The sequence below is a fragment of the Chenopodium quinoa genome, unplaced genomic scaffold (assembly GCF_001683475.1).
Source record: "Chenopodium quinoa cultivar QQ74 unplaced genomic scaffold, ASM168347v1, whole genome shotgun sequence".
NCBI lineage: Eukaryota > Viridiplantae > Streptophyta > Magnoliopsida > Caryophyllales > Amaranthaceae > Chenopodium > Chenopodium quinoa.
In genome coordinates, this window is record NW_018742980.1 from 1,881,039 (window position 1) to 1,953,127 (window position 72,089).

The window sequence follows — 72,089 nt, forward strand, 5'->3', positions numbered from 1 at the left end:
TGGGAATTATCTTATGGAATATTTGTTAGGAGATATTATCTTGTATTTTAGTCAATTTTTATTTTCCTACAATATTGTTATTTCTAGGGTTAGGAAGTTTGTAACTCTATATATTCCTTTGCAAGTTAATGAGAAAGTCAAGCCGTGATTATTAGAATTCTTCATGGTATCAAGAGCAGGTTAATTTTATTTTATTTTTCAAAACAAACAACCATGGTCGGCGGTGAGACACCACCTCCGTCCCCTTCACCTATAATTATGGGTAATGCAAAAATTCTCGAAAATCATCTATATCGTCAACCCTTGAATGTCCGGTTAGGTTACCGAATGGCGAGAGTGTACTCGCAACTTTGGAAGGATCGGTCCGTTTGTTAGATAAAATCACTATCAATGGAGCTCTTTTTGTGCCACATTTGACTTGCAATTTAATTTCCGTTCCACAATTTAGTGATCAATTAAAAGTTGTTGTTCAATTGAATTCATATATGTGTGCTATACAGGACCAAATGAAGGAGATGGTTGGAACGGGGCTCCAACGAGACAAACTTTATTACTTTAGCAAACCGGATGTGATGCAACGTGTGTCTGTGATGGAAGCAACATCAGATTTAATTTGGAGCTCTGGCATAGAAGAATGGGTCATCCTTCGGAAAGAGTGGTAAAGTTACTTCCTCATATTCACAATAATAAAGGTAGCCTAGCTGAGGGATGTGAGGTGTGTTTTCGTGCTCAACAATCCTAGAGACAAGTTTCCTTTGAGTGAGAATAAATCATCTATAATTTTTGGGAAAATACATTGTGATTGTGGGGTCCGTATAGACATGTTTCCTCATGTGGGGCTCGTTAATTTTTAACTATTGTTGATGACTTTTCCCGGGCAATTTGGATTTATTTGCTGATTGATAAGACTGAAGTATTTCAAATGTTTATGGCCTTTGTTGCTATGGTTGATAGGCAATTTAATCAAACAATTAAAATTGTTCAGAGTGATAACAAAACGGAATTTAATTGTTTGATTGATTATTTTGTTGCAACTGGAATATTGTTTCAAATGTCGTATGTGGGTACTCCTCAACAAAATGGGAGAGTGGAGAGAAAACACAAACATATTCTTAATGTTGGGAGAGCCTTGAGATTTCAAGCCATATTGCCTATTTATTTTTGGGGTGAATGTATTTTAGCTGCAGCTTATTTGATTAATAGAACCCCAACTCCCCTCCTACAAAATAAAACCCCATTTGAAATTTTCTTCAATAAAACCTCATCTTTTGATGCTATTCGTACTTTTGGGTGCTTGTGTTTTGCTCACAATCAAAAGACTAAGAAGGATAAATTTGCAAGTAGAAGTCGCAAATGTATTTTCGTGGGGTATCCTTCTGGGAAAAGGGGGTGGAAGTTGTTTGATCTTGATACAAAAGAATTTTTTGTTTCTTATGATGTGAAATTTGTGGAAGATGTATTTCCTTTTGGTAGCCTGGAAGATGCCAATATTGATCCGAATATTTGTGATACACAGGATAATGTTCAGGTTGACTTTGCTGATTTTGTATTGAATGATGATGATTTTGTTGCAAATGATGTTGATAGTATGGCTGAATTCAATAATGGGAGAGCTACTAATGACCAAGAGTCGCAAGACAAGGAGGCAATCTACTCCGCACCCACCCTGCGGCATAATGCTGCTGACCGCAGGGGGGCTGCGGAAAAAACTGCTTTTGCACACCAGTCTAAACAGCAGCAGCAAGAACAGTAGCACATGGCTACTGCCTAGTAGTCCGAACAGCAGCAGCAGACCACACAACAGCAGGGTGAAGCTGCTGCCACTGCCCAGCCACAACACACTCCACTCGAGTCCAATTCTTCACATCACCATAATCACATCCACGTTGCTCCCTCGTCATAGCAGCCACAACACAATCTTGACATGGGTCGAGGTTTTCGAGAAAAATATCCCTTTGTTTTGCTCGGAAATTTTGTCACACACACAGTTATTGCTAAAAGTTTGTCTTTGTCTACCAATCAGTCTCCAGGTAACTCCGTATCCTTTGGCACATTATATAAATTTGAAAAAGAGCTCTCAGCGGCCAATGGGTATACAAGACTAAGTTTCTACCAAATGGTGATTTTGAGCGGCTCAAATCCCGCTTAGTTGTTTTCGGCATTTATCAAAAAGCAGGGATAGATTATGATGAGACATTTGCTCCGGTAGCTAAAATGACAATGATCCGTACTTTTCTTGCTATTGCAGCTTCGAAGAATTGGGAGCTCCATCAAATGGATGTTCATAACGCATTTTTACATGGTGATCATGATGAGGAAGTTTACATGAAGCTTCCTCTCGAGATTGAGAGTTCAGACCCGAATTTGGCGTGGAAATTACGTAAGTCATTGTATGGTCTGAAACAAGCTCCCAGATGTTGGTTTGCAAAACTAGTTACGGCTTTGAAACAATATGGTTTTCTTCAATACTACTCTAATTATTCGTTACTTACATATATCGAGGCTAATGTTCACATCAATGTTTTGGTTTATGTTGATGATCTCATTATTTGTGGGAATGATTTTGTTGCACTTACTGTTTTTAAAGCCTATCTCAATGACTGTTTTAAGATGAAAGATCTTGGCCCCTTGAAATATTTTTTGGGCATCGAAGTTGGTCGTAACTCTGCAGGTTTGTTTCTATGTCAACGAAAATATACGTTGGACATCATTTCTGAAGCAAGGTTATTAGGCGCAAAGCTAAGTGGGTTTTCGATAGAGCAAAACCACAAACTTGGCCTTACCAATGGTGATCTTCTTTCGGATCCGGAATCGTATCGTAGACTTGTGGGACATTTAATCTATGCAGCGGTAACTCGTCCTGATTTGGCCTATTCAGTTCATACTTTGTCTCAGTTTATGCACGAGCACCGAAGTGAGCATTTGGGATGCGGCTTTGCGAGTGGTTCGGTATTTGAAAGGTACTCCAAGGGAATTTTTTGAGTGCAGATTGTGACTTGACTTTGCAGGGTTGGTGTGACTCCAATTGGGCAGCTTGTCCTCTCACTCGTAGATCTTTGTTCGGCTGAGTCGTATTTTTGGGCAAGTCTCCTATCTCATGGAAGATAAAGAAGCAACATACAGTATCAAAGTCTTTGACAGAGGCCGAATACAGGTCCATGGCTGCTATAACTAGTGAACTAAAACGGCTTAAGGCTTTATTGTTAAGTTTGGGTGTACAACATCCGAAGGTGATCAAGTTGTTTTGTGATAGTGACTCTGCATTACACATTGCCAAGAATCCAGTTTTTCATGAACGAACAAAGTACATTGAGGTTGCTTGTCTCTTTGTTCGTGATGCGATTAATGAAGGCTTGATCTCTCCCCCTTATGTTTTTCATAACGGTGAACGCCTGAACGGCGAACAGCGAACGACAACCCTTCATTTTTTTAAAAAAATTTTGTAAGTTCTGTTTTTTCATTTATTCTTTTGCAATTTATAATTTCTGCTTTTTTTTTTTGAAGTTCTAATTCTTTTGTTCATTTATTCTTTTGCAATGTATAATTTCTGCTCTTTTTTGGAAGTTCTAATTTTTTTTTTTTTGCAGATCTGTCATATTATCCTGTACTCACGGTTACATAAGGTATTTTTCTTATTCTAAGTTCCGATTTTTTTTCTAAGTTCTGTTTTTTATTTAGTTTCTGGTTTTTTTTTGGGTTTTTTTTTTTTTTTTTTGCTAATGTGTTGGGAATTTTATCAGATTTTTATTTTGTTAGAAACTTAATTTTGAGTGTGTTTGTTTTAAAAAAATTTGACTCTGTTTTTTATACAAAATTTTGAATCTTTTCACCTGTGTAAACCGGTATCATTTCGTAGTTGAATCTGTGGTACTAACTTCATACTTCAGAGGCATCCTATTTGTCTGACCACATGTATTTGACAATTTAACAGATAAAAATATACATTCTTAGAACTTTTTTTGCCAAATATTCTTGCCTTTTCCACATCCACCCACCTTTTTTCGTTGTTGAAGTATTTGTAATTTACTAGAGTCAGTGTTTTAATGGGCTAAAAACGTTGTTTGGTCTTGCTGAAGAATATTAGGGTTTATTTGGTTTGTTGTTGTATGCTTTTTTTTTGTAATAAATAAAAGGGAACCGAAAGGTAAAGAGATTGAAGCAGAAAGTGCTTCATCTACATAACTGGTATTTGTGCAGCGGTGTTGCCTCACTGTGGTCGTTGTTATATATGTACTTGTTGTTGTTACCTCACCGTAGTTGTTTTATTTTATCTTGAAAAATCGTTTCCCTTGTCATTTATTTTGAGACTTGCTGGTAGCATTTTTCAAGATTTAAGTTAAAATCGTTGCCCTTGTCATTTATGTTGAGACTTCAATGTATTTTGGTACTTGCTTGCAGCATTTTTCAAGTTTTAAGTTAAAACAACCATTGCTCAAATGCAATCTGAGAGCAATTTTAAAAAACAAAAATTAGTTCTGAAGTTGGTTAAGCTTGTTTTGTGAGCTGCTATTCTGGTTTTGCCTTTTGGTTGTTGTGCCTACTGAGTTGCTTCTGCCTATATTGTTGCCTGCTTCTACTAAGCTGCTGATATGTTCCTGCCTCCTGCCAGCTTGAGGCTGTTGCTGTTTCTTCTACTCTTGGGTGCTGTGTTGTTGCTTCAGTATTGTTGCTTCCTTTTGTGTTATGAACTTATGATAAATTTTGTTGCTGCTCTTTCTTATGCTTGCTGTTTTAATTTATCTTGAATCATCGTTGCCCTTGTCGTTTATGTTCAGACTTCAATGTATATGTACTTGCTGGCAGCATTTTTCAAGTTTTAAGTTAAAACAACCATTGCTCAGTGATGATACGATAAACGTAAATCTGAGAGCAATTTTTAAAAACAAAAAATTAGTTCTAAAGTTGATTGAACCGATGTTTTGTGAGCTGCTTATCTGCTTTTGGTTGTTGTTCCTGCTGAGTCCCTTTTGCTTATATTGTTGCTTGCTTCTGCTGAGTTGCTGATTTGTTGTTGCCTGAGCTGGTTTCTGCCTGCTGCTGCTATTTCTTCTGCTCTTGGGTGATGTGCTGCTGCTTCAAGATTGTTGCTGCCTTTTTGTTTTTAGGAATGTTTTTTTAGGTTAAATTTTGTTATTAGGATAATTTATGATCATATGTAAAATGTAAATCCTAAACTTATTTATTTTTAATGTAAAATGTAGATGAAATGTATTTTTTGGAATAATTAAAGTTATTTATTTTAAATTTACATTTATTGTTACCTTTGTTAAATTAAAGTATATATATAATAAAAATACTAGTATGTTACATTTGATATTAATTAAAATAAATAAGTAATCTAAAACGACATTAATAATGCCGTTGGACTAGGTTATATAAACCGTTGTATAAACCTAAGCTGTTTGATTAGATCTACATTTATTAACATTAATTGTATTTAGGTTGTAAATAATTCAATTTGAATTAAGCAGATTGTAATCGGATCCATTTAAACAGGTTACGATTCGAAAACAGTTCGATTTTAACGTTTTAATGGGTTATAGCGGTTCGGTTTAAACGGTTAGCGGATTACAACGGTTCGGTTTAAACGGTTTTTCCTGCGGTTTAAACGATTTCGGTTCATAAATGGGTCGGTTTAAACGGTTAGCGGGTTACAAATGGTTCGGTTTAAACAATTTTTTCTACAGTTTAAACGGTTTTGGTTTATAAACGGTTCAGGCCAATAACGGGTTTATAAACCATTCGGGTCGGTTCCCTTTCGGTTCAGTTTTGAGCAGTTCGGTTTGTTATCGGTTTACGGTCCGTAACGTGTTGACAATAAGCGGTTCGATTCGGTTTCGGTTTGATATTGTACGGTTCATTTCGGATTTCGGTTTAAAATTAGCGGTTTATAAACGGTTCGGTCCGTGATGGTTCGATTCGGTAACAGACGGTTTCACAGTTCGGTTTGAAAAGTTCCACCCCTAGTGGGTGGAGTTGAGATGGTTTTCGCGAAGGTTCATGTTTGGTTCGGGTGGCAATGGTGGTTCCATGGCTTCCATTGATTAATGAATGAAATAAGCTTTCTGACGGGGTTATTTCATTGCTAGCTTAGCTAAATGGCCAACCTTGCCACACAACAATAATTAATACTGTTTGACTTATTTACAAAAGAACCACTTGATAAACGAAAAGCGTTTATCAAATATATCAACTGGGGCAGGCTCTTTATTGAGCACTCTTTTGCTGCGTTTTTTCTTTGTTTGATCTTTACGTTAATTTTGGGATTTGTTTTAAGATTAAATCACAATTAATTCAAGTATTATTTTCTCTTCTCAATTCTCTTACTATCATTATTGTTAATCATGCTGTCTTTTTATTGAAATTCGTTTGTGCTTTCGTTATCATGTGTGAATAGTTTCCAAATCTGGGAGTAAGTGAAACCCAAATACGATTGATGTATGATTTAAGTTTTTAAATTCTCCAATAATTAACATGACATGCTTAATTGATTGTGCTTATGATGATATTAGATTAGGAATAACTGGTATTGGTATTGTTATATTGTTTCTATCGCAACGGAAGTTGAATTTTAATTAACAAGATTGATTATTTCAATTAAGAATTTGGAAGCGCATGATTTTTGAAAATCCTTTGGACTTCAATTTTAATGATTTGGATTACATTGAGATAACACTTTGAGTATCAGCTCATATCGATCAAGAGCCTTAAATTTTTAATTACATCTATTGTTATATATCTTCTTTTATACTTCGTATTTTTATATTCCAGGAAAAAAAATTATTATCTCAAAAAACTTAATTCTGTGAAACAATTTATTCATATAGCTACCTTTTCAGTTTTGATAGCTTGTAAATTTCTGCTAAACATTTTCAATTTTAATTAACCTACTAGTTTCAAATCTTTCAACTTCTTTTTACTTAGAGTAGCCAAACATAGCCAAATCGTTGTGGTTTTCCCTTAATTGCCACATCTATATACCTATAATAAAGTAGAGTTTTTTTAGAGGGAATTTTCCCTCCTAAACTAGTAAACTCTACAATATTTATATTTTTTTAAAGATTTTTTTACAGATTTATTAATATGCCTAGAAACTTGAACGATTTGCCAAATTGGTGTTAAAAAATAAATAAATTACTAAAATAGTGTTCACTTAAAAATATTTCTCAAAATAGTGTCCATGTAGGTTCGGAAATTACAAAGCAAGGAGTTAATAGTAGTGCTTCGTTTTAAAAGTCTAAATTAAAAATTAGAGTCTCAACTAGTTCTATTTTTTTTTTTTTTTTTTTTTTTTTTTACGGGCAAAACTAGTTCTCTTAGATTTTACTTCACTATTGTTATAGATGTTGATGGTACATGCAAAATCTGCAATGAAGCATAGTCAATCTTTGGTATCACTATAGTCAAGTATGTTTTCCTTCTTTTCTAATTAAAATTCAACTGAAATTTCTATGGGCTTACATAACAAGTAGATTAAACTTTAACGGAACAATGTAAATTGGTTTAATTTAGCCTAATTATGAAAAATTATTCGGGAATATAAGGTAGGTGAATTAGACTTTGCAATTGAATATGTCAGACATGCACCACTTAAAAGTGCTCAGAGTCACAATACTCAATATACAATTGTCTGTATATCTTTACTACTTAATCCAAGGGTTATTGCTTATTATGATGTAATTGATTTAGCTTTGATTAAATAATGCCTACAATGTTAACAACTAATTGTACTGTGAAAAGGAGTAGACGACATTAGATTTATTGAGTTTGGGAGTAGCTAGTTTGATTTGATTTTTTTTTGTTTTTTTTTTTTTTGTGTTTTTTTTATATGTATGATTATATAGTAATTTTTTTTACTCTAATTTGTAGGAAAATGCCATTTAAAAAGACATCAAATAGTACATATACTAGGTTGTTCACAAATGACCAATTTTTTTTTTATCAAGTTACTAATGCTCATACATTAGAGGATGGTCATAATTCTTAATATACATCTCTCACTTGTAATGATGTTGACGTCAAGGAGGGTGATAGAGAAGGTGATGAAGCTAATGGGGAATTAAATATGGTGAATAAGGGTGATATAACTGCCGTAAGTAACAAAGATAAGCAAAGTGATGTTGTATCTTCTAGTGCTCCAGTCCCAGAGTTTACACAAATTAACGAAATTGACGAAGATGAAGTTAATAAGTGGGTGTCATGGGTTTCCGTGGCTTCTTACAAGTCAGGGGTTGAATTTTGCATTGGTCAAGAATTTGCAAACAAAGATGCAATGATTGAGGCAGTGACAAGTTACTCTGTACAAAAAAATCAACGTTTTAAAGTGAGTGAATCAAGACCAACCACAATAACCTTTATTTGTGGTAGGAAACTTGTGAATTGTTCTTGGAAGTTAAGAGCTACATGCAAGACTTTAGTCTCCGATAAATTTACAATTGTCATATACAAGGGTCCTCATACTTCCACTTGTGTTAGTAACATTCTTCCAAAGGATCACTCTAACTTGAAATCTAAGTTTATTTCTCATCATATACGCAACATTGTAGAGGTTGATACACCCGTCAAGGTTTGTGTTTTGATTGAGGTGGTGAAAAATCTATTCAATTACACTATCTCGTACAAAAAAGCTTGGAATGAAAAACAAATAGCTATAGCTGAAATCTTTGGTGATTGGGAGGAGTCATATGAAGTTCTTCCACAATTCATGCAAGTTATGGTGGAGACAAATCCCGGTACCATTGTTCACTTTGCCAACCGTGAAACCAAGGATCCTAAACTTCATATTTTCCTGAGAGTTTTTTGGGCTTTTGGTCCTTCTATAGAGGGATTTCAGCATTGTCGTCCTCTAATTACCATAGATGGGACTCATTTATATGGAAAATATAAGGGGACTCTTAACTGCAATGAGTGTTGATGCTAATAACCAGCTTTTTCCACTTGCTTTTGCATTGTTGAATGTGAAGATGGCAACACTTGGCCATTGTTTATGGCATGTATAAGGAGATTTGTTACACAATGATATGGCTTGCGTGTTATTTCAGATAGACATGGTGGCATTATGAAAGCAATGAAGGAAGAAAACACCGGATGGAGGGAGCCATATGCATATCATAGATTTTGTATTCTTGGCCTCAAATGTTCATACTCAATTTAAGAACAAAGAGCAGAAGAAAATATTTGGTTGGACTGCTTTCCAACATCAAAAGAAAAAGTTTGACCATGGATTGCAAAAAATAGGTGAGATGAACGTAGAAGCTCATGGATATTTAGGTAATATTGATGCTAGTATGTGGTCTCTTTGCCATGATGGTGGTTTTAGACATGGGCTAAAAACATCCAACTTAGCTGAGGTCTTCAATAATGTGCTTAAGGAAGCTCGTTTTTCACCTATTACAACACTAGTTAAATTGACATTCTTTCGAGTGAATACATATTTTGTACAAAGACGTGAATCATCGAAAAAAAGGTTTCTTGATGGACATTTGTATAGCGATAAAACAACGAAGGACATAGAAGCTAATGATGCTAAAGCAGTTTATCACAAGGTTGAGATGTAACACCAAGACGATGACATCTACCAAGTGACAACTGGACATGGCAATAGAGAACAAAAAAAGAGTTCTCATACCCATACAGTCAACCTTAGTTGCAAAACTTGCACATGTAACAAGCTTCATACATATACAAAATTCCTTGTTCCCATGTTCTTGTTGTATGTAGGTCATATAGTTTGTCACCAGCTCAATTTGTTGACCCATTTTATTCAAGTGGTGAATATATGGGAACATATAGAGCTACATTTCATCCTATCCCTGATAAAGACTATTGGACACATTATAATGGACCAAAAGTTGTTGCTGATGCTAGTCACAAGCGTAGTCCCGAACGACCTCCTTCCCAAAGATTACGAAATGAGATGGATGAAGGTAATCAAGCAAGGGTGACATGTAGTGTTTGTCGACAAAAGGGACACAATAAAAAAAACTTGTTCATCAAGGTTAGCTAATTTTTTAAGATAATTAGTGTTTGTCGACAAAAGGGACACAATAAAAAAAAACTTGTTCATCAAGGTTAGCTAATTTTTTAAGATAATTTTCTTATATGTATATATAGTTGTTCAAACGGAATTACTTTTCTTACTAACAATGTTGCATGTCTACTTTTTAACAGATCAAATGGAGCTTCTAACTCTACTTCTTGGCCAACATGACTCTTCAAATTTACATTTGAAGCATGAGCACACATCTGTACCTTGAAGGCTGCCTGATCATCATCTCCAAATTCATAAAAACTGGTGCTAAATTGAGCTTTTTACTTAGCTAGTATGACATGTTTTGAGTTATTTTGTAGTAAAGTAATATCATCTCCAAATTGATATTGCATTGTAGAACTAGCAATTGGTTTCAAGAATGGTGATTGAGTGCCCTTTGATAATTTAAATCCGACTAAATAATGCATTATGTATCATGTTACATATACGTTTTTTGACAAGGTTATATCCATAACAAAAATGCTAGAAAATTTTTAAACATTTACATTACTTTGTATTCACTCTGGTCAAGATACCGTAACGTTACAAATAAAGAATTTGATGGTATACATATATATTTGTATTGTATTAGCCATTAACTATTAACCACTAGCTTTGTAATTTCCAAACCTACATGGACACTACTTTGAGAAATATTCTTAAGTGAACACTATTTTAGTAATTTATTTATTTTTTAACACCAGTTTGACAAATCGTTCTAGAAACTTATTTATTTAATTATTTATTATTATAAACGTTTTCAAAGACACTTTTATATTTGAATTTCAATTACCATTAATTTTAAAAACCGAAAATAGTTTGGGAATTATCTAGTAACTATATCAAGCCGCACCCACCCTTCTTAGGTAAGGTTGTTTCCTATGGAAGGAAAAAAAATAAATATTTTCAACTTTTTCTTTTTTTTGTTTGTTTGTTTGCGTGCTTATATTGATGTATTGCATGATATAAACTAGTTAACTACCTCTATGAACTAGCCTAACGGTAATTTGAAACGACAATAATTAACAGTTTGTTAACGACCCCATTAGTTGGACATAATATTTAGAGGGATTGCGAATTTGTCAATAATAGACAATAGTGCATTAGTGTCAGATCATATCAAAATTAGCTATATAATATGTCAGTAGTAATAAACTATAGTAGTAATATACTATTAATTGACCAGGCAAGGTCAATGTAACGATACCATCCAAATAACTATTTAGCTTACGAGTTAGTATGACAATTTAGCTAATCCGCAATTCGAAAAAGGAAAAACAATGGAGGTTCAATAAAAATAAAGGGAAATTAAACTTGCCAAGTATGCTCTATTAACTTCAAGCCATGTGCAGTTGTGCACTCCGTTTCATTACAGGGCAGCAAATTGAATTTTTTTTTTTTTTTTTTTCTAAATCTTGTTTTTCCTTGTTAGAATGAAGTTCATTTATATATGAACTTTCATGAATTTAGGCCCTATTTACTTCACCTTAAAAAAAAATATTATAATTTCAGTTCAGTAAAAATAATTTCAGTTCAGCAAAAATAAGATGAAGTGAACGGGGTCTTATATCTTTTTAGATTTTAGGCCCGGTTCATTTCACCTTATAAGTTCAGTTCAGTAAAAATTAGTAAATTTAAAGAAGAATGAATTATAATAGAGTAAAAATAATTTTAGTTCAGCAAAAATAAGGTGAAGTGAATAAGGCCTTATTTTAGTTGTTATTTGAATTTGGTTAACACTTATTGAAACTTATTTTTCTTGAATTAATCTTATCTAAGCTTATCTAATTTTTTTTCTTTTTTTTTCTGTTTTTTTTTTTTTTTTTTTTTTTGGACAGGAAGCTTATATAACTTATAGAACATGAAATAAATGAAAATAAGGTGAACAAAATATGACGTAACTTTTCAACCAAATTTCGGTAACTTTTAAACCTATTTGGAGCAATTATTATCAATTTAATTTTATAAAGGATAATATGTTACATTTATGCATTATGAATTTATAATTGATTTTTACGAGGTCAATTTCTTATAGAAAGTGTAAATTTATCTGTAAATAATAGATAACTTTTACTCCCTCCATCCCTAAAAGTTCGACCCTTTTGGCCTAATTTTAGTCCCAAAATGTTCATCCCATTTCCATTTTAATACCCTCTAATTTGCAATAATATTTGTGCAAAATTAGCTTCCCCATGCAAATTTTGCTTTTTCTATATACTTTTATTACTTTCTCTCTCTACTTTTTTGCAATTCCAATGTAAATTTCCCTTTTCAATTTACTTTTCTTAGCTTCCCCATACACTCTTATACTTCCAATAACTTTCTTAATACCCGCGAAATCAACCCAAAAGGGTCGTTCTTTCGGGGACGGAGGGAGTACTTTATATCGAGGTAATTGATGTATAATATTTTGTACACTCAATTTAGTTAAAATTGATCTTAGGGGTATGACTTTTTAATTAATCTTTTTGTCACTAAAATACTAGCGAATGAGTTTAAATTCTTCTTAAAGGGCTGTTTTATGAATAAATGGCAAACCCAAGGTATGACTTTTTAATTAATCTATGTACTACTGGTTGTATTTTATGCGTAATGTTATAACAGATGGGGGGGAAGAACACAAGGAAAAGAAGCCCCGAAGCCCACAACAAGGTTTCATTCTAAAATCAATTGGCAATAAAAGGAGTAGCCCGCTTAGGATATCAACTGAAATCGCAAGTGGTGCGATCCGACCAGATCAAACCTAGTTTGAATACCAATTTGTTATAACAAATGGGAGGAGAACACAAGGGATACAAATTTTCACCTACACCCCTACATATGTAGGTAGCACTGCCTGCACCCCCTCCTATCACAATTACGTCATCTTATAATTTTTCGGTTTTGAATCACATATAAAATGTTCATCTTTATATATATAAATGTTCAATTTGTATCATTAAATGTTCAATCTTGTTAATATGACGTGCTGTATTCAAATTAGTATATTTTTTTCATATTTATTTTTAGACTGTTTTTCTTATTGATTTGTCTTATTATATAGTTAAATTAATAGGCTTTGTTTGAAAAAAATATCTTTCAATATATAATAAAATTAATTCAATTAGAATTATAATATCATTTTAAATTAATGCATACTCATTGTTTCTTAAGCATAAAAGGGAACTCTTTTAACTTTTCAAATGCACACATGCTTTATTAAAAAAATAAATTTAAAAACAATAAAAAAAAAGTGCAAATCTTACACTTCAAACTACACATATCATATATATATGCTTTACAAAATGATTATTGTCTTTTAATTTAATACATTAGGTATAAATAAAAAGTATATAGAACCATCGCCCTTGTTATACAGTTGTACCCCTTCCACTATTATAATGTTTATGCGTTTTCCTTGATACATATATTTTTCTCAATGTATACATCTGTGTAATAAAATATCAAAATATTTTAAAGTAAAATATTAGTAACAATCAAAATACACTAGACTTGGCAAATGGGTCGTTCAGGTCGAGTACGGGTCGGGTCAGTTAACACTCGGGTCAGGTATGGGTTGGGTCGGGTCATTTCAGGTTTCGGGTATGACTCGGGTCAGGTATTGGGTCGGGTCAAGTTCAGGTCGGATATGTTTGAGTCAGACCATTTTTGGGTCAAGTATGTTCGAGTCATATTCGGGTAGGGTCAAAATCAGGTCGGGTCATGTTCAGGTTGTTCCATTCGTGGATCAAGCTCAAATCAATAATTTTATGTTTTGGTAATGTTTTAATAAAGCTATGAATTCGCTTTATGAGCTTGGCTACAGTTGAAGATGAACAATTTGAGTTATTTTTGGCACCAAACATTTTTTAGTTCAATTATAAAGTAATTTTAGTTCGGGACATTTCGGGTATGAGGTCTGTTCGGGTCAATTTCAGGTATCGAGTTTATTCGGGCCAAACACTTTAGGTCAATTTCGGGTCGGGTCATGATCGGGTTAACTCTATTTTCGAGTCGGGTCGGGTCAATTTCGTGTTCGGGTCAATTTCAGGTAGATGTTTTTGGGTCATGGGTCGGGTCATTCGGGTCGGGTCGGGTCATCGGGTATGGGTCAGGATTGCCAGGTATAAAATACACTTTAAACAAAACAGAATAATTAAATAAACATTTACAAAAACAAATTTGAACACATTGCCAGAAAACGAGTATAGTTTAATATGAGATTGAATAAGTATTAAAATCTATATGAACATATTTCAACATAAAAATGAACATATACTAAAAGTCAAATGAACATTTTCAATACGAGAATGAACAAATATAAATATTATTTAATTGAGCATTTTTTTAATATAATAACAAACAAGTATTAATAATTGAAACAAATATCTTTTAATATGAGAATGAACAAGTATAAAACTAAATGAATATATTTAGATATAAAATAAATATTGTATTAGATTGCAAATGAACAACTTTCAATATGAAAACGAACATATAATACAAAGAGAATGAACATGTATCAAATTTAGATAAAAAATATATTAATATGTAATTGATCATAAATGAACATGAATTCCATCTAAAATGATATGTTTTCCATCTAAAATGAATATTTAAAATAGAATAAAATTTACTAGCCAAGATTCGTCAAATAACATTTTTAGTAACAAAATAAGTAATATTAATTGATAATGGATGGTTCGATTTCATAAATCAAAATGATAATTTGTCTTTAATTTTAGTTATATAATTTGATTTTTTTTTTTGGCAATTATAATTTAAATATTAATCCTTCTACAAATGAACATAAAGTCCATCTAAAATGAACATTTACGATAGATTAATGTACTAGCCGGAATTCACCGATTAACAGTTTTAATAAAATATGTTATAATTATGGAAAATTCTTATAACATTTCAATTACTATTATAAAAATCACTTCCATTAAAAACTATGAGAAATCACAAACTCTAATTGAAATTTCTTATTAAATATGTGAAGAATTATACTCTAATGATAATCTATTAATATGAAAATGGTCATATACTAAAATATGAATGAACATTTACCAAAATGAAAATGAACATTCATAAATTTAAAAAAAAAAAGGTTCTATTACGAACTAAATTTACATTTCTATAATCCTATGAAATAGGTCAAATTGTCCATAAAATTAGGGCAATTGAACTCTATTTTTTATTTTTTTCCCCAATAATTTTATAAGCTAATAACACACACCACAAGTTAAGTCAACTTAAAACAGAGTAACATCATTCTACTATAATCATAAGAAATCATTGTTATGGTAAAAATTATAAGAAATCATGAATTAATAGTACTAAAATTTCATTTTATTGATGAATAAGGCAAATATAAAGTTAGGGTTTGAATTTTTTTTTCAAAAATAAACAAAATCAACTTACAATTTGATTATTGGTTGGGTCTTTTGTAGAAATTTTCTTTGTTTTCTCGATTTTGTGTCTTACATCTAATGTTTTAGACTTTTAGTGGAGATTTAAGAACATTTTGATTTTTTTCAAGACAAATTTGAAAGATTTGGTAGTTTAGGAGAGAGTGAAAAAATAGAAAGAGAAAGTAGGGATGTCAATCGGACGGGTTGGGGCAGATGTTGGCTTACACATCCCCATCCCCACCTAAAATTTTCATCCCCATCCTCGCGGCGGGTCCAAAATTCATCTCCACCCCACCCCACCCTCACTTGGATATCCACCTCCACCTAATCCCCACCCAAGACCCGCCTAATCGATCCCCGCTTCACATATACAATGCACAATCCTACATAATTAATATAGAATACAATTTTTTATTTTTATTTTTATTAAAAAATGTCAATATTACACATTTTTATTTTAAATATATAAGTGTATTACAAAGTATTATATTTACTATTTTATTTTACATAATTTTTATAAAATAGTATAAAAGTATATTATTTTGTTTTTAAAATTAAATAAATGTGGTTATGGGGTGGGGATGAGGAGGGTACGAAGTGGGGCGGTTGGGGCGGGGCAAATATGAAGTGGGGCAAGGCGGGGATGGGGCGGGTACAACCTAAAATCCACCCCCGCCCCATCACCCATGACGGGTATGGTTTTCATCCCCATCCCCAACCCCACCACCCTCCAAACCGAGAACCATCCCACCCCATTGGGGCGGGTATCCTACTTGACCCGCCCACTGATATCTCTAAGAGAAAGTGGTAAAATTATGAGGAGAGAGAAATTTTAAATGTTAGTAAAATTATGAGGGAAATAGATTGATAAGTGGAGAGAGAAAATGTGGGAAACTGATTTTTATTATTCAAGCTGTATAGTACAGAGGGAGTGTAGGTATTAATACGGTGTAGCTATCAATTGCACAAGGGAGAGAAGCTCAAAAGAACACAAACCAGAGCCCACAACAAGTTTCCGTCCTAAAATCAATTTGCAATATGAGGAGTAGCCCACTTAGCCTGTTCACTTCACCTTAAAAATTCAATAAAAATAATTTCAGTTTAGCAAAAATAAGTTTAACTTAGTAAAAATAAGTTCCGTTCATTAAAAATAATTTTAGTTTAGTAAAAATTAGTAGCTTTAAAGAAGAAATATAACAGAAAATCAGTAAAAATAATTTCAGTTCATCAAAAATAATTTTAGTTCAGTAAAATTAATTTCAGTTCAGTAAACATAATTTAAGTTCAGCAAAAATAATTACAATTCAGTAAAAATAATTTCAGTTCTGCAAAAATAAGAGAAAGTGAATGGGACCTTAGATTATAAACTAAAATCGCTTAACTTTTACTTTTTCAACATGGAACAAACCCTACTCACATCTGACCTAACACGTAATACAACCATAGCTATATTTTTAATCAAGAGCATGTACCGTTTGTGCACATAGACAAAAATATAGCCTTGATTATGCACAATCAAAATTCTCCACGTTGGCCTGTACGTCGTATTAGCTGAACCATTTTTGATTCATTAACTTGAAAGATGATGTGTTGTGTCATCGTTTTCATGTTTTAAACTTTTTTTACGGATTAAGATTAACTTTATATAACAAAAACTAGTGGTCTTTTTACTTGATACTTTGATTGCAGCAAAAGAAAAAAGGTCTTTAACATTGCTCAAACGTTCAACCTCTTAAAAGATTTCTAAACCAAATTTTTTATAACCTCCTTAAAAATTCCTCCTCCAACCACATGTACATCCACTTTAAATTCATGGAACTTTGTCTACTTTCTTACTTTTTCCTTAGAAAATTTTATTTACTCCTTATCTTTTTTTAGTGATTTTTGATTCAATAGATAATCGTTGGCATCACACGAACGTAAATAGAGTGGATTTTGAAAGATAATGAAGGATAAAGGAAAAAAAAATAAAAATAATTAGAGACATATGTTGAAGAAAACAACTAATCTCAAATTATAAAAATGCGTCACTCTTTACTCTTTCAATAATGTTAACAAGTTAAGATGAAATTGTATTTATAATGTGTACTATCTTAACGACCCGTTTGACTAGCGGTCAAATCATAGAAATGGTAATAAATTTGTAAGTAAACTTGTTAAAAAAAAATTTTAAAATTTTTTAAAAAAAAAAAAACATGTTCATCACCGTGGACTCATGGTAATGAAACTCTATCACCAAACAAGTAATTCTTTGTGAGTTTCCATTAATTACCCGTCAATATCACAGTGCAAATGGTAATGAAGAAAATGAGGATTTAAAGATGACTTCACATGGCATGCAACTTTTTTCACAAATTAACACACAAATTCATTGCTATTCCCATGAAATTTATATAATACACCAAGGTGTATCATAATTTATAACCAACTACCAAACGTGCCGTAAAAGTTATTTATGAACATTACTTCCTCTGCCTTTTAAAAAAAAATACTCCGTACTTATAATTATATCGATATAATTTAAATTAGTAATGTCACACCAAATTACAAACCAAAATATTACATAAAAATGTATCCCCCTATGACAATGCCATTCATACATGAAAGCGTAAGAAGCAATAGAAAGCAACACAAAGAACAAAGAACAAAGTCAAAGGCACAAAAAACAAAAACAAAAACTAACTAGAGCACAATTTCCAATCAACATCCCCACAAAATCTTCCTTGAAAAACCAAAAATTATACAGTATGATCCACACAAATTAGTATTTTTTTCATTATATTCTAAACTTTAAAAGAATTTACATCAGAAAAGTACCCAAAAAAACAGAGGATTAACCAGGGTTCTTATTAGTAGCACAAATTAACAAAGAAAATTCAGGTTTACCAAGCTTATTATCAGCCAATTTCTTCTCTTCTTCTTCTAACCAAAGCCTACTATCTAACCCACTTCTTGTTCTAAACATGATATAGCCACAACCACCTTTTATACTATTAGTAACATTATTACTATTATGCCCACCAACTGTTTGATCAAAATACCATCCATACACATCCCACATTACATCAACCAACAACCCATCCACAAATATCACCTGATTTCCTCTAAAGTTCCATTGTAATCTCTTAATCTTAACTACCCTTTTCTTATCAATATACACCGATAACACCGGGCTCCTTGGCCCGTCTTCGTCCGGACAACATTTGATCATAATCTCATGTTCATCTCCATTGTCATTGAATTTCGCCTTGGAGGATATTTGACTATTCCATTGCCCGTTGTAATGCTCGCATTGGGAGACCAATGCGAGCTTCGGAACAATCCATGTATCAATCAAACCTCTTACAAAAGGGTCATGATCCATGTCTCCAAGGACCAGTGCATACTGGAAATTCACCAAGAGGACGATGTAGAAACCTTTGATCGGCTCTGGCCCGGCCTCGAAATCTGCTGCTGAGAGATCCCAATGGACTGAAATGCTCAACTTCTTTTGATCATCTCTAAAATCTTCTATAAATTTTGTACCCTTTGTTTTGGGTAATTGATGAAACCCTTGTTGGTAATGATTCACCCTTGACATTTTTTCACTGATTTTGATGAAAAAACCTTGACAAATCATCTTACTACACCATGAAATTGTGACGAACAAACGTTTTTGGTTAGAAATCAGGGTTTTGTATGTACAGGTGACAACATTTTGGATTGAAGGTGATGATTTCGGTGAGATGTAAGACTTGTTTAATGGTCCTGAACAATATGAATCTGAAACTCTTACAGCATGTTCACTGTAACAAGTTGCTATGTTCCTCATTTTTTTATAAACAATAAAAAACAACCCAGAAAAATTAATCAAAAACCCAGAAAAAAGGTCAAATTAATTTCTGGGGTTCGAATGATCTTTTGTGAAATAGAGGAGAGAGAAATTGGAGGTTGAAGAGAAAGAGAATCAGGGTTTTGGGATTGAGTGAGTAAAGAAGAGGACAAACAAGGGTTAAGGAATTTTTCAATTGGGGGTTTTGTAATAGGAAGGTTTCATGATTTGGGTTTTATTTTTATATTTATTTTATTTATTAAAATTTTGATTCTTTGATTTCAAATTATGCTAAAAAGGAAGGATATCAATGGAGGAAAATGAAAGGAAAGCAAACCTTGCAATCTGACCAGCCCACTGCATTTAATAGAATTCAGTTACATCAAGAATTTTTATTCAAAAAAAATAATAATAAAATTATACAAACAGATGGAGTAAAAAGGGTCCATAAAATAAAAACTCTTTCACATTTTCGTTATTAATAGATTCATGTGCTAGCCTGCCTTAACTACTGAAATTAATACAGAGTATTATTCATAAGCTGACATGTAGCACAAATGTTTGATTTGAATCGGCAATGTTCTTTTTTAGGTATGTAAAGATGGCTTCGTACTATGTCGTACTCCATATGTGTTTTGTGTCAAGCTTGCGTGCTTTGAGTTGGTTAGGCTGGTCCATGACCCAACCAAGTAGCTATATACAATTTCATAGTTCATATATATCCATTCCAATGTATAATATTAATAAGTTATGATAAGAATTTTACGAATTATAGTAGAGATATATACAATATATAAAGAAAATAAATAAATTAGAAGATACTAACTATCAAGAGACATCTCCACATAGACTACTTCTATGCATAAAAGAGCCATAATGTTAATCCTACTTATTTAATCACTTGGTGGCTTGCAAATGTACAAGTTTAATCTACTACTAGTTCCCCTCAATACAAAATTCCAATTTTGACTTTTAGAGATATATGACTAGCTACAAATTTTATATTATTAAAACTATTAAGCAAATACGAAATATATTAAACTCATCTTCTATAAGTAATGGTTTTTAGATGAATCATCATCGCATCGACCGCAAGGTTGCACTTAGATACATGCATGTGTCCTATTCGTAATTAATTTAATATAAACTCATTTCTTGAATCATTTACTTATTTTTCACATATCTCCCAAAAGACCACCATATAGTCATTTACACAAAACAAAGGTCAAATACAATAGAAAACACCCAATATATTTATGTGTTCGATTTGCTTATTAATCTATTTATTGTTCCATATTTAACAAATACAATAGTCATCTAAATTTGAATTTCAGCTAGTAATTTAAACAAAAATGTACACGAAACAAGGAGGGTAGGTTGTTATTGTTAATCAAGAACTTTAATAAAATAAAGAGTGCTCCCCCCCCCCCCCCCCCCAAAAAAAAAAAAAAAGGTTTGACTTGATCAAATAGAAAAAGAGCTTAGGACAATATTATGTCATTTTATTAGTCCAACGTATTATAACTCCATCACTTCCACATATTCAACTAACAGAATTAATAATTTCAACTTTTAATAAAAAAAATGAAAAAAAAAAAATAAAAACCCAGAAATGTACAAGAACTAGTCAATACAAACAGCTTTAAGAGGTTTTTTTAAACGAAAAGTTAGTGATTGGCATGTTTCTAGACTGTTATTTAAAAAATGGGGCTAAAGCAGCCATTTATCACTAAAAAGGGGAAAAAATAAACATAAAAATATAAAAAAAAAAAAAAAAAAAAAAAAAAAAAAAAAAAAAAAAAAAAAATTACAGTAGTGTATAACGGCCTGATAAGAGAAATAGGTAAGCTGTCAAGTGATGATCATGAATACATGAAAGTGCGAGTTTGGACCCCTTTTAAACTGTCCTTTCATTCAATAGTGATTGGGTCAGCCGTAAGTTCATACATAGCTACGGCACATTAAAATGAGGAATTCTCTACCTATAATAATTTGAATCATAAATGACTTTAATAACACGGTGTTGGTATTATATTGTGTTTAGATGGTGTCGTCTGAATACCAACGTCGAATATATCGATACTAACAAAACATTTTGCATTCGTTGGTACAAGTGAACAAGTATTTTGGTATCGTGATGATACCATTTGAAGTTGATAGGCATGTCACGAGCCTAACAAAAATAATACCTAATTCGATCTACTAACTATGTAGTCGGGCAAGAAAAGGTCGAATCCCAAGAGACTAACTGATTTAAACTAATCAAATTGACTTGAATTAAAGATAAGCAAGTAACCAAACAAATCTATGAAATTATACTAAAGTAGATTCTATCAATGAAATAATCAGGTATAAATCAAGAATTAAAGACATCTAGGAATAAGTATTCCCACTAATACAAATCAATGCACTAAAACAATCCATCTTCCCTCAATTAGATTAATAAACATTCTACAGGACGAATGCTTCCTATAACAATACCAAGAGTTTCTTTCGACCAACAAGTGGCTTCTCTAACACGCAATCATACCTATTCTCATGGAATCATACATATTAAAGACATTGATTTGAGGACGGCATCCTATAAGTCATAGCAAGAACAATTAGCTATTCTCATACATAAAGGTTCTTACTTTTAATTAGGGTTCTAAAATCAATTAAGAATCAACTCTCATTGCAAACCTAATCACATTCAATAACACTATTTCTAGTTGTTCATTGATAATAAAACCAACCCTAACAAAGAAGAATTATTAATTAATAAAATTGGGAATCGAGAAACAATTAACACATCAATCCATATTAGGGTTCAACCTAACCCTAGATTATAAAACTACTCACACATGATAATTAAATAAATAAAATAAACAATAAGAGAAAACATAATAACAATAATATAATAAAGTAAAGGAAAGAAAATACTTGAATTGAATTAATGGAAGCTTGAATAAATTCTTCAATGGAATAAGGCTTGAATAATAAAAGAGAGAATAAAACAACGAATAATGTAAAACTAAATATAACGAATATCAGAAGTCTCCTTATTGATCTTCTTATCAACCTATTTATATCCTAGTACAAAACTAGGAAATTCTATCTTATTAGGACACCAAATGCTTAACCAAAAGGACGGCCACAAGCGGGTTGTGGCAGGAGCTATTTGCCACAGGCAAGTTGTGCAGTAGGTTGCCACGCCTCCCATTACACACTAAACGCTTCCTCTAGCAAATCGAACCACGATCAAGGCAAAGATCTAGCAAACCGAGCCATTTTCCTACAAAAACAAAAGAAAACATACCGAGGAGAGTAATATGGAAACAGGAAAAATAATAGCTCTAGAAGATTAGGAGAATGGAGAAAACACAATAAATCATGACCAAATATAACATATAAATCATCTATAATATCGTGTTATCAAAAGTATAATTTAATACCAACGCGTATTATTAAATTATTATAGCTAGAGAATTCCTTCATTAAAATGTTGTTTAGGCAATAATTTTCTAAAAATTTGTATTACAAACATAGAGCGAGATATTGTTATTATTACGATATTGAAATGGAAACTATGCTAATTTTAATGGGATGAAAAAAAGAGTAGTTATTATTATTATTATTATTATTATTATTATTATTATTATTATTATTATTATTATTATTATTATTATTATTATTATTATTATCTCAAAAAACAAACAAATTTATACAACCTACAATAAATTAGTGGGAAGCTGAGAAACAATCTGGGCCCCCACTCCTTTAGTTATAGCAAAGCCTACCCTAGTGAAGATATGAGCTGCAGCACGAGCCCCAATGTCTTGCGTCGTCGAGAACCTCTGAACCCGTTTCAGCAACACAACAGCCTCCTTCTCTAATTCCCTAAGCGAAGAAAAGGAAAAGGGAATGAAACCATATCCAATCAACCGACAACTAGCTTCATATTTCACCCGCTTCCGATGAGCCGCATCAACCACAACCCGTCCAGGAACAAAGTCAGATAGGCCTGTCTGTGTCAAAGGAGAAGATCCTGTTAAGTCCACACATACATCGTGACCACGATCCCATGAATAAAGTAACACATCAGCAGGTCTGAGGGCCCCGTCATTCCCTCCAGACAACCCTATGTCAACCTCCTTTCTTGCTGAAATCCCAGATCTGTAACAGATATCAACAAGGGTATCCCGGACAACATTATGCCGATGTTTAATACCCACAATACCAGCACACGACACCGCGTGATCACCAAAAATATCCCCAGTAAAAACCCGAGAGCAAGCAGAGCACGACGTCGAGACAGAGAACAATGAAACACCTAAGCGGTAGCACAACACACATCGGTAAGTCTTTGCGTTCATCGTCTGACCCAAGCCCGAGATAGGAACCGCCCGAAGCCAAGCGTAGGTGTGATCTCCCTGCTGCGATTTCCACAAAGCTGATTGACGGGGAGATAAAGAGAAGGTGGATTCTGCAGAATCGGTAACCTTTGTGAAATATATATCTGCCAATTTCTTCTTGATTTTAGGGGCAGCGACCTCACTAGGATTACTTAAAATGTCAGACTCCGCCGTTCTATTGAACAAGCCCAACGCATCCTCAAATGCTCGACCAAGGCCCACAACACCAGTATGCCGTAGAAGCTGTGTTTGCAACCCAGCAGACTGTAACCGCGAAACAAGAAAAGCATAATGACGAAAATCACCTGCGGAATAAACACCTAGTCCGCCATACGCAAAAGGTAAGGTGGCAAGCTGCCATTGCCAATTGCCAAACCCAGGCCCTGAAGTAGCAACGATACGCTCCAAGGAAGATCGAAGTGCCTCGTCGAAAGTGCGCTGAGCCACCTCAAAAGTACTAGGGGGACAAGTATGCAAAGCAAAGTAGAGTTTAGAAACTCCAGTACAAGCCCTAAGCAACAAACTCGCACTAAGGATCATCAAGCTTAGCAACCCCATCCATAAGCGCAATGGTCTTTGTCACCCTCTGCATCACAAGGTCACCTCCAAAACCGGAATCAGAACTAGCGGGACCACCAAGCAACTTAACACCACGCAAGGGTCGAGCAATATTAGGTGGAAAGACACCCACAAGCTTGCTTCGAGGGTATTCTGTAGACAAAAAACTTCAGTTTTTTTGACGTTAAGATGTAACCCAAAACGAGGCCCGTCCTCCATAATCAACTGCAAAACCTTCCCCACCACCAACGTGTCACCAATAACAGTACCGTCATCCAAATACCAAGCCTGAAGACATACATCAAAAGTGTCTCGGATTTTACACACTAGGCGCGTAAAACCAAAGCAAAAAGCAGGGGACCAAAGGGATCACCCTGCTGCACCCCCTGAGACGACCATAAGGTGTGGTCCCCGTAATACAATCTAGCTGGATTAGAGTAGCAGAATTCAACCCATCGCGAAAGGCCTGGACAATGACGACGAACTTCACGTAACATGACCGCACGATCAACTAGATTAAAGGCATTTTGAAAATCCACCAATAACATAGAAAGACCCACATCGGAACCACGATCCTCAATCAACCGATTCACAGCATGTAGAATCGCCTCACCTCCCGAAGAAACTCCAACACCAAATTGGAGACCATCAAAGTAGCTTTCTAAGGACCGACCAACCATAACAACACCGACCTTCGAAACCAGACGCCGCCAAACAGTACCCACAGCTATAGGAGGAATACCACCACTAGGCTTGACAAGTGGTGTAAGAGGATCACTAGCAATATACTCTCCTAGCTCCATAGGACACTTACCAGCTAGAAAGAGATTAACCACCCCAGAAATAGAATCAACTAACTCATCTGATACAGCCACAGCAGCACCGCTCAAGCAATCCATAAGGTGATGAGCACGTAACCCGTCCCTACCACATGATGTGCCACGTGGAAAGCTCTTAATCCGATCCAAAACAACATCAGAAGTAGTAACGAGATGAAGGCCATCAACAGGTATATCAGGCAAGGATGGAGCTGGAGAAATAGGGTGTTTAGACTGTAAATCCGCGAGAGTAGCATCATTATAAGGAGCAACGCCTGAAGAAGAAAGAACTCGGACTGTAGCAATGTAATGGCCGTCACAAATCTTCCTACGACATTGCTTGATATTACGCTCCTCCAAATCAAGGTCCTCATCACCAACCACCGACAAAGTGGGAGAATCCTCTGCCAAAGTATCCCTCACAAGCTGCAAATTAACACCTGGTGCACTCCAAGAACAAATAGCACGTGAAATACTCTCTTCTTGATGCCGACGTTTTACCGAAGACCTAGACTCGGAGCTACTTCGCGGGCGAAAGGTTTTAAGGGTGCAAAGAGGTAACACCAACAAAGAGACCCAACTAGAAATGTCATCAGGCCTAGAGATTACCTTATCAAGGGCACCTTTCAGAACCCGAGAAAACCCCAAACGACACTTGGGAGGTATAGATTTCACAGTACGAAACCCCTTGGAGAACAAACAATCAAGGAGAGCCACATCAAAACCACAATGTTGATCTTGAACCAAACCACCTATGCGCCCAAGCTGAGAAGAGGGAGCTTGCGGCTTGGAGAAACCATGAAGCACAAAACGAACAATACCATCTCCTTCATCCGGGGGTGACACAATCTCACTCGGACTATGACGACACTTAGTTCGATGCGTATGCGTTTTGTAGCAAACCCCACATAACCAAATTCCCATACGTGAAAAAGTAACTTCAGCCTCAGTATAAACGGCCAAATTAGAAGTAAGAGAATGTCGTGTGATATCCCGCGCACCAATACAGAAATGACGATCACAAAGATGCTTGATAAGAGAACTTTTAGTAAGACCATTGCCACTTCCATCTTGACAACCACTAAGACCCACAAAGGGGCAATGAAACTTCACCCGAACAGCCGGCATAGCTACACACGTGAAAACAAGCTACCACCACACAAAACCAGAATACTAGCTAAAAACCAGAACGACTAGCCAAAAACCGAACCAAAACTGAACCTTAACGACCACCAAAACGCCCAGCAACTTCCTCAATTATGCCCGAAAACTGACCAAAACCATCTGAAACTAGAAACTCCCACCGGAATCTTCTGCAAATAGCCTGAAACCAGCCCTTAAACCGCTTGCAAAACAGCCTTAAAACTCCTGCGAACAACCTGCGAACAGGATAACAAAAGATGCCTCAATTACGCACCAATTACGCCGGAATTTCACCTAGAAACCTCCCTGAATTTTTCCCAGAAACCTCCTTAAAAATTCGCGTAACTGCGATCCCAACATCACGCCGGAGAAAGACGATGAAATTACACCAAATGAATCCCGAAATTGCACCAAAAATACGATGAAACTGCCGAAAAACAGACCTTGGAAGCCGGCCGCCACACTTGACCAGAACGGAGAGAGACCAATGCCGGATAGAGCCAGAAAATACCGTTGAAACCCACCCTGCCGCCCAGCCCTAATCACCCCTAAACGGGAGTTTATTATTATTATTATTATTATTATTATTAACAAAAACCTATAAAGTCAATCGATTTACAAGAAATTAGTGGGGATCCGAGATACAATCTAGGTCCCCACTCCTCTAGCTATAGCGAACCAGATCCTGCTGAAAATGTGAGCAGTTGCATGAGCACCTATATCCCGAGTCTGTGCGAACGCCTAAACCCGCTTCAGCAACGCAACATCATCCTTCTTTAATTCCCCAATGATGAAAAGGAGAAGGGAAGAAAACCACAACCAATAGCCCTGCAATGCGCCCCATACTTGTCCCGCTTCCGTTGAGCAGCAACCAACACAACACCACCAGGGACAAAGTCAGACAACCTTGATTGTGTTAAAGGAGAAGACCTCGTCAAGTCAACATACACATCAAGACCTCTATCCCAAGAATAAAGCAACACATCTACAGGTCGAAGAGCCCCATCGTTTCCTCTAGTCAACCCAACGTTAACCTCCTTTCGAGCACAAATCCCGGACCGAAAACAAATATCAACAAGGGTATCGCGAACAACATTATGTCGATGTTAATACCCACCATACCAGCACAGGACATTGCATGATCCCCAAATATATCCCCATCGAAAACCCTTGAGCAAGTGGAACACGGTGCTGAAACGGAGAACAAAGGAACACCCAAGCTGTAGCAAAGAACAGAACGGTAAGCCTTACCAATTCATAGTCCGCAACAAGGCAGAAGGAGAAGAAGGATGATATTCCTTCTAGAGATGCTCCTGATGCTGCGGACACTTCTGGCCGCAACTGGCAACAACAACAATGATTTTGCTAATTCCTTGTTGAACACTGCCTCTTGTGATACTCCGCCTATTGCTAGCATCGACAGCCTGTCTGAGCCTATGCATGTTGACGTTTCCTTTAGGCTCGAGCCGCAACGTTCTATTTCTATTAGGCATGTTCTTCCCTCACTTAGGGAGACTTATATTCCTACCACCTTCTACTTATACCGAGCATGTTCTGCTCGAAACTCCTTTTTTTGCTGATATTACTACTTCGATTCCTGGGGCCACCTTTACATTTTCTGATACTACCGTGACTCGCATCCCCCTTTATCAGCTTTGCCCGACTACTTCTAGGTATCAAGACCGTTTGCGCAGTCGCCACCGTGGTGGGCACACACCCATAACTTCTTACAAGGGGGTTCCCACTTTTGTTTATTGATTTTGAACCCATTTCTCCCCTTCATGAGCCATCTCCGAAAAGGGCCCGGATTCTTACTATGGATGAATTATTCGCATCAGCCTCTAGTCAATATGGGTCTGTTCTTGCAGATAAACTTTCAAGGTGGAGTTGCCCTTGCCACCAACGATCTTAATCGATGTGGACCAGTATTTTGGCGAAGCTTATGTCCACCCTATTTCAGTTTCTTCTAGGTCTACGGGTGGAACTTTAAGGGAAGCTGGCCCCCTTAATTTTTTAGAAGTTCACATTGATCCTTCTTTGAGGCCTGTGTTGTGTCCCTCTAGGGTGGTTGATGAACCTTTTCGCCTCTTGATGAACATCAAGGCTGACGAGTCCATCTTTCTTAATGACCCCCTTTAGGGAGGCACCCTTGGGTTCAGGTTTACCCAAGGTGTTAGTGTGAGGACGGTAGCCCGTCGTTGGGGATCCCATTTCCTCTATGCCCTTGGCCTTTTAATAGCCTAGGACTTTTCACCTTTTAGGGTTTGTTAGGATTTGCATTCTTGACTATTTGGGGGACCTTGAACTTGAATTGAGTCTATCATTACTCTTATTTAGTAGAAACCAATAGAGAGTCGCCAATGAGTTTTTAAGAAAACCAATAAACCTCGTTCATGCCTTTCTCCAAAGTAGAGTTCAAGAGATATTTACCACGATTCAAAAGTTTACCCATGCCCAAATTGGTCTACTAGTACCAGAAATGAGTTTGGGAGCGAGGGTACTACTACTAATATAACGTTCCTTTTTGAGGGGAATAGTCATCCTAGCCCTAGTGTGGCCTCTACTAGCTCTTCCTTTTTCATAATTTCATCGCCAAACAATATACGCAACGTGATACCTATAACTAAGTTAGTTGATTTTATTTACACGCGTCAATCACAAAAGAATTACATTACAACGAATGTCATTATTCTTATTTAATTCAAATTCGTGAAAGAACAAAAAAAAAAAACAAGATTCGCCTTGGCTTAAGTGATAAAACAATCAATTAATTTATTCAATTCTAGTCTTGTTTAACGAAAGAATACTATGTCAATTTGATTAATTAAGGGTTTATTTTAATGTGATCAAGCAACACTAATGAGTCGATTTAGGAGATTTAAGACAAGAAAGGTAAATTGATTTATCTAAGCACTTGGAAATTACCACTTTTACTTACAGAACTTCGTTTAGAAAGAAAATGGACACCTTCTTGATCAGGAACCTCCATCGTAAGAACAAAGTAATTAAAGGGTGAGTGTTGAGGACAAAAAGGGGTTTGATTATTGCATAAATTCACAAAGTGTTACTGCTAACTTTCTGGCTACTTTTCAGTGTCTTTAGAGCTCATATTGAACCTCTATTTACAGGGAATGGTTGAGGTTAGGCGCGCAACTCTAGAAGTTGCACGTGGCTTCCGCGCGCAAGTAAAGTAGTTGGGCTGCTCAGGTCAGCGTGACTTCTAATCTTGTGCGTGGCTGTATGGTAAGATTCGATTCAGTATCTTTTTGAAATTCTAAATCTTATAAGTTGTGTGCAGCTACCGAGCATGACTTCATGAGTTGCACATGGATTTTCCTACAGCAGCCCTAGATTTTAACCTAAGCGCTCTAAATCCGTCCAAAATTAGGTTTAATTCTTTGATTAGGCCTAATTTCTGATTGGGCTTAGTTAGTATTAATGAGCTTTAGTTCATTTCATTTGGGTCAAGCTAGTTAGTTTTATGTGTTTAGGCTTCAATCAGTAGTCCATTAGCATTCCTTACTCCAATCAAGCACAACGATGGAATTATTTATCGTCATAGCACTTCCGGTCGGGACAGGGAACCAAAAGTAGATGTCTACAGTTAACCCCCACTTTGATCGAGTCTAGAATAGATGATGATCAAAGTAGTCTAGGAAATAAATCCGAGACTCATTCTGTGAAGTTCCTTAGAGATAAGGAATCATTCAGTGGCGTTGAGAATGTTGGAACTATCCCTAGTTCGGTAAATGTTCAAGACAAGTAGCTACTAAGGCCAAAAAAGACATTTTTTGAACTTAGTACACTAAAGAGTCTAGATTGACCCTTTGTAGGTAAAGAACAATTTTACAAGTAAAGGATTTCCTAGTTGATGTCAGGTTATGAAAAGGTATCGGGTTTAAAAAGATTAAAAGAAGATGATACCCTCTCAATATGGCATCGGCGGTCTAAAGTCCCTCGATATGTCATTAAAACTTAAGTCCATGATTTTAACAAAAGAAAAGATTTTAAATAGGGGTGTTTCGGCATTCGTAGCCTAACACTTAAATAAAAGGTTGACTTGCGCTGCCAAAACAAAGATTCGATGTCCACAATATTGAAATACATGTCTCAAGACTAGAGGCATATATCCAAATCAAGTGAGAGGGATGAAAATCAGCAACTCTCTCAGCAGTTTTGTCCACAAGATGAAAACACGCGTCTCAAGACTAAGGGCACGTGTCTAAATGGGGTGCAGCTTTAATTAGGCCTCTCTTTATACAGGAGGTGGACAGACACCCTAAATGTCCGATGAAGTAAGATCGTTTTCAAGTTGACTGTATTTGCATATTTCCCAACGGGGGTAGAAATTTCCCCGATGGTCGGCGCGCTTTGTCGACTCGTTAAGCTAACACCTAAAATAAAAGGTTCTACCTTTTTTGACGAGAGGCTGATCACGTTGCTAGTGCAATTTTACGCAGCACCTACGCCTTACAATTTTACGTTGTATGTACGCCATACAATTTTACGCCATATGTTACGGGGTATTTTTGTTAAGTAACAACAAAAATACTAAAACGTGGCATTTCTTAAAAAGCAGTACAGGAAAAATTCCAAACTGTCTATGAGATCTTTTAATTAAAGAACCACTACGTGATATTTTTTCCGTCTTCTTCGAGAAAATATCCAAGATGTATGCTTGGGAAGGCACAAAGCACGGTGTGCATGCAGGATGATGCAAAAAAACTATCAAAGAAAAAAAAATACAACATGTAAAGCAATAAAAGAATTTTGAAAATTCGCGCGTTATTACGTCTAACAATGCACGAAACTGTTAGAAAAAATTCAAAGCGGATCAAAATCCATATGCCAGTTTTTTAAGTGACCAGTATTCGCGCGCAACACAAAGTCGTGCTGACCTGATGCACACAAGATCCAGAGTTGTGCTTGGCTGCCACACGCAACTTTCATAGTTGCGCGCGACATTTAAATCAGTAAAAAAAAGAAGCGAAAAGCGCGATCTGCAACTCACTTCTCTTTCGCCATTTTTTACCATTTTCGACCTTTTCTCTCTCTACAAAGCTCAGCTTTTGCCTCCATTTGAAGCTAAAGAAAGTAAATATTGCCTCCAATTCCATTTTGCCATAATCCAATGTAAGTGTTCTTTGTTTTTTTACCGAATTTTGGTCAAAATTGAAGCATTTTGAACCGAAGAACCCTAATTTCAAATTTTGGGTTTTACTGATTCAGTCCATAATTTTTGAAATTGTTTGTTCCATGTTATTATGCTAAGTTTAAGGAGTGTTTTACAACAAATTTCATTAAAAATGGTTAAGTATTGAACCTCGTATGAGCATGTCTTGGTTTATGTTCGTTTTCGCACTTTCCTCTTGATTTTTTTTAAGTACGAATTGTTGTTCTTGCTTTCTCATTTGGTTTCACTTGTCGATTATGAGATGAATTATAGTGTTATGACTACAATTATTCTCATGAATCATGTTTTAAAAATTTTGAGTTCAAGAAAATGCACGAGATGTGTGATTTTTGATTTTTTTTTTTTAATTTTTACCAGTTTTCTAGTTACATAATAATCGTTTGATAGATAATAATTATGTTTGTTTGATTATTATTCATCCATAAACTATTAATTTCTAAGATCCTTAAAAAAGAGTCTTTAGAACGATTAATTGAACTGCTATAGGTTGGCTTTATGGGTGTTCGAGCCCCCATTTACTGAGTTCAATTGCAAGTGTCGTAGCCCCCAAGTTTTGGGTGGCATTCGACTTAGTGTTTTGGTCCTTTTGCAGCCGTTATGCTGTCAAAATTGGTCCAAACATTATCCTTATATTTCTTTTTTGTAATACTTTAGGATTTAGAAAACATATTCAATCGTGTAATTTTTGAAATTCCATCGATTGATTGTTTGTAGCATGGATTCTCCTCCGTTTGTGGATTCCAAGGACATCTTAGAGGGACCAGTTCCTGACGAGGCGGTTCGCCCTCGGAAGAGAGTGGCATGCGCTCGTGAGGAAGGGTGAAAGCGGCGTGTTGGTGCTAAGCAACGTCGTCACGAGGAATTGGTTTGGGAGGCTCCTCCCAACTGGCCTGTGATCCATAGGTCCTTAAATGGGAGCCGGATCACCATGTCTTGATTCGGGGTTGGTGCGGCATAGTGAGTGTCTCGTGTTTATTTTGTTTTATTTTTATTTTATTGTTTCTTTTCAGGCCCGTCATAATCGAGTTTTCTTTCTTCTCTCGTCTCCTAATTTTTTAGAGTGAGCCTAGCATGCGCTTGTATGGTTCTGGCGATTTGAGAGGTCGGTTTAACTCTCTACCCGAGGTGGTGAAGGAGGTAATTGAGCTTTCAGGGGTCAGTCCCCAATTGTTAGCTCTCCGAGGTCTATCGAGTCAGTCTACATCAATGGCTTTCCTCCGCGGGCTATTAGAGTTTTGGTGGGATTCCACCAACAGTTTTCACTTTCCGTGGGGAGAGATGACAGTTACCCCTTACGACTTCTCCATGATCACGTGTTTTCCTTTTGGAGGTGATCCTGTAGTTTTTGAGAATGTAAAGGAGTCAGACAAGAGACTGTGTGATCTTGTAGGGGATTGTCTTGCGGCGGCCCTAAATGTGTATGCGCAGTCTTATCCTTACTCGTTTCTTGCCGACGCGTTGTTGGCTGATGAGGTGGATCGATAGTGTACTCCTGAGCAACTGGCTCGGATATACATTGCCCACAATATTTCCATAACTGTTTTTAATGATCGAGGAGAACATTTCGCTGTCGAGTTACTCATGTGCCTTAGTGAGTTAGCGCATGTGGGTAACCTGAATTGAGAGAAGGTGTCGTATGGTCGCATGCTTACTGCTACAAGCAAGGCAACGTGGGTACGTGTTTTTTTTCTTTTTGTGTTTTATCTTTTCCATCAATTCTCAAGCTAATCTCATTTGTTAATTTTCTTTGCTTCTTTAGGCCTGGAGGTATTCGTACCTACCATTTCTAGCCCCTTGGATGCTTGGGCCGACTAGTTCCCCTATTGGCCACCGTTTGGTCAAAATAGGATAGAGACAAGCTACTACAGCCAGCGATTTTTGCCAGAGGATTATCTTTGCAACTCGTGCGTTGGTGAGTACAGGTTTGCAACTTATATTCATATTACTATTATTTTTTGGTCATTTGTTTACATAATGATGTATTTTGCAGGTCGACCTTCGCCCATGGGGTTTAGTCATGGGGGTCCCAGTGGCTGTCCAGGCCGACAGCAATTGTCGCCGTTTCTCGGCGCTTTATCAGGGACTCTCCGTGAGTTACCAAACAGACACGTGGTTTTTAGGCGAGCGCGTTGTCTGGCAGTGTTCGTCCGAGGAGCCTTTGGTTCCTGCGGATCCTCCAATCCGGATGCTGCGCCCGGACCTGCTTTCTACCGAGGACCATGCTCAGGTGATCCTTGGTTATCTTGCAGAGCAATTGGTGCTACCTAGGGCTTCTTACCAGGCTTTTGTTGCATCCAGGCTGACTCCTTTTCCAGCTTTTGTGCTGGTTCATCTCTTTTTTCTTTTGACGTTCGGACATTGACCTTGTTTTGTTTTTTGTTTCTCGTAGAGGGTCGTGTTGGGTGGTTAGGTGCCTCATGTGGCGAAGATTGAAAGGATTGGTGTCCTTCGAACAAGTGTGTTATTCCGATAGAGGGTTCAGAATTAATTACGGAGTTAATTATTCAGTGAAGTCGAGTGATCGGAAAGTTGGGCTAGAGGTCATCTTCAATTAGTGAGATTAATTATATTAATCTCACAGCTTTCTTTCTACTGTACCCAACAGGTGACACCCAAGTATGCAACCAAACTAAGGTGACAAATTAAGCCGAAGGCCTTAATACGTCAAAACAAGAGGATTCGTACTCTGACGTCGGTTTTCGAGCTAGAGCGTAAAAGCCGAACGTCGAACGCCGAGTTAAATTCTAGGAGTTTACGAGACATGCAAATAAGTCGAACAACAAATATCAAGACAACATACGAAGCCTTAGCCTCGCATAGCCTTAGCCATGTGAGGGCTAAGCTAGTATGGCTAGCAAGCATGCTATCATGTGTAGCGCTTGGCCGTAAGCCTAGCAGGAGCATACGCGTGCTTGCTGGGCGAGCGTGCCATGGCTCGCAAGCTAGCAGTGCTAGCAAGGCTGGCTGCCAGCAAGTGCTGGGCCTCGCTAACAGCTGCTAGCACTTGCCCGCATGGCCTGGTAGCAAGCACGTAGCAGTCCGCTAGCAAGCGAGGCTTGCTGGTGCTTGCGAGCAAAGCCTATGGGCATGCGGCATAATAGCCGAGCAGCGCACAAGCAGCCTAGCTACACGCGTGGGCTTGCGGTGTGGATGGGAAGCCCAAGCCAAGTCAAGGAGCCCTTGACCAGCCATACCTTGGTGGCCAAGGGTGTTAACCGGTCATAGGCTATTGTGATTGGTGGGTTTGGTGACTTGGGGAAAAATGAGGCTATGTGGCTCTCCTTATGGTCCTCACCTCACCACTCTCATGTGATTACCACTTGTTGCTTGACTATTTGTTCTAGCTATTTAATTTATTTTAGAATTAAATTAAATACTAGCTTTTCTCAACTTTGCAAAAGTCCCACATTGATTGGCAATCAAGGGGATAGAGATGCTTCTCCTATAAATACCCAAGGCCTCCCTTGGGAATTCTTTGCAGGAGTTGAACTCTATAAAAAACATCTCCATTGAGAAAACCCTTATAAGGAGATCCTCTTGTTTAGTAGTGTTAATATTGCCCTAGTCGGTAATATTAGCCAAGTTTGGGCGCGTGCGTGGACCACGTTGGAGGGGTCGCGTTTGAGGCTCTTTCTCCGTTCGAGATCAAGTTCGTGGTCGTGCTAGTGGAAAACACGCACCAAGGGTATGATCGTCTTTTCCTATATATATATCTCTCTCTCTCCCTCTTCTTATGTGTTTATTGTATGCTTTATTTAATGCATGTTTAGTTGCTTTAATTTATGCACAGATCTTTGGGCGGGTTTTGTTTCCGCGCGGTGTCGGACACCGCAAATCCCAACAGGGGTATCACGAGCCGCGTGCATTTAATTATTGTGACTAATAATTAATTTAGGTGATTTAAATTGGATTTTAATTTCTGGTTTAGCATCCTAATTAGATTAGGATCTCGTTTTTAATTGGATTAAAATCGTATTTATGCTAATTTTGGATTACGAACTTCGATTTTAACTCAAAAATAGTGAATCTTGGGTGGAATCAACATTCTAAATCAGACTTTACCCACTTTGTGATTAAAAATGGCCTTCCAGAAGCTAAAATCCACCTAGAAAGTGGTTTTTCGAAGAGTTTTTCGTTTTTGACGAAATTTTTTAAATCATTAAACCTTGATTAATTATTGCATGCAATTGTTGGATTATGTGTTATAAGGACACGCAAAGGGCCGAGATTGAGCATAAGGGGAAGAGGCCCATGATGGGCCGTTTCCCTCTAGGTGGTCGGTCATATGGAGTAGATTAGGTGGATTAAGCTTTGCTTCCTAATCTAATTATAATATGATTATAAATAGTCTAGGTTCCTAGGGTTGACCATACAATTAAGTGATCGTAGATAAACCCTAATTAGCAAACGCAGGCTAAGACTTTCTAAAAAACTCTATCCCTCACTCGTCCGTCCCTCTTGGTGTGCGTCGATGGTGTCTGAACGGTTGTGGTGGTTTGTGGTGGTGCCGGTTGTCCACAAAGGTGGTGATCGTGGTGTTTCCCCTTCATCCTACCAATCTAGTATTGGTGGATGATTCATTCAAATCCCATGGACTAAGTAGAGGAGCAACGCTTGGGAATCTATTCTCACCCTAATTGTCAATCAACTTGCTACGTGGAGATCACGCATCGAAGGTATAATTATGTGATTCTTGTGTGTTATGAATGAGATCTTGTTTTAGGTGTATATGAATATGATTCATGAAATTCCGCTTAGAGTACCTAAATCCCTACAGTGGTATCAGTTAGGCTCTTGCATGAACACACTTGATTATAATAATACAATTATTTGAAGTCCTTGTTCATAATTTTATAATCCATTAAGAGGGAGAATTAATTTAATTATGGTTTAATTTGAAAATAATGGTGTCCTTCGAACAAGTGTATTATTCTAATACAGGGTTCATAACTAATTACAGAGTTAATTATTCAGTGAAGTCAAGTGATCGAAAAGTCGGGCTAGAGGCCATCTCCGATCAGTGAATTAATTATATTAATCTCACAACTTTCCTTTAACTGAACCAAACGGGTCATACCCAATCGAACTAAGGCGACGAATTAAGCCGAAAATCTTAATATGTCAAACAAGAGAATACGTACTCCGACGTCGAATTCCGAGGTCAAAGCGTCGATGCCGAGGCTCGAACGTCGAGTCGATTCTAGGAATTGACGAGTCGAACAAAAAAGTCAAACAATACGTCACAAGTCAAAACCTTGAGCCATAGCTTCGCAATGGTCTAGCAAAGCGCTAACCATGCGAGGGCTAGGCTCACGGGGTGCTGGCCCTTCGCATGGCCTGGCAGCCGGCTAAGCATGCCCAGCCGACGCAAGAGGCTTCTACCTTGGCAAGCCTTGTTGCCCAAGCCTTGAGCGGTCATAAGTGCTTGTGATTGGTGGAGGTTTTGCTTGGGGATCAAGGAGTGACTTATGGTCCTCACTAATCGGGTTCCTAGGTGTTGTGGATCTAGGAACCTAGTCAAATTATACCCTAACCTTTACCCTAAAAAGTAGTATAGCGGAGTAGAGATCGTATCCACAAGGAAGTAGGTGAAAAGAATTAGCTAAAGTCAAATTTGCCTATTGAGGGTCTATTTTTTTGGTATTTGAGTATCAAAGGAGACTACAAACTATAAATTATCGAATAGAACACAAAAGAAGAAGATGAAACAAGAAGTGAAAGCACTAGGGAAAAGGGATCAAGGGGATTAACGAGACGAGCACAAACATAATAATGAACATGGGCATTCTCAATCAATTAGAAGGGGTGGATCCTAACCATCTAGGTCTCTCCCGAGCACACTACACAATCAAGCACCCAATCCCGGCCAAAGACACGTGATCAACTCAAGGAGGCTCACATCTACCTAATTAGTTCTTTTCCAAGCAACTGAGAAGAGTAGCAATTAGATAATGCATTCAATTAGCCAAAAAGAAAGCAAGCATTTAACACACCTTAATAAGAACATCCAATTTACCAAGAAATACCCAAATACACCATTACATAAGCACTAATCAATCGCAAACAAAAACCCATGAATAATCTAATTAATCAAATTAATAGAATGGAGAAATGTCTAACAACCTAGGTCACCCCCGCACACTCTAGGTAGTTAAACTCCCAACCCCGCCTATAAGGTCTCGATCAACTAAGCGATGAATTTCTTCTACTAGGCTAGCTCACTTCCGCACAACTAGCATAATAGCAATCAAATCATGAAATCAATTGGCTAGAAAGAAATCAAGCATTAAACCCATCATCCTTAGTTCAATCTATCAATAATCTCAATTAAATCATCAATAATTGTTCATTTTGCATCATTAATCACCCATCATCCCTAACCCTAGCTATTAATCTACTCAAGCATAATTAAATTAATAAAATAAGCACAAAAGCTAAGTGAAGAAACTAATTAACAAACTAATAACAATAAACCAAGACTAATCTAAGAACATGAAGCAAAAATAATTAATCTAAGTAAAGCAATGAAAGCTAACAATAAATAAGGCAATAAATGAGAGGAGAGAGAATAGAAATGCTCAATGTTGGATGAATCTTCCTTCAAATTGATTTGTCACTAACAATCTTCCAAAAGGTTCAATCTTTCCTTGATTTTTCTAACTTTCTCTCTCTAAAAAAATAAGAACCCTAAAATTAATGTAACCCTAAAACTAAGAGAGAGAAAATAAAATAGAGTCCTAATCTAATTAATTGGGGAATAAAAGTTGTTAAGAGAGTCTAAACCCAAAAGAAGGCATTTATTATCATCAATAAGCATCACCACATCGCAACCGTTGGATTATTCCAATGAATCGCAGTCGCACAAGTTCATTTATCCGTACAGTTAAGCACGTTGAAAATGGAGCGGCAGCTCATACTCTTCGGAACAACCGCTCTGACTTACTGCCTCAATTCAAAATACTTTAGTGATAGTGGAGCGATCGCTTAGTTACGAGAAGCGTTCGCTTCGAATCTCAATTGAATTTTGAGCTGAAATTGAAGGCTTGCTGCAATTGCAAGTTGCTCAGACCGGTGGCTGCTTCGAATTGGGGATCCGGGGGTGTTGGAGCGGAGTTCTGCTGATTGGCGGTTGCTGCGGCGGTTCGGGAGGGAAATGCTGCTGTTGTTGCGCGACTGTTTGAGCTGCAGTTAAAGTGGGGTCGATTGGTGGTCGCAGGTGGTGCGGTGTCTTGATGTGTGGGTTGGAGGTGGTATTATTGGCTGGTGTTGTTATTGTGGACGGTGGTTGGAGGAGGTTGAGATTGGTGATGCAGGGTGAAGGGAGACACGTGGCTGTTTGGAGGGGAATTTGGAGCAGGGGAGCTGTGGGTGGAGAATTTGAGGGAGCAAGGGAAGTGTGGTGCAGGTTAGATTTGATGTGGTGGAGTATAAGGTGGGGAAACAGGGCAGCAACATAGGCAGTGAGTTATTTGTTGCCTTTGCTCAATTCCGAAACTCATAACTTGAACCACGAACCTTGAACGACTGCCTACACAACAAAATAAACACGAGGGATTATAAGAAATAAAATAAAATAATTAAATAAAACGAAGTAAAGTATAATGCTAAACTAAAATAAATAAGATAACGAGAGAAGTGAGAAATTATTAATTAAAACTACGAAATTAAAATAAAAACTATGAAAATACTCAAATTAAGAGATAACAAAATAAGAGAATAAGCAAATAAGAGATATAAAGACTAAAAAGGGTGACATAAATAGTAAAATAACTAGTAAACTACTCTAAAAATACCCCTAAAAGTGACATAAAAGTCACTTATCACTCACCTAACCCTTCTAATTGTTAGATAAGTGTTGCTTGACTATTTAATTTGTTCTAGCTATTTAATTTAATTTAGAATTAAATTAAATGCTAGCTTTTCTCAACTTTATAAAGTCTCACATTAAAAGATTTCAATGGGATGGGAGATGCCTCTCCTATAAATACCCAAGCTTGCCTTGGGAATTAATTGCAAGAGTTGAATTCTATAAAAGACATCTCAATTGAGAAAACCTTATAAAGAGATCCTCTTGTTAGTAGTGTTAATATCACCTAGCCGGTGATATTGACCAAGTTTTAGCGCATGGGTGGACCTCGTTGGAGGAGTCGCATTTGAGGCTCTAGCTTCTTTCGTGGGTTCGTGTTCGTGCTAGGTGGAAAACACACTTCAAGTGTATGAACGTCTTTTCCCTCCTCTCTCTCTCTCTCTCTCTCTCTCTCTCTCTCTCTCCCCATTATGTGTTTATTGTTTTATTAATTATATGCATGTTTTAGTTTAGTCACTTTAATTTATGCATGTGGTCCTTGGGCGGGTTTTGGTTTTGCACGGTGTTCGCACACTGTAAAACCCAACAGCGGTATCACGAGCTTCGTGCATTTAATTTTTGAGACTAAAAATTAATTAAGGTGATTTAAAATAGATTTAAAAATCTGGATTAGCAACCTAATTAGATTAGGATCTTGATTTTATTAGATAAATTCATTTTATTACTAATTTATGACTACAAACCCAGATTTCGACTCAAAAATAGTGTTTTTCTTTTTTTTTTTTTTTTTTTTTGTAGAATCATTTTTCTAAAACAACCTTTACTCACAAAATGTTTAAAAAACGGCTTTCTGAGGCCAAAATTTGCCAAAAACTGTGTTTTTCAAGGGGTTTTTCGTTTAGAACGAGAAAATTTTAAATTTTTAAACCTTAATTTATTATTGCATGTAATTAGTGGATTATGTGATTGACTATGGCATTATCTACTGCAATTATATTCCTTATTAAGCATGTTTTGGATAGCATTTGGTTGCTTAATTTGGATTGCTTTAATATTCACATAAACTTGTAAATTTTTTATTTTTTATTTTTTTTTTCATTTAGATTGCTTGAAATGTATGAGTTTATGTTGAATGTGATTTTTGAACCCTTTAAAAAGTCAAATATTGAAACTTTAATGGTTTATTGATTGGATCTTGACTTGCAAAAATCCAAAAGTGAACTTATTTTGAGTTTTAATAATATTGAAAATTGATTAAATCATGAATTTTCACAATTATGCTTAAATATATTTCGTCTTTAGATGGTTGAAGTATTCAAACATGTATGAGTGTTAGTTGAATAAATTATTTCATTGGATGGTTAATTAATCCATTCAACTTGTTTTGTCAAATACATAATTAATTTTAATCATTGGATGAGCTAATTTAATTATGTTGCATGCTTTTTATTTTTGATTTTATCAAAGTAATCTAACATTATTAAAGAAATGGTTCTTGGAAATAATTGGTTATCGCACTAAACTTTGGTTATTAAAGTTGGACTTAAAATTAATTCAAAATTGCTCGAATGCCAATTCTAAATTTATTTTGGTATTAATTAAAGTCACACAATTTTTCCGGAATTAAAATTCCAAAATTTGCACAATAATCGATGCTTGGAAGCCTCGAAAAGATGCCCTCAGCTAGCAGGGCCTGCTTGCGCAGCTTACATCAATGCTGCTGCCGAGAGCAGCTCTGATCCTCTTTGTGCGAGTGTGTGTAGGTGTATGGACAAGCAAGGGTGCGGGGAGGGCCTCCATGTGCGTGCCGCAAAGGCATGGCTGCCTAGTAAAGCCTGCCAACAGGCCTAGCGCACAAGGCTGCTGTGGCTTGTGGCTGTTTGCTGCACTGCTAAGGTGGTACGACAAGCACGCAAGGGCCTATGGGGCTGCTAGGCAGCACCCAGCCCGAGCGCCAACAAGGCTGCTCGGCTAGGTAGCCTAGCAGCACTCGACCATTAGGCTTGGGAGCTTAGCCTTAAGTTAGGCTTGCGATTCTAAGTTTTTGTTTTTTTGTTTTAAAAACTAGGCTAGGCCTCGGGTTTTGACATAATTACGTAATGTTTGACAAAATTTGACTCGATGTGCTTAATTAAATTTATTCGTATTAATTTAATTAAGATGAATGCAGGTTTTAGTGGGAGCTTCATTAATCGGTTTTGAGCTCGTTAATCTTTAATTATGCTTAAGTTTATTGCGTTAGTTCACATAATTGAATAAACACTTGACTAGTTTTAACGACCTAAGTTAGTAACTAGTGCATGCCTTTTGTTACAAGTTTTGTATTATTAATCGTATTGTTTGTAAAAATTGCATAGGCCATTCACTTTAGAAGTGAATGGGTGAATGGAATATTATAAATGTTCTTATGCAGGTTTTTTACAAAAAGTGACTAGCATGGCCCGACGAAGATAGAAAATACGGATTGCGTTCCGTTACATATTTTTGTAAATCTAAATACGGACTGCGTGCCATTAAGTATTTTTGTACTTAGATAATTTAGATTACTCCTAGTATCTAGTTCTTGCATGCTTGATGGTGAAGTCAGTAAAGATGGCGTTTTCTTTGAAGATGAAGCCTAAAGATGCCAAGATGCCCTTGAAGATTAAAGATTGGATGCTTCAAGAATAATTCAAGGGGTCATGCTAGTTCAGTATGCATTAATATATATCATTTATATTGCTTATATATCTTGATATTTAGATGCATGTGTTAGAATTTCTTATGTTGAATGATTAGTTAAATCCACTTAAATCAAACCAACATAGAAACCCTAATTCCCAAAGAAATTTGAGTTCAAATTGCCATTCTAAAATAACACTTACCGAAACTTTGAGAGTAGGTAATGGGCTATGCCAAAGCAAGGCATTACCACTTTCCTAGGGAAGTAAGGTATACTAGGTATACGCATTAGTTTTGGTTAAATTCAATGATATCAGTAAGGAATCCTTAGATGTCGTGTCAAAGAGGATAATCGTCAAGAAAGCATTAGATGCGACGATTTGTCAAACTAAGAGTAGTTTGGAACTATTAAAAATTGGATTTCTTACCTTAAAATAATTAGTGTTAAGAAAAGCCAAAGCATACTTAATCACTTATTGATTTTAGGGATCTTGGAATCGTTTTATTCTCACCAAAATGGGACAAACTTATGAATGTGTGAATGAAACGTTAATAAGTTTATTGAAATTGCTAGTCTGCATGTATTTCAAAGCTTATTATGTTATCTTGATGAATGGTTATACTTTGCACATATATTAGTAGAATTCTAAATCAAATTATAATGTTTCCAACGATTGGTAAATAAATCTTTTTAGAATAGTTCTTAAAGAAAGAAAAGGCATTTCTAAAGTACAATATCTCATAAATGACTTTTATGACTAAGTCCAAAAGGATGGTTGGACATCATGTATTCAAAATACTGGCACTTTTGATAAACATGAAGTATTGAGTTGAAAAAATCAATTTGTCAACATTTGACAACCAACATATCTTTTTTCATTATACACTAATGAGTGGGACTTACTGATGTAGTAATTCAAGTACGAATTAAAGGAAAAGATGGAACTTTGTTTTATGGCGCTTTAGATGCTTAATTATGCCTAACAAAGTAAAAAAGTCAAAACAGTTTTAGAAAAGGTTCTTAAAGTTATGAGATGATGTATGATAAGAAATATAGGAGACAAGGAACAAAGAAAAGAAATTCAAGATTCCAATTATACCTAAGAGTTCATGTTATTATAATTAGCTTAGCAACTTATCTTCACAAGTATTAGATACTGCTTGAGTGATCCACTTTGAAGTGACCTTAAAATCAATGATGTTAATCTATGTTATTCACTTACGAGCTTGGAATGAAGCAAGTGGTGCTACGTGAGCTGTAAGGTCATCTGCTTTGTTTAAAGACCTTTTATAGCTAAGGTTGGAACAAATAATGGTTATTGTGTTCCATAATTAGCAAACGTTCTGTTTACACACGAAAAGACTCACATTCAAAGTAAAAGAACAATAGTTGTTGGTTTTATTTGAATGACATGGTTGTTTAAGCCATGAGTCAAGAATGCTTGAATATAAACAAACATTTCCCTAATATAAACTCACAAGGTTCAAATTATGGACATGATTTATGTTCCTACTATCTTTAGCAACGTAACGTCCACAAGAACGTACTCAAGACTCTATTACATAGATTCTTGAAAGGTGATCGATTTGGAATTGTTCTAAGGTTAGGAAGACTTACTTGTTGAAATCGGCAAAGAAAGGAACTATTGTACTAGGCATAGACAATTGATTCCAAAAGCTAAAGATGATTCCATTACTTCAATGTTTTTCCAAGAATTGGAATGAATATGTCTATATTCATCAAATCTGAAACAAACTAGATGTTCAGTAGCTCATAAGTTCACTGAAGTACAGAATCGACTTGGAAAGATATCAAAACGTCTAGATTAGATTGAGCAATTTTTTCCTTGAGCCAAGAGTGATCATCTCAAAAATTTCATAATCAGTTCCACAAAGAATATATAATGTCTTGATGGAGAGCACGAAGCCATTTGGAAATGACTCAAACGATGAATCACATCCCTTCCTATAACATTCTTAAAGATATGTACCAATGACTAATGTCACAACTAACAAAATTGTCGAATCTAAGAAAAGACACCATATTCAGTTATGGATAGAAATAGTTTCTAGCATCTTTTCAAATATATGTCTAGGACTCTTAGCCTCAGTGGGAGCTCTTTGGCTCATTGGGAGTTAAGTGGCTCAATAAGGGCTAAGATAGCTCAAAAGGGAGCTAACTTTTTGTTTCGCAACGAAGTTTTACCCAAAGACATATACAAGTCTTTTTGTAAGCATTCGAGTGAGACTAGGGGCATTACTTCCACAACCAATACTGAGAACTTAGTACTTTTTTCTCTAAGTGGTGTCTTTTTGGAAAGTAACACATATCCAAAACAAGTGAGAGGAAAATGAACTCGATGACCATCGAAACAAGCAACAAACTAGAACTGAGAATCTCAGAAGACTTTAGAAGGGCTTAATGAGAATGATTGATTAAGAATACTCAATGGATTTTACAAGTGCCTTAAAGAGAATTCATTACTCACAAAACTTTAAAAGTGTTGGAGTAAGATCAATACAATCAAAGGGCTTTAGAAGCGCCTTGAAACTCAGTGTTTGACGCAATTACCTCGTATAGGTATAGAATTCACCAAAAGGCTTGGATTGAATCCTATAAAGTTTCTATTGAGTTAGAAATTAACCAAAAACTTGCAAGCATGTTATTTACTATTGGATAGTAAGGGGAATATTGTCTTGTAAGATAGCTACGACAAATCCAAATTCCGAAATATGTTTAAAATCCAAAATAGACTCCATCTTTGTCATTCAGGTTTTGTAATTGATTAATTTGCATGAAGGGTTTGTAAACACCTATCAATTGCAAATAAGTTTTCAAGGAGAAAATTAATAAATATGGAAATGTATATGCATACATAGCTAGATTGGTTGAAAAGGTTAAAATTAAATTCACGACGTTGCTTTTAATAAAATATATTCACTAATCGGAATGCTTAAGTTTATACATAATTATTCTAGCAAAAAATTGCGCATATGAAATATTTCAAAATAGATATCGAAATCGCCTTTCGAAAATGGGATTTTAAAAGAGACTATGGATATAGTCTAAATGGTTTTGTAAATCTAAATAATGCTAGATTTGAAAGCAAGCTCAAGTAACCTATTTATGGATTGAGGGAAGCATGTAGGAATATTAATTGGAATATGTTTTCTCATAAAGTTAATAAAAGGTTTAGATTTTTGAGATACGTAGAAATTCTTTTAAATAAAAACTTTAGTGGGAGCAAGAGTCAATTTTGTAAGGTTCAATAAGAAGTTTACGAACTCTATTGTAAAATGACTATCAAATTCTAAATGTTTAGATTTGAAAGTATTTTTCAATAATGGACCAAGCTAAGGCAACACTTAGTACATAGTGGGAAATAAGATCTATTGGAAAGACTTAATAAAATATTGAACGAGTAAAGGAATTTACCGTGTTAAACACGAAGGACTTGAAAAGGCTTTCAACCCATAAGACTACGTAATTGTTTGAACTAAATATAAGCTAGGAAAATACTAAGTTAAACAGGAAAAACTCTAACAGAGACTTTCAACCGTATCATATAGCAAACAAGTTTAGCGAGACTTAGTGAAACTAGATGAGCTGAAAGCCACATGAGTAATATCAAATTGGGAATAGTTCTGCAATTGAATCCGTCATGTATGCTACGATATGAAATCATCACATGATTTTCATGCTTAGAGCATGACAAGTATGAAGTACCAATCGACTTAAATCTAAGTAATGGATCGTTAGATTATGATCAAGAACATCCAAAGTACTTGGTTAAGTAAGAGGATAAGTTCTTGATGCATGAAAATAAATATAATTTGAGTATTGAAGTTGCAAGCACAACCTTAGGAAGGATTAGATTCTTAATAAGGAAGCCATTTATAAGCACGAGCTCAGATGCGTCGTGGCTTGAGAATGCCAACATGGACTTACGTCCATGTGTAATGTGCGGAAATTTAAGTTAAATTTCCATGATCACAAATGATTAGGGTAATTTAAATCATTATGAACTAGTTGGAGTAAAATCCAAGCAAAACGTCATTAGAAAGTCTACTAAAATATATGTTGAGAGCATTGTTGCTCTAGACGCAATAATAAGGAAGTTGTTTAATGGATAGTTCGTTGGTGAACTTTGATGATTGCAGGTTTCCAAGTTGAAGGTCTCAGAATCATGAAAATGAGTGGGAGCCATTTCTTGGACAATAAATCCTTAATCACATGTAATCTATAACATACTCAAATTTTATCATCTTATTATGAAAATTTTCGATAATGAAGATGCTAAGATTTGCAAAGTAATCATAACTCTTAAAACGTTTGAGAAAACCATTTATCATAAGATGAAACATTGAAAAGTTTCATAGTGGACTAAGTATGATTATTATTCCATGATCTATTTAATTGTGGTTTAGAATTAAATAATGAGTCCATTCAATCTGACGATATTCAAAATAGGGTATCAAGACAATGTCCTAGATAAAAAAACACTGTTAGTTGAGACAAACAATACAAGAGGGGGGTGAATTGTATGTGAGTTCCTATTCACTACTTTTGCGGAATTAAAACAGAATATAAATGAACTTAGCAAAGCACACAAGATTTTACGAGGAAACCTTCCAGGGCCCAACTGGAAGTAAAATCTCGACCCTCCAAGGGATTTGAATTACCAAAACACTTAACTATAATAGGGAAAACTCTCCAAGTTACAACCTATTATTATCAGACCTTTACTCACAAGTTCCTGACTAAACTTGCTACTCTATAGGACCCTATCCTACACAATCTAAATCCCAGACTTAGATTCTACTCGACACTCCCTGAATGTCTACTCTCTCAGCTTCAACCTAGAATCCTACAATCTGTATGCAAAAAGCTAAACACTCACCCAAACCAAAATAATACAACGTCTTTGACTCTAAATATGTGATAGGAAAGCTACACATGGAATCTAAAACTAATATGACAAAGTTTAGACTTGGCAAACTTACACTCAAGAGCTCTCTTCAGATTCTTCACACATTAACTCATAAGTTGTGTAAATTATGAATTCTACTTTATATACAAGAAGTACTCATATGTAAAGTAGGGTTTTCAAAAGATAGAAATTATAAAACTACCAATTTCATAAAACAAGTTTTATGAAAATCTTTTGTAAACAAAATCTTTTTAGAAAACTTATCAAAGATGAAAGGATATTGATTTGTAAAACCGGATTTTATAAAATAAAATTTTTAGAAAATCTTTTCATAAATTAAAACTTATCTTTTATAAACTTTCCATTTATAAATCTTGCCAAGCTTTGTCACGTCTCTAATAAATTCCGTTCATAAACTAACCTAATATATTTAAAATAATCCTTTGATAAATAAACTTAACAAAAAGACTTATATTCTCTAGCAGGATTATCTCATCATACGCTATATTGTTTAGGATACTTGGGCTTCACGCAGACCAGGATTGAGTTCCTACTGTCCTTCACTTTCCAACTCCTTGTTGGAACTTCGAAGACCAAGTTCTTATGGAACTTGCTGTCTGCATCGCAGACCAAGTCAATCTTCTCAACTTGCTGTCAAGCTCCTGTTAGAGAGCTTCTCTTCATGTTCCTGTTAGGGAACTCAATTAGTTCTATAAAGGAACTCTTCTTCTACTTTCTTTAACTTTCCTTAGAGTCTCCTTGTGTTTTCATAGTCAGATTACTCTTCCACTTCCAAAGTCAACTTCACCTGTTCTAGTTACAACACTTCAAGAAATCGTATTAGTTGAAGTTTGTTTTTATTCATCATCATCAAAACTCTTAAGCTTCAACAAACACCTATTAAGTGAACATTCAATATCATATCAAAATTATCCCTAATCAAGGTCATTTGAAGGTTGGACGACTAATGACTGTGTGAGATTAGTGTGTAGTGTGATTTATAGTACCGTTTCTTATGCTACAAGGACATGAACGTCATAAATCATTTGCACAGGTATTGGTTTGGAACCATACCGGATTGACCTATGAAAATAATTTAAGAGATTTTAGAATCGCCATAAGTATTGATCTCATTAAGGCTATCGATACCTTTTCCTTAACCATGAGTATTGTATGTTTGCTTGTTTTATCACTAGTCTGTTTTGATGTTGTCAAACGTCTGCAGTAAAAGGGGATTATATAGGAGACACTCGGGCGACTAGGTCTCTTAAAGAGTGAAGCTTGACAATAAAAGATTGGGAATGTCCTCCTATTAACAAAAAGATTTATGTCTTTGTTATTTACAACGCCTCTCGAAGAGCGAGACTGTGAAAATGCATTGTCGCGCTCAAATGGATTTTAGAAGTCATTTGTACTTGAAAGTCAAACTCGGAATATCGAGGAACACTTTTGGACGTAATAAGGATGATGATAAATCTTACCATATAGTTCATGAAGAAACATTCAGCGACATAGGAAAGGGAAATACACATATTGCACGCTTGTCTAGAAGGACAAGTGGGAGATTGAAAGGAATGGTATGCTTCAAACAAGTGTATTATTCCAATAAAGGGTTTAAAACTAATTACGGAGTTAATTATTTAGTGGAGTAAAGTGATCGAAATATCTGGCTTGAGGCCATCTCCGATCAGTGAGATTAATTATATTAATCTCGCAGCTTTCTTTAATTGAACCTAACGGGTCACACCCAAGCGTGCAACCGAACTAAGGTGACGAATTAAGCCGAAGGTCTTAATATGTCAAACAAGAGGATACGTACTCCGACGTTGGATTCCGACGAGTGTCGAATGTCGAGTCGATTCTAGGAATCGACGAATCGAACAAATAAGTCAAACAACACGACACAAGTCAAAACCCCAAGCCATAGCTTGGCAATGGTCAATCAAAGCGCAATCCATGCGAGGGCTAGGCTCATGGGGTGCTGGCCCTTCGCATGGCCTGGCAGCCGGCCAAGTATGCTAGGCATACTGGCCATGCAGGGCATGCCGTGCGAGCATGCTTGCGGGGCTGGCAGGGTTGCTAGCACAAGCCCGCTAGCAAGCTAGCACTAGAAGCAACAACAAAACAGCGCAGTAGCTAGCAGCAAGCTAGCTTGCTTGTGCGCACCGGCCCTGCTTACTAGCCAACAGCGAGCAAATGCCCGCATGGGCATGCTGCGGCTAGCAGGCCCAGCCGAGGCACAAGGATGCCACCTTGGCAAGCCTTGTTGCCTAAGCCTTGACCGGTCATAAGTGCTTGTGATTGGTGGAGGTTTTGCTTGTGGATCAAGGAGTGACTTGTGGTCCTCACCTAACCCTTGTAATCGTTGGACAAGTGTCTTGACTATTTGTTCTAGCTATTTAATTTATTTTAGAATTAAATTAAATGCTAGCTTTTCTCAACTTTGCAAAGTCCCACATTGAAAGATTTCAATGGGATGGGATATGCCTCTCTTATAAATACCTAAGCTTGCCTTGGGAATTAATTACAAGAGTTGAATTCTATAAAAGGCATCTCCATTGAGAAAACCTTATAAAGAGATCCTCTTGTTAGTAGTGTTAATATTACCCTAGCAAGTAATATTGACAAAGTTTGGGCGCGTGGCCGGACCTCGTTGGAGAGTCCCATCTGAGGCTCTAGCTCCATTTGTGGGTTCGTGCTCGTGCTAGGTGGAAAACACACTTCAAGGGTATGAACGTCTTTTTGCTCCTCCTCCTCTCTCTATCTCTTTATTATGTGTGTATTGTTTTATTAGTTATATGCATGTTTTAGTATAGTCGCTTTAATTTATTCATGTGGTCCTTGGGTGGGTTAAGATTTTGCGCGGTGTTCGCACACCGTAAAACCCAACACAATTATTATATTAAATGTGATTTAACTCTTGAAATTGATTAAATGTGATTTAATTATGCTCAAAATAGCCATAAAGAGGATCGAATTTTTTCCTTAATATGCTCCAAAATTTTCGAACACCCTTACCCTAATTTTCGAATTTTTCGAAATCCTAGCTTTAAAATATTGAATTTGTGCTTGAGTTTTAGTTTAATTCGATTTTATTCATGTTTCATTATTTTAATTAGGTTGATTTATGCATAAAAATGTTATGTGTATGATCAAAAATTTAATTCTAAGAGTTATAATTAAATTGGATTGAATTTTATGATGAACCATAATTTTAATATTGAATTGGGATATAATTTTAATTATTGGACAGATTTTAATTTACAAAAGTTGTTTTAATTAAATTAAAACCAAAAAAAAATTAATTAAAGTGGTCGACAACCACGGTGGCTGCCGACCGGGGTTAGCCAAGAGGGAGGGCAAGTGGTCCGAAGTTGGCCGGGCAGCAGCTGTGCAAGCGCTGCACGTTGCTGCCGTGGCTGCCACTACTGCTGCTTGTTGCTGCCTTGTAGCGGTGGCTGCTGAAAAGCGACCAGCCACTGTGGCTAGCTTTGGCTAGCCAACCACGGTGGTTAACAGCCGTGCAGTATGACTTTTTCAAAAAAAAAAATTGTTTTAAAATATTTTTGAAAATAAAAATCAGATTTTGTTTTGGGATAAAATCAAGTTTAAAAAGTTGGTAAATTTGGTGATTATCTATAATTAAGCTGTTGATTTTTGATAGGATTTGACTAGGATATTTTGAGAAATATTCTATAAGGATAATAATTTATTTAAATAATGAGATTGTTCCATAATTATTTTAGGATATAATTAATTTTAAAATTATTTGATTGGCTAGTAATTAGGATAGAATCTCCTAAATAAGTTAGGATAATCATTGAAAATAAATATAATATATCTTTCCGTATTAAAATAAGATTTGACCTACCTCATGCCAAATTCAAAATATAAGATATAGTATCAAATTCGATGCCACAGTTCCAATTATTCCTCTAGTTGGATCGTTGGTAATGAATAATATACGATATTATCTAATTACGAATTAAAAATATGAGATATTTTAGGAATTGCTTTGCTGTAATTAAGAATATTCGGTATTAGTTTAGGCAAGCATGTTAAGTGATTTATTATATGACATTTTTTATAATATATGATATTATTTTGCTATATATAGACTAGTATGGCCCATATATACTAAATATGATCTGCGCATCGTGACGTATTTTTGTAATATAAATATGGCATGCGTACCGTTAAGTACTTTTGTAACTTTTATTTAAAGTAAATAGATTAATTATTTAAATAGTTTAGTCCACGAAGCCTATGAAGTGAAGGCCCAAAGGAGCAAGGTAGATGGAGATCCATGAAGATTTAAGTGGGAGCATTTCAAGTCTAGTTTCTTAGGAGTAAGGGGCCATATTATATCATGTTTTATTTTATGCATTAGTAGATTATGCATGCTAGGTTTTATTTATGTTGTTGATAGTGCGCTAGAGTTCACTATATTAATTACAATATAATAAATCTATGTCCCGGTAATATTGAGATTGCTTTTCCAATTAAAAACCCAACAACCCTTCGATAATTAATGATTGGGAAAGTCAAAGCTGGGTGTTATTTTTATATCTTAGGTAACTTGGGTTAGATCAAGTTTTACAATTTTAATTGGTTGTGCTCAACAAGATTACCTAAAGAGTTTAGAATCTTAGAGCAAAGGGTAATAATTAAACATGATATGTTAATTATTTAACCAAGAATTACAAGAGTTGTAATCAGTATAGAGTTTACTCACCTTGAAAATGTAATAGTTTATGGTATGGCCAAAGTCCGGTCAATTATTGCACAAATAAATGATCTTGGAATCACTTAATTCAATTGGAACCATTTAATATTGAATAAAGTGCTTTAAAATAACCTATTTAATTCGTTTATGGTACTTTAATTTTATTAAAAATAATTATTGAACTTTGCCTTATTCTGTTGTAGATGGGTAGCCGTAACAATGACAACAATTTTATTTACAATCTTCGACCATTCCTTGAGAAGTATAGGTTGACAGGAGATAATTTTTCCAACTGGGAAAGAATGCTGAGACTTGTTCTGAAATCTGAAAGTAGAGAGGATGTCATTGACACCCCATTGCCTACACCATTGCCAGAAAACGCTACTGAGGCACAGAAGCGTAGGCATAAGGAAGCTCTTGAGTGGGTTCTGCACTTATGCCTAATACTTACTTGATGGTAGCAACTGTGGAGCTTGGCCTTTAAAAACGTTTTGAAGACCAGGATGCATACACCATCATGCAAGAACTCAAAGCTTGTTTAAGAAGCAGGCACGAGTTGAGAGGTATGAGCTCCATCGAGAATTTTGGATTGTAAGACGGAGAAAGGTGCAACAGTTCATGATCATGTTTTTGAAAGGATTGGTGTCCTTTGAACAAGTGTATTATTCCGATAGAGGGTTCAAAATTAATTACAAAGCTAATTATTAAGTGAGGTCAAGTGATCGGAATGCCTAGCTGGAGGCCGCTTCCGATCAATAATATTAATAAATAATTAATATTACAGCTTAATCTTGACTGAACCTTTCGGGTCACACCCAATCTTGTAACCAAACCTAAATGGCGAATTAATCTGAAGGATTAAATGAGTCAATAGAGTATTTACAAACAAAGACGTCGAATTCCGAGCTTAAAGCGTCGAAACCGAGCGTTATTGTCGAGTCGATTTTAGGAATCGATAAAGACGAGAAAATAATCAAATAATATATCGTGCTAAAATTACGAGGATAGCACGAACCCTAGCCATGCCTCGGATCGAAGGCGAGTGGCTAGGGGACGCAAGCACCCAAGCACCGAGCCGACGCAGCCATTGCATGGCCCAGCTAGGCTGGCCGTTGCGTGCGGGCTGGCTGGGCAGCCTGGTGGGCCTGCACCGCAAGGCCAGCGAGCAGTCAGTGCTTGCGATGCTGCTGCTGGACGAGTGCTGCTGCTGCTGCTTGGCCTGCGTGTGCACGTGGGCCTGCGGCAGTGGCTGTGGGCTTTGCGGCAAGAGCTAGCAAGCCTAGCCTTGTGGCGCAAGGCTGCCAGCAAGGCATGCCTTGCTGCCCAAGGTCGGTCAGCTGCCCTAGCTGATCGAAAGGGTGGAGGGTAGCCCCTTGCCTTGTTCTCCAAGGTCAAGGTGGTCCTCCCACCTACTCCCTCTTTGTGTGATGACACTTGGCATTTGATTATTGTTTCTTCGCTATTTAATTTAATTTGGAATTAAATTAAATTCCATTTTGCATTTTTACCAAGTCTCTCACATTGATGGGAGATGGGATTTCAAGGGCTCATTTCCCAAAAAATACCAATCATTTGGCATTGGAAAAGAGCACTTGAGTTGGTGAACTTGAAGGGATCTCCAAAGAGAGAAAACCTTTGTTTTAATAGTTGGTCTAGCCCCGACTAAGCTTCGGGGTAGGGACCGGCTCAGTTCGGTAGCAAGGATGTTAGTCGTTGGAGGTTCGAGCATTTGCGAGACTCTACGCTTTCAAGTCTGAGCTTTAAGTGAGAGCGAAACACGCTTCAAGGGTAATGATGCTTTCTCTCTCTTCTTGTTAATCATGTGATTAAGGTTTTAATACATGCTTAGTTACATTGGTGTGCGGATTTTAGGCGGGTTTCCTTCCGCGTGGTGTTGGACATCACGAAACCCAATAGCAGTATCATAGCCGCGTGCATTTAATTATTGTAACTAATAATTAATTAATTAAGGTGATTCAAATGGATTTAAATTTCTAGTTTTGCTTTCTAATTGGATTAGAATCTCATTTTTTTAATTAGTTTAATCTCGTATTTATACTAATTTTGGCTAAAGAACCCAGATTTTATTTAGTTTAATCTCGTATTTATACTAATTATGGCATGTTAATGTTAGATTATGTGTATGATTACACCATTAATCTACTGCAATAATAACCCTTATTAAGCATATTTATGAAGTCATATTTGGTGCTTAATTTGGCGAGCTCGTTTTTCACATAAACTTGTAATTTCACATTGTTGCAAATTAATTGCTTCAAGTGTGAATGTTTATGGTGAATTCGTATTTTTGAAGCCCCTAAAATGTTAAAGATCCAATCTTTAATTGTTTATTGTTTGGAACTTAACTTTCTAAATTCCATGTTGAACTAATTTTTTATTTTAATCATTTTTAAATTGATTAAAGTCTTAAAAGTTCAAACTTGTGATTGAAATTTGATTACTCTTCATATTGGAAGGATGTAATTTTTCAAGTTTACACAAGTTAGTGTTGGAAAAAATTTCATTGGATGATTGTGTTTATTTTTCCAACTCCTTTTATTTTGTCAAATCTCATTATTAATTAATGTTTGGTTAAATTAATTGTGAGAATATTCTTCATTTTTTTGTAGCATCAAGTTGAACCAAAAATAATTCAAAGAATGGTTCTTGAATTAATTTTGGTTTATGCACTAAAAAAAAAAAAGTGAATTTATTTAAGTTAGACTTGTTTTATTTTCATTTTGCTCAATATTGGTTCTAAAAATGTTTTAGAATTAATTGTATGTCACACAAAAATAGGGAAAAAAACCTAAGGCACAAGCACGCAAAACGAGGCACTTTGCCTCGAGCACTGCTAGCCGGGCTGCTTGCGCAACCCTCATGTGGCTGCCTAGAGCGTGCCGTGCTATTTGCGAGTGTGTGTGTGTGAGCAGTGGTGTGTGCGAGCTTTGGTGCTACGAAGGGCCCTTGCGTGGGCTGCGGCTTGCGGCTGCTAGGCAGCGTGCGCCTCGTACAAGAGCAGGCCTTTGAGGCCCTCACTTGTGCGAGCAAGCATGCTGGTGTGGCCAACGTAACGCACTTGGTGCAATGCTGTCAGCCTATGCAGGTGCTTGGCGCTGCAAGTGGATGTGCGAGGGGCAACAACCGTGCAAAGCAGCCATGGCTCGGTGCCTAGCAAACCAAGCCTCGTTGTTTGGTGCTAGGCACTCGAGCATCGTAGGGCTATGCGATTTTTGCGATTTTGCCATTTTTAATTATTTATTTAATTATTAAAACGAGGCCAGACCTCGATTTTTCTCGGCACTTCCAAAATAATTTTGGCAAAATTTGGGTAAACCGGCTTTATCAAATTAATTGGATTGATTTTAATTAAGTTGGATGCAAAATTTAGTGGGAGCTTCATTAATTTTTGAGCTAATTTTATTGCGTTTAATCACATAATCGGTTAACAATTTTGACTAGTTTTAATTAGGCGCGTTAATTGGATTAACCACCTAAGCTAGTTACTAGTTTGCGCGTGTTTTGCTTTATTGCTTGTTTTACTTTGTAAAATGCATGGTCCATTCACGTTAGTGAATGGATGAATGGAATGAATATTCTATCACATGTTTTACAAAATGGCAACTAGTGGGGCCCGACTAGGATAGTAAATACGGACTGCGATCTGTTACATATTTTTGTAAATCTAAATACAGTCTGCGTACCGTTGCGTATTTTTCTACCTTAATATTTAGATTAGTCCTAATCTTATTTGTAGTTGCATAATTGGTGGTGATATCTCGAAGACGGCGTTTCTAAGAAGACAAGCCAAGAGGATGCAATGAAGGCCCTTGAAGATTTGAAGACTTCAAGTTCAAGGGGTCATGTTAGTTGCCAAATGCATCTTTATTATGCTTTATATATTTTGCTTATATAATTGCGATGTTAGATGCATGTTTAGGATTTCGAATGTTGAATGATTAGTTTAGTTCAATTAAATCAACCAACATAAAAACCCTAAGTCCCAAAGAAAATTGAGTTACATTTGCCATTCCAAAATGACACTTACGGAACTAATGAGAATAGTAATGGGTTGTGCAAAAGTACATCATTACTACTTTCCTAGGGAAGTAAGGTATGTTGGTGTGCTTGCCAAAGCAAGGCATCATTTACACGTTAGTTTTGGTTAAACTCAACGATATTAGTAAGGAGTCCTTAAACGTCAAGAAAGCATTAGATGCGACGTTTTATTGGAACCAAGAGTAACTTAGAGCTATTAGCAATTAAATTGCTTACCTTAAAATTTTAAGTGTTAAGACAAGCCAAAGCATGCTTAATCACTTTTTGATTTTTGGGGTCTTGGAATTGTTTTATTCTCGCCTAAATGGACAATTTTAAATGTGAGGATAAAACGGTTAATAAGATTTAAAATTTTCATGTACGCTTTAAATTTCAAATTTATTGGTTTTATGAATGGTTTTTCTTTGCAAATTATTTCAATTGTAGAATCATGTCTGCAACTAATACCAACAACAACCAATTTTCACTCCGTTCTATTCTCGATAAAGAGAAGTTGAATGGGACAAAATTCCTTGATTGGGCAAAGGAACTTGTGTATAGTTCTCAAGCAAGAGCAAAAGGAATATGTCCTTGATGAGGAAATGCCCGACGCTCCCAACGAGGAGTTCACTCAGGCTACCCTAAACCGATGGCACGCTGCCAATCGAGATGTCAAATGCATCAAGTTGGCCACAATTTCTCCAAATTTCCAAAACACCTTCTTTGGAAAGGAGACGGCTTTTGAGATCATTTCTAAACTTTAGAATATGTTCCAAGAGTAGGCCTAAACTGAGCGGTTTGATACCCATAGGAAGATCCTTGAGAGCAAGCTCAAGAAAGGAGAGCCGGTCACCCCACATGTACTTAAAAAGATCGGATTTGAGAACATGGTATGGCTCGACGTTGGGTACTCAACTGAGATAACGATTGACATTATTCTCCACTTGCTGCACACAGGCTATGATCAGTTCAAGATGAACTATAATATGCACATCATGGAGAAAACCCTCACCGAGCTTCATGGAATGTTGAAGCAAGCCGTGCAAACGCTCAAGGATGAGGGGGAAGCATGATATGCTTATGGTCAAGAAGTGTAAGTCGTTCAAGCGCTCAGGCAAGAAGAAAGGCTATAAGATGAAAGGTAAGAAGACCTTTCCGCCTAAGTCAAGAGCTACCAAGGGCAATAAGGATAAGAAGGTAGCCTCATCTCAATCCGATTCCGAATGTTTCTACTGCAAGAAGAAGGGACATTGGAAACGAGATTGCCTCAGATTCAAGGAGGATAAGAAAAACGGCACCGTTGCTTCTGGATAAAGTATATATGTTATAGACCTTAACTTTAATAGCAAAGCATCATGGGTATTAGATATCGGATGTGGATCATACCTTTGTTCCAATGATCGGGGACTAAGGAAATGTAGAAGGCTAGTGAAGGGAGAAATGGAACTCCGGTCGGCAATGGAGCAAGGATTGCGACCGTATCCGTTAGGACACTTAGTTTTTCTTTGCCCTCTGGGCTTCTTTTAGAACTTGAACATTGTTATCATGTTCCAAACATTACCAAAAACATTCTTTCAATTTCGGCGTTGGACGCTAAGGGATTTGAATTTCGGATAAAAGACAATAGTTGTTCATTTTATCTCGATAATGTTTTATATGGTACGGCACATTCAGAAAATGTTCTTTATGTTCTTTCTCTAGACAAACAGGTTTATAATGTTAATGATACCACCAAAAGAGCTAAGACCATTGAGTCGACTCAAACTTACTTGTGGCATTGTCGTCTTAGCCACATTAACATCACACGCATCAAGAAACTTCTTCATGAAGGGATTCTTGATTCATTCAACTTAGAGTCGTTTGAAAATTGCGAAGGATGCTTACTAGGCAAGATGATAAAGCAGCCATTCTCCAAGTTGGGAGAAAGGGCTAGTGACTTATTGGGTCCTATACACACGGATGTATGTGGACCAATGAGCACAACCGCAAGAAATGGTTATCGCTATTTTATCACTTTCACGGACGACTTTAGTAGATATGGCTATGTCTACCTCATGTCGCACAAATCTGAATCTTTCGAGAAGTTCAAATAGTTTCAGAGTGAAGTGGAAAATTAGCTTGGCAAGAAAATCAAAGCACTTCGATCGGATCGAAGTGGCAAATATTTGAGCCACGAATTTGACGATCATCTAAAAGAACATGGTATTCTCTTAGAGTTGACACCTCCTTGAACTCCGCAATGGAATGGAGTGTCCGAAAGGAGAAATCAAACTTTGTTAGACATGGTTTGATCAATGATGGGTCTTATCAATCTTCCTATCACTTTCTGGGGACACGCACTTTTAACCGCAGCACTCACTCTGAACCGCGCTCCGTCAAAAGCTGTCGAAAAGACTCCATTTGAATTATGGACGAAGAAACCTCCACGGTTGTCTTTTCTTAAGATTTGGGGTTGCAAAGCATATGTAAAAAGATTAATTTCCGACAAACTTCACCCAAAATTTGATAAGTGTTTCTTTGTGGGATATCCAAAAGAAACCAAGGGGTATTACTTCTACAACCAGTTTGAGAACAAGATATTTGTTGCTCGAGACGGTGTCTTTTTGGAAAAGGAGTATCTTTCCAAAATGAGAAGTGGGAGGAAAATCGAACTTGATGAAGTTCGAGAAGGTGAGCAAGAAAGTCAACCTCACAAAACTAACAATCAAAGTGCTTTTAGAAACAACTGTTGACATTGGTCAGAGTCAAACCGACAATGTGCAAAGTCAAGATGACAATGCAAATGCTCAACCTATTACCCTGCATAGGTGGCAAAGGCCAAGATCTCAACCAAACAGATACCTTGGTGCTGTCTTAACCGAAGATCAAGACATCCGAGTTGTGGATGAAGATGAGCCAGCGACATACAAACAAGTTATGACGAGCCCCGACTCTGCAAAATGGAAAGAAGCCATGAAATCCGAGATGGACTCCATGTTTGAAAATCAAGTCTGGGACTTGGTTGATTTTCCCAAAGGTTACACACCTATCGGTTGCAAATGGATTTTCAAATTGAAAACCAACAAATATGGAAATGTATATGTATACAAAGCTAGATTAGTGGAAAAAGGTTACAAGCAAATTCACGGCATTGATTATGATGAAACCTTTTCGCCAGTCGACATGCTTAAGTCCGTCCGGATTATCCTAGCAATTGTCGCATACTATGATTATGAGATATGGCAAATGGATGTCAAAGCCACCTTCCGTAATGGGATTTTGGAAGAAATTGTGTACATGACACAGCCGGAAGGTTTTGTAGATCCAAGCAATGCTGGGAAGGTATGCAAGTTTAAGAAATCCATTTATGGATTAAAGCAGGCAAGCAGAAGTTGGAATCTGTGATTCGATGAAGCCATTAGTAAGTTTGGTTTTATCAAGAATCCAGATGAGTCTTGTGTTTACAAGAAGGTCAGTGGGAGTGACATCGCATTCCTTGTCTTATATGTCGAAGACATATTGCTCATTGGAAACAACATTCCAATGTTGGATTCTGTAAAGACTTGGCTTGGAAAGTGTTTTTCAATGAAGGACTTGGGAGAGGCACAATACATATTGGGCATCAAGATCTATCGGGATAGATCTAAAAGGATGATTGGATTGAGCCAAAGTACTTATATTGATAAGGTATTGGCACGATTCAACATAAAGGAAGCCAAAAGAGGCCACTTACTCATGTCACGTGGCATAACTCTCAGCAAGAAACAGTGTCCGAAGACACCTGATGAGCGAGAGAGGATGAGTCTAATTCCATATGCTTTGCTTATTGGATCAATCATGTATGCCATGATATATATTAGGTCAGATGTATCGTATGCCTTGAGTGCTACGAGTCAATATCAATCAGACCCAAGAGAGGCGCATTGGACTGTGACCAAGAATATCCTAAAGTACCTGAAAAGGAACAAGGATAAATTTCTGGTCTATGGTGGGAGTAATGATTTGGTTGTTGAAGGTTATACCGACGCAAGCTTCTAGGCTGACAGAGACGACTTGAAGTCACAATCAGAATACGTGTTATATCTTAATGGAGGAGCGTTTAGTTGGAAGAGTGCTAAGCAAAGCACAACTGCAGACTCTACAACTGAAGTCGAATACTTGGCAGCTTCGGAAGCAGCTAAGGAGGCAGTTTGGATTCGTAAGTTCGTTGGTGAACTTGGTATTGTCCCATCAATAAAAGGACTAATAGACCTCTACTATGATAATAGTGGGGCTATTGCTCAGGCCAGAGAGCTAAAGGAGCATCAGAAGTCAAACATGTTATGAGGCAATTTCACATGATAAGGGAATGGAAGTCCGAGGGTGAAATCAAATTTGCAAGATTGGAACGGACGACAATGTAGCTGATCCACTCACTAAACCTTTGCCTCAAGTGAAACACAACAAGGACATTTAGGCAATGGGAATCAAGCACGTTGGAGATTGGCTTTGAATTCCCTATTTATGTGTTTTAATTAAGTTGTGGAGATCTTAATGTAAAACACCATGTTAAAACCATTCATTTATGGAGTAATTTCATTTTTCTATAAATTATTATTCCATTTCTATTTAACTGTGGTTTGGAATTAAAATAATGAGTCCATTCGATTTGAACATTCAAAATAGGGTATTAAGGCCATGTCATGGATAAAGAAACACCTTTTAAGTGAACGTTGAATATCATATCGAAATCATCCCTAATCCAGGTCATTTGAAAGTTGGGCGACTAATGACCGCATAAGATTCGTGTGTATTATGATTTATAGCACCATGTCTTGTGCTACAAGGACATGATTGTCATAAATCCTTTGCTCAGGTATTAGTTTGGAACTATATCGGATCGACCTATGAGAATACTTTAAGAGATTTGACAATTTTTCATAAGTATATCGCTCATTATAACTATCGGGATCTCTTTCCTCGACCATGAGTATTGTAAGTTCTCTTGTTTGAGTACTAGTATGTTTTGATGTTGTCAAACGTCTGCTGTAAATGGGGATTATAGCGGCAACACTCGAGCGGCTAGGTCCTCTTAGTAAGGGAAGCTAACAATGCAAGATTGGGAATGTCTCCTTATTAATAACTAGGAACATGTCTTTGTTGTTTACAAGGCCTCTCGAAGAGCGAGATTGAGAAAATGCATGGTCATGCTCAGATGGATTTTAGAGATCATCTGTTTATTGATAGTCGAACTTGGAAATTGAGAAACACTTCTGGACGTAATAAAGATGTCGAAGAATCTTACCTTATAGTTCATGAAGAGACATTAAGTGACATAGGAAATAGGCTATACACTAATAGCGCACTTGTCCGGAAGGACAAGTGGGAGATTAGAAGGAATGGTGTCCTTCGAACAAGTGTATTATTCCGATTAAGGGTTCAGAATTAATTAGAAAGCTAATTATTCAGTGAGTTCAAGTGATCGCAATGCCTAGCTGGAGGCCGCTTCTAATCAGTAATATGAATGCATAATTAATATTAACACTTAATCTTGACTGAACCCTTCGAGTCACACCTAGTCGAGTAACCGAACCGAAACGACAAATTAATCTGAAGGGTTAAATGTGTCATTAGAGTATTACGAACAAAGACGTTGGATATCGAGCTTAGAGTGTCATAAGTCGAATCGAATTTAGAATTCGACGAGACGAGAAATTCAAGCAAACGATAAGTTTAAGCTAAGTCGTAGCTTCGCATTGGCCTAGCCATGCGAAGGCTAGGCAAGCATAGGGCACCAACCGCAATGCATGGGTGTGCCACAAGCCAAGCATGCATGTGCGTGCTAAGCTTGCTGGCCAAGCATGCTTGTGAGGCTGGTGCGCCTAGCTGCACGCAAGCTACACCACCCATGCACCGAAGCATCACTCGGTTAGCAGAGGCGTGGCAGCAGCTCCCTTATAGGGCAGCGAAGGCCTAGCTAGCATGTTAGGCCATGCGAGCAGCAATGCTGCACAGCACGAGGCCCAGCATGCAAGCTGGCCTATGCGTGTGCTGGTTGTGCCACACAACAAGGCTAGCAGCCAACCAAGCCTTGCGCCAATGCCCAGCCACAGCTTATGTGTGTGGCAGCTCTTGCGTGTGATTGGTTGTGCGTGTGAGAGCCTGTGTGTATAGGTTTTCTTGGGGAGCAAAGGGAGGGTGGTCCCCCCCCCCTTGTGGTCCTCACCTAACCTATTGATCACCACTTGACACTTGTCGTTTGTTGATTCACTTGCATTTCAATTTGATTTTTGAATTAAATTAAATTGAATAAGATGCATTTTACCAACTCTCCCACATTGATGGGAGATTAGAATTTAAGGGGTCCCTTCCCTCTTCCCTGTAAATACCAATCATTTGGCATTTGCGGAGCTTTACGCTTTCAAGTTCGAGCTCTAAAAGAAGCGAATCATGCATCAAGGGTATGATCGTCTTTTTCCCTCTCTTTGTTAATTAATTATGTGATTGTTAATTAATATGCATGTTTAGTTACTTTAATTTGTGTGCAGATTTTGGGAGGGTTTCATTCCGCGTAGTGTTGGACACTACTAAACCAACAGAGTCCCTCAGCTTAACGGGAGCTACCCTATACAATTAGTTATGTTGTCATTTTGGTGTGATCTATCAATGTGACAAAGTGGTCCATGAACAGCCTCTTCAAACCATTGTAAGAGTAAACTGATCCTTTTTCCAGCGAGCGATACCATTCATCAACTGCCAACCCTTCTAGAGTAGGAGGGAAATGCCTTGCACCACACTGAATCAGTTCGAGTGTATAAGACTATATGACTTTCAAAGGCATACAGGTGAATCTTTGGAGTTATAGTGTCGTTGTATTTGCACGAGGGCATCTTGATTTTCTCCATCGGCTCCTCCAGAATTTCCTTGCAGAACGGTGAGTCCTCAGGGATCACCAAGAGTTTGCCTTCTTTGACTGTTCTAGGCTCAAGGACCGGCTGTAGGTTGGAGATCTGCTACGAGTGTTTCTTATTGGATCCTCTCTAGCATCCTCAATGCTCCACTCTCAGTTCAGATCCCTGGCCTCCAATTCCTTTACCTTTCTATGCAAGGCTGCTAACTCTTTCTGCTCTAGGGTCAGATTGAGTGCAGGTGACTTGGCAAGGGGTTGGATGGCAGGCGTTGGTTCTCGGGTTAAGTTAGACCCCCTTTCTAAACGAGTTCAGCATGGCCGTCATAGCAGCCAATTGATCCTTACTGCACTGAGATAGATTCTGCAGCATATCTGGTATTTTCACTATTGGGAACTTTCCAGGTGGTGTTTGAGTAATTAGTTTGTTGTTTTAGTTTGTGGGTGGCATTTCGAATCAGAATGTCTCAGATGATCCTACCGGCTTTTAAACTCCCGCGGTGTTTCTGGTGACACCTGAAGAAGTTCCGGCAGGAGTTGGATTCTAGGTATTGATCGAAATTGATTTTTTAACAGATTTTGTGGAATTGGGTTTGTTTTGAGGCATTTGGGTATTATCAATTATGGGTGTTTAGGTTTCCGGATCGGATTTCTCTCTCGTCATGGCGGTTTTCCCAGCTAATCTAAGCTTTTCGGCTAAGCTAAGGTGTGTGAACTACACCCTCATTCTAGCGCCAATTGTTCCAGAGCTAGGCAGGTGAATGGATTCAGTCCTCGGCTGGGAATTCCTGCACAAAGAACGGTGGTTACTACCCTTGGGGGTGGTTTCGAGGAACCCCCCTTCGATGCTTAAGTTAGTATAGTTTTAGGTGGAAATATGAATAATAAATGGTTAGTGATAGAATGTGACAGTCTAACCTCTTCTCCGTTGTACTTCACTTGCTATTTATAGTTGTATGATTCCTTGTGCTACGGGCTGGAGCCCGTTGAGGTCAGCCGTGAGGCTAAGCCACCTAAGGTAATATATGTGACTTTAGGTTGGACTGGGATGGTGTACACCTCTCATGTGGTGCTAGGAGCGTGGGTCAGCTCTGCGGAAGCTACCCTATACAATTATTATTGAATTATTGAGTTATTAGAATTGTTTTAAGATCTTGAGAATTGGTTTTGAATTATGAGGTTGTAATTATTAAATATTTGAATCTTCCATGTATGGTTTTAAAAGCATGTTTTTAAATAAATTGAGTTTACTTATCTTGCACTTGAATGTACTTGGCATACTTTGATAATTCATATTTTCTATTTGTTTTGGTTCGCCCAGTTTACCTTAATGGTAAGCAATGTTGACAATTTCAGGTGAAGTCTTGAATGAGCATTTGGGAGTCTCGGGATTTTCTTCACCTAGTTTAGGAATGTTGGTTTTTGTCTTTATTTTGAGTACTCAAAATTAACGATGGTTACTATTAATAAAAGAATTTGAGTTTCCGCTACAAAGTTTTGGTATTAAGTTAAGTAGTTGAGTTCTTCAAAAAAAAAAAGTTAATTAGTTTGAGTAGCCTTGCGTAATCACGCGGCGGTAATACTCCTAAATCTATCTCTACGGTATAATTATACATATTATATTAGTATTTCCGTAAAGGGGGATTTGGGGGTGTTACATCAACAAGTGTCGGATTATCATCAACTGAGTTTGTCATTTTTCTTTCATGATCCTTGGTTCCACGAATGGTGAGACAGCCTAATGCAAAGCCGCTATCAATAACACAAATGAACCCAGAATCAGTATCTGAGCCACTGTCATCATTTATCTTTTTGTCGACTGCCTGGGGTCTGTCTTAAGAGTCACTTTGGACTTCAAGACGTATGACTTCAACAGCCCTTTCTTAGCCAACTTATCCAACATCCGCTTTAGAATATAGCAGTCTTCGGTGTCATGACCCACATCCTCATGGAAGTGGCAATTTTTTTTCTTATCTAGGTACTTTTTTTTTTTGTTGACACTTATCAAGGTACTTTGTCGGACTTTTCATTGCCTCGGGCTTATAAAAATGCATTCGGTCTTTAATTTCCATGAGGATGGAGTAGCAGTCTTTCTTAAACTCGTACTTGGGAACATACAGCTTAAACTATTTATTTTTTTTTTCTTGAACGGCCGTAGGCGTTAATTGAAGCGCGCCTCATAAGCATGTTGTGAATATTCTTGGAAATCATAGGAAGCTAGATTTGACATTATAAGATTAGGGACAAAAAAGTAGGGAGCCGCCAACAAGTTTTTGAGAAACTTGTAAACCGTTCACGGATCATTTAAGGCAATCACAATAAGGGACAACGAAAGGAAACAACGTAAAGGTTACACCCCATTCATAATCCATGAGATTACTAACTCCATAGGGTCTGGAACCACGAAAAGAGGATCGAGGATGATGGTACGAAGTGAGTCATGGAAGCCACTTCGCTCGTATTGGCCTCTACTTGATTCTTATGGCGAAAAGTATTTCCTGCGATCTCAAAGGCATACAAACAATATTTGATTTGCTCCAAACAAATATTAGGCTAAATTGGTTGAATATTAATGCACACATAAATATAAAATATTTGTAATCACTTGATTAAGTAACAAGATTAAAAAGGAACCTAAACCAGTCGTCCAAATTATCTTATCAGTCGTGATTTTCAATTACATATCCCCTTTAAACATACGATATGGTGATAAATAATCATAATAGAATAAGTAATAATATTGAAAGAAATATAACCATAAATATAACAATTAATGTATGAAAAACATAATAAAAATCGTTAAAAATATAGTAGGAATAAAAGGAGCATGATTCTTACTTTGATTGCTTTTGCTTGCAACTATAAAACAATAAACACGTTAGTAAATTCAAGGAAAATAATAAATAATAATTGAAATTAAATTAAATTAAATGAAACAAGAGTTGGTTTGGTCCAAACCCTCAAACAGGGCTACCTTTCACTCCTTAGTTTAAGTATGGAATTTCGGGTATTGTATGGACTCCTCAGAGTGCTTAAGTAATGAATGGTGAAAGTATAAATAATTGTAAGTGTGAGGGAAGGAAGAGAGAATTGATGTTGATGCCCCAAAACTCGTAAATGAGTTCGTATTTTTAGAGAAAAACGACGGAGTGAATTTTGGAACCCTAGAAACGAGGCACCACTGAGGGAAAAAGGTACCGTCACACAGCATGAGTATCGTTTCACGAGCCAAAGTACTGTGTCGTGTCACAAGTGTCGTGGCACAGTACCAGTGAAGTTGCGCGGTACCAAATGTTATTTTTTTGAAAAGAGAAAACGCGTGAGAAGATGAAAACCGAGAATTTGATGTACCGTGTCACGGCATGAGTACAGTAGTACGTCACTTTATAACTTGTCGCGGTACACTGTACCGTGTCGCAATACATTCGCAGTTTTTATGCGTTTTTAAAACTTCCATGACTTTTGATCTGTAACTCGGAATAAGGCATATAATATATCCTTGGAAAGAAATTTAATTCTACTTTCAAACCCATATGTAACTAGGTTAAAATAATTTTTATATTTTATGATATGGCCGTTTTAGTGCAAGGGTGTCGGTTTTGGGCCGAGTTTTAGTGTTTTGCTCATATCTTCTTCGTTTTAAATCATAATTGGGCTTATGATATATCGTTGGAAAGGTTATCTCAATGACTATACAACCAAATTAGATTTGAATTAAAGTTATGGGAAAAAAAATCAGTATTTCTCGATTTTATGTTGTGGACGCGAAAAGAGAATAATAAATTATGGTTTGGGGAAATGGGCTAGGAAATGGGTTGGTTGAGGTGAATTAAATGGAAATGTGTTGGGATAAGGCTATGGTTTTAAGAACTATGTAGATTCAATAGACAACCCAACCAATAACGACAATGAAAGTTTATTCATCATCAGGTTTTGATTTAGGGAGACATTGTTAGGTGTCTACAACGGCTGACTGGAACCATCAACCACCCAGACTTCTTTTCTCTTTTTGTTCTCTTCACTCTTCTGAGCCAGTTGATCTTTTCGACTCCCTTTGATTTTTTGGATCATTTTTATCCATCTGTTTGTTGGCAGCTCTGCCACCTGGATACAGGCCTCAGCCTCTCTCAAGGCTTCACCAAGATTTTCTTCCAGACGAGGTCAAATTTGAAAGCCGATCCATCCTTCAGTCCCTTGAAGAATTCTATGTATTCCACTTCGTCATACAATCCTTGAATCTAAATTCTTTCCAACTTGAACTGCTTGACATATGATCTCAACCCCTCCCTGTCTCTTTGAACATCCGCCCCCAACTCTATGCTTGTCTTCTTGGTCGGTATGTTCATGGAGAAGTTTGAGGTGAATGCATCAGGTAGGTAGGTTATCGGACCACTGTTAGGCAATGCCCTTCGGTGTTTCCAGGAATCATCTGCACCATGCAGCATCATCCTACCCTTGTAAATACATAAGGTTGGTATATGCTATTAGGTGATCTTCCGAGTTGGTGGTGCCATCATAGGAACCAACCGATATATTTTTAACCTTGGCCGGTTGTGCCGCCTCAGTTATGTCCTTGGAGAATGCAGAAGGTTGTTCTCCAAGTTTTAGCAAACGGAGTAGCCAATCCAATGGCTAAACTTGATGTGCCACCTCACCCTCGTATAAGCTAGGTTGCTGAAATGCTTTACCAAACAGACCGTATACCTGTTAAGGTACATACAGTGTCGGTTGTATAACATGTGGGCCTCTATAGACGGACTGGCCGCCTAATAGATAGTCTTGCCCAGAATGGGAGTACCGTTGAGAGGTATTCTTGAACGTGCGGTCTGGCATGGTTGGCGTTGATGTCGTGTCAGACAGCTGCTGCAACTTCTTACACTCAATGAATTGTCGAGCGTCGTTGAAAGTTTTTTGGTGCCATCTGGCTCTTCATGCCGGATGGGCTTCCTTTGGGGTGTCCTTGGAACACGAATTTTGGTCCATTTAATGACTGGGTTTCCCCCCTCATGCCGCTTGGGAGAGGAGTGGGATCTTTGTCTTTTGTGGCCTTCAACTGCTCAGTTGGAGTCGGCTTCTTAGTCGGCTGGCTCTTGCTTGGCCCATTCTACTAATGAGAGTTGCTTCTCATCATACTTTTGATCTCTCCTTTAAAGTTCTCCATGAATTCCATGAATTCGGAACGTGTGATGTGAGTAGTCGGCTCCGTTTGTTATCCATCTTCGTTATCCATCTTAGAGGTACTCTCCCTATAGACGGCGCCAAATGTTTTAGGGGTTTTTTGCTGTGTCCAAAAGAAGAGTTGCAACTCCAAGACTGGTCTGCCGCACGTCTTGTACCTGCACAAACGGAAGCTCCATTTGTTCGGAGTTCCGCCTTCGAAGGTTAAGTTAGTACCGGATGAAGGAGAAAGCGGAAAGTAAAGGATGAAAAGTAAAGATGGATTTCTTAAATGATTGTGTAATAATAACTAATGAATAATGGAAATTTGATTGTGCTCCCAATGTAAAATTCTATATTTATATGCATGTGGGAGTGTGTGCCCTTCCTTAGGTCATTTAACCTAAGTAGATAGGTCGCACCGTTTTTTGGCGCCTCGGGATTTGGGCCTGAAGGCCATCATTTTCCCAACGATGGGGGTGTCACATGTCTTATCCTAAATGGCTCATTTTGAGCGTAGCTTAGGGTGACATGTGTCTGTAGGCGTCGTTCAAAACGCGCCTACTTAAGCATGTGCGAATATGCTTGGCAATCATAGAAAGTGGGAATTAAAATTATATGATTAGGGACAAGGAAAGTAGGGAGCCGCCAACAAGTTTTTAAGGAACTTGTAAACCGTTCACGGATCGTTTAAGGCAACCACGAATAAGGGACAACGATAGGCAACAATGATTGAGGCGTGAAGGTTACACCCCATTCATAATCCATGAGATTACTAACTCCATATGGTTCGGAACCACGAAAGGAGGATCGGGGATGATGTATGGTACGAAGTGAGTCATAGAGTCACATTCGCCTGTATTGGCCTCTACTCGATTCTTATAGCAAAAAGTATTTCCTGCGATCTCAAAAGCACACAAACAAAGATTCAATTTGCTACAAACTAAATTAGGCTAAATTGGTTGAATATTAATGCACACATAATTCTAAAATTTTGGTGACCACTTCAATTAATAACAAGATTAAAAAGGAACCTAAACTGGTCGTCCAAATTATTTTATTAGTCGTGATTTTCAATTACATATTCCTTTTAACATGCAATATGATAATCAACAAAATAATAGAATAAACATTAATATTGGAAGCAATTTAACCATAATATCGTTAATCAAATAATCAAAAATATAACAATAAACCTAAACATGATACTAGTAATATAAACAAAATAAGTAATTAAATTAATTAATCACTCACATTACGCGTGCTCCTTTAAATTGCTACATCATAAATAAATTGTTAGTAACTTCAATAAAAATAGAAATTAAATTGAAAGAATTAAATTAAAAAGTTAGAAAAATTGATTTCACCCTCGGGATTATACCTTCACTCCTTAGTAAAAAAGGTAGAACCTTCGGATCTTGTTTTGGTCTTTGAATTACTTGTATATGATTAGAAATTGTATGTCAAAACTTTACGTCTAAGCCTTTTGGGAAATGTGGGAGGAAATATAGTTCTCGGGATTTCAAAATCGCCTCCTAAAAATTAGAAAAGATGGTGGTATTTGAAGGCTTAGAAACGAGTGAAGATAGAATTTTAAGAAAACATAGAATTTAAGAAATGCGTCACGCGGGTCAGCAGTTTTGTAGTTTTTTTATCATAACTTTTGAGCCATAAGTTGGAATAATATAAATAATATACCATTGGAAAAGATCTGGAAGTCTACTTTCTTACCCAATTAGAATCAGATTGATATCTTTTGTAGAAAAAAGATATGGCCGAAATAGTGGGACGAAGTCAGTTTTTTATAGTTTGATATTTTGATCATATTTTTTTTCGTTATAACTCGGAATTGGGATTTTGATATATCATTGGAAAGCTTATTTCAAGATCTATCCAACCATTTAAAATTTAGATAAAAATTATGATGCACGAAAATCAGACTTGCTCGATTTTGGGCTGCAATTATGAAAAGAGGAAATTGGGTTAAAGTTTATGGATTTTGGGCTAAAAAAAGGGGTTTGGGTTGATGAAATAGCTAAAATGGCTTAAAAAATAATAGTGGGCTAGAACAAAAGGTCTATTCAAGTAATTCTTAGATCCATCACGCAAACCAGACCAATTTAGGCAATGAAGGTTATTTCTTCATCAGGCTTTGGTCGAGGAGACATTTTTAGGTGTCTACAGTGTCACGCTCTGTTTGGTCCATGCGTCTAGCGTAACTTTTACCCTAAACAATGCACACCCCTAATGTTTACACAACTTCCTCCGTAATTCAAGTACCCGAAGGATGGAATTGCTACAAGAACTGCTCAGATCTCAAAGGTTGGTTTGTGTTTGAAGTGTTTAGGGTTTCAATCTTTTTTCATATCTAGCATATGGGGACTTAAGAGAGTACATATAGTAGTCAAGAAAAGGTAACAAATTAACATTTTCCCCTCCTATCCGCACGGATGAGCACTATTTCTCGCTCGCTTGCGACAGCACATAAGCATGTCACTCTCTCGTCTACGAGCTATATAGCTCGGCCTTGCCGCAACCATGTGTGCAACTGAACTGTCGCTTGCTCACTTGTGAGCTATAGCTCAATCTTGCCGCAACAATGCGAGCATCGAGCTATCGTTACTCCCTTAGGAGTTATAGCTCGCTCTTGCTGCGCTAACTTCGATTAAGGGAGGAGCTATTGCTCACTCAATTGCTCATGAGAAAAGCTTTTGATTTGCATTATATTACCACCAATACAACTCCTACAGATACTACGACTCTCTAAAATGACTAATTTCAAAGACAAGATCAAGGAAACAATTTTCTCCTAGATAGATACTATGACTCTCTGAAAGGATTTTTTGTTAAGGAGTTAAACCAAGCAATTATAACCTTGAGGATTTTAATTTTAAGCTATTGTTGCAAGACATTATGAAGGAGTATTGTGGTGATTCTTTTGAGTAATATGTCTGGAAATGCCCCTTGATCCCTAAGGAGCGTGGGGAAAGGACTAAATGAGGGAGCAAATAATTTAAAGGAATATGGTAAAAAAAAGTGCATAGTAGTCATAGTTTCAAAAAAAAAAAGGCATAGTAGTCCTGATACTAATCAACATAAAGGAGAGCATTGATGAAGAGAAAATAAAAAGACGGGAAAAGGAAGAGAAAAATGTTACTCCCTCCGTTTTGTATAATCGCAATACTTTATTTTTTTACATCCGTTTTATAATAGTTGCAACACTTCCTATTTTAGTAAGGACCCACTACTATTTTATTATTTCTCTCTCCCACTTAACCCACTTGTATAAATATTTAATTATTTCTCTCTCTTACAAATCCCACTTATACTACTTTTTTTTATTATTTCTCTTTTCTATTAACAATAAAATATATACCCACTTACTATACTTTATATTATAAAATTCACCCTATGATCTCTACCTTATAAATTTCCTATTACTTTGTGCAAGACCTAGTGTTGTAATTAATACGAAACGGAGGGAGTACAAAAGTTTAACGCTAGGAATTTTGTTCAAACTAACAGTTTTAAATGGAAGGGGGCAGATTTGGACATGGGCCAAGTCGGGCCTTGGCAAAAAAAAGCTGGCTCATTTGGACCAAAGCTTCGGGCTAAATCTGTACTCCAACCTGCTATTTTAGGGAAAATATGAGGATTTTTAGACTATTTCTAGGTCGGGCCAAATTTATATCTTAAAGTTAAATTTTAATTGTCCAAAACCAGAACAATGAAATAAAATTGGGATGGGTTAGCCTAAGCCCGAAATTCGGACAAAAAATTATGAGCAAATTTCAAGTCGAGCTAGTCGCCCATGTTGCTTATGATCAGTCTAACTCTAATCATCTTAACTTGACAAATTTGAACCTTGTAACCTTTAGGATACTGGTCTGGTTTACCAACTGAGTCAATTATTCTTAGGTTTTAAATTTATGACATGATATGTCATGTATTTGTACTTTCACCAAACAATTGATCCATCTAATACCTTGTACGAAGTATATTTCTTTTTGTTATTAATACTTGTATATTGCTTGTTAGTGAGGGAAAAATTGTAGTGTGGTAAGAGATTGTTTTATTACAACACTTAAATTACTTACGTGCACAATTTTTATTTAATGTTGAACTTATATAACACCTTTACCCCATAAACGTAGTTATGAACGTAAAATACTACACAATACAATAATTTTACCGAACAAATTCATCAAATAATTATTATGGAGTATAACTTGTTCACCAAATAATTTGACGTGACAAACGTACTTGCTTATTCTATAATTTACATAAACAATTGTGAGACACGTTGAAATGCAAATTAAATGACGAGCTAGAAGATTATAATTAATAAAATAAACAACCATATATTCTGGTTTTGTAGAATATAGCCGTCATATAGTTAATCACAAAGCACTTCATAAAATTATAAAGTTAGATAATTGGTCACTTTTTAATCTACTCTAACTATCAAAAGTTTCTTTCCTTCAATGTGCAAAAAGTGAAAAGCAATTAGTAAAATCTTAATTAATAAAATATTTCCTTCAAAATTAGGAGATTAGTATC

General features: G+C 36.6%; 1 protein-coding gene across 1 annotated transcript; it reads right to left on the reverse strand.

Annotated features, from left to right (window-relative positions):
- Positions 1-18,259: 18,259 nt before the first annotated feature.
- LOC110729425 lies at positions 18,260-19,237 on the reverse strand. The gene has a single exon (XM_021909163.1). The coding sequence runs from the start codon at positions 19,235-19,237 to the stop codon at positions 18,260-18,262; it is 978 nt and encodes a 325-aa protein (XP_021764855.1).
- Between the last annotated feature and the right edge of the window lie 52,852 nt (positions 19,238-72,089).

Coding starts and splice junctions, on each gene's coding strand:
- LOC110729425 (XM_021909163.1), bottom strand. CDS start 19,237: ATGAGGAACATAGCAACTTGTTACAGTGAACATGCTGTAAGAGTTTCA.